The sequence below is a fragment of the Lolium perenne genome, chromosome 3 (assembly GCF_019359855.2).
Source record: "Lolium perenne isolate Kyuss_39 chromosome 3, Kyuss_2.0, whole genome shotgun sequence".
Lineage (NCBI taxonomy): Eukaryota > Viridiplantae > Streptophyta > Magnoliopsida > Poales > Poaceae > Lolium > Lolium perenne.
In genome coordinates, this window is record NC_067246.2 from 300102089 (window position 1) to 300173445 (window position 71357).

At 46.5% G+C, this 71357-nt stretch overlaps 3 protein-coding genes and 2 non-coding genes across 5 annotated transcripts; 4 read left to right on the plus strand and 1 right to left on the minus strand.

The window, feature by feature from the left end:
- Window positions 1–24951: 24951 nt before the first annotated feature.
- On the minus strand, window positions 24952–29969 carry LOC127345000 (DNA repair protein recA homolog 3, mitochondrial). Its single transcript, XM_051371390.2, has 8 exons — window positions 29815–29969; window positions 29038–29095; window positions 28560–28777; window positions 28256–28349; window positions 26997–27169; window positions 26645–26791; window positions 26099–26230; window positions 24952–25752 (listed from the first exon to the last, which is right to left on the minus strand). The coding sequence occupies exons 1-8, from the start codon at window positions 29890–29892 to the stop codon at window positions 25360–25362; spliced, it is 1293 nt and encodes a 430-aa protein (XP_051227350.1). The 5' UTR covers window positions 29893–29969; the 3' UTR covers window positions 24952–25359.
- Window positions 29970–30247: 278 nt separating this feature from the next.
- On the plus strand, window positions 30248–32635 carry LOC127344999 (GDP-L-galactose phosphorylase 1). The gene is made up of 7 exons (XM_051371389.1): window positions 30248–30482; window positions 30898–31010; window positions 31104–31163; window positions 31237–31479; window positions 31564–31749; window positions 31819–32067; window positions 32165–32635. Exons 1-7 carry the CDS (start codon window positions 30263–30265, stop codon window positions 32402–32404), a joined length of 1311 nt encoding a protein of 436 aa, XP_051227349.1. The 5' UTR covers window positions 30248–30262; the 3' UTR covers window positions 32405–32635.
- Window positions 32636–32806: 171 nt separating this feature from the next.
- Window positions 32807–32880, plus strand: TRNAI-AAU (transfer RNA isoleucine (anticodon AAU)). Its single transcript has one exon. It is a non-coding gene; the product is annotated as a tRNA-Ile (tRNA).
- Window positions 32881–32965: 85 nt separating this feature from the next.
- On the plus strand, window positions 32966–34746 carry LOC127344998 (uncharacterized). The gene is made up of 3 exons (XM_051371388.2): window positions 32966–33168; window positions 33253–34215; window positions 34304–34746. The coding sequence occupies exons 2-3, from the start codon at window positions 33353–33355 to the stop codon at window positions 34446–34448; spliced, it is 1008 nt and encodes a 335-aa protein (XP_051227348.1). The 5' UTR covers window positions 32966–33168; window positions 33253–33352; the 3' UTR covers window positions 34449–34746.
- Window positions 34747–36972: 2226 nt separating this feature from the next.
- Window positions 36973–37046, plus strand: TRNAI-AAU (transfer RNA isoleucine (anticodon AAU)). The gene has a single exon. It is a non-coding gene; the product is annotated as a tRNA-Ile (tRNA).
- The last annotated feature ends 34311 nt before the right edge of the window (window positions 37047–71357 follow it).

Consider the following 71357-nt stretch of genomic DNA (forward strand, 5'->3'; position numbering starts at 1 on the left):
TGTCTAGCCAATCATGTTCCTCCGCTACCTCGAATACCCACCCTTTGTTGCATGCCCCGACCCTGGGTCCTCGCCGGTCCCATTATTCCCATATATTTCAGGGTGGACCCCGACCACGACGACAGTCTGGGATCGAACCAAACTCCTTCGCCGGTAGCTGCAACCCATCATAGACCGCAATACCGTGGGGACTTAGGACTCCCCAGCCTCACCATCTTGCTCCTTCGGGCGACAAGTGTACTACGGACAATGCCGTGGGGACTTAGGACTCCCCAGCCTCACCAGCTTGCCCCCTTGGATTACAAGTGTACTACGGTAAAGCGCATCCGTTGATGAACGAGAGGTGGAAACACTTTTGACTACTCCGTCCCACTCCGGATCTTATGGTTAACACGGGTATTACGGCACAAGAATCACTGGCGACATTTGTTGTTTAATCCTAGATGGATATAAACCCTTGCAATGGAACCTCCACCATATCAACACAATCCATGGTTCCATTGCCCACCACATAGTCATATTCATAGTTATGAAAGTAGTGGTTTTGGTTTTTATGCAATAGTGATAACCATAGTACTTTGCAAGTAATTTGATAGAAATACTCAAATGACATGAGCAAGTGATGAACTTGCCTTTCTTGACTGCAAGATTATGCAGGCAAGGTCTTCGATACGCAATAACTCCAAATTCTGAAATAGCATCATCGTCCGGTAAGGACGATGTTTAAAAGATTGGCAAGGATGCAATAATGCATAAGTATGAGATGCAATCGTTCTAAACATGACCTAACCCCGATGATTTAGGATTAGTGAGTGGTAATGATTAGTTCAGGGTGTGTTGCACTTTTAGAGTGATTCACAGACAAGGTTCTTATTAAGAATTGGTTGCTTGTTATCATAAGCAGATGCTGTAATAAATCATAATAACAACAATAATAGTACACAACAATAAGGTTTGGTGTAATCCTAACATGTAATGAATAGTGGTTGGTTTTAGTACTATATGTCATGGTTACTGATTGATTATTATATACTTTAAAAGAATAACTTTTGAAGAACATGTCCTTTAATAAAGAACAAGTATGATAATTAAGTGGGTGGTTTTCTATGGTTGACTATGGCTTCATGTAGTTGCTGGGATAGGTATTAGATGGATCCCAACAAAGTTGGATTCATCAACACCTGGGGCTTGTAAGGTTAAGATAAGTCTAGGCATCCTAAGCAATTCATTATACATGGTTGTTGTCAAGGTTGGTTTATCTTGCTAAGGATAGCTGGCTAGGGTTTATAGGTCCTTATAAGCAGGGTTGGTGATGATTCCTTATTTTCTCCAAAAGAATAACTTTCGAAGAACATACTTCTTAAGTAAGAAGATGTATATCAATTAGGGTTGAGGTGGCCTAGGTTTTACTGTTGGTTCTGTTAAGGAATAATTGGCTCCTAAATAGGATGGTTGATAATTAGTATCCAACACTAGTAGGGTTTAGTGGAACAGGGTTATGTAATGTAAAGTAGTAGGTATGGTTGCTATTAGGGTTCATCACAATGGTGTGATACTAGATATGGTTTGTTAAGAACAATAATAATTGGGATGGTAGGAACTAGGGTTTAGACTTGGTTGATTCTATTTGATCATCTTGGTTTAATGGTATGCATACAAGGAATACTAAATTGCTAGTGATAGGGTTCTACATTTTATGTGGCATGACAAGTATTTAATTTGCTAATTATGGTCCTATGAATTAAAGAAAGTATTATGATCATATGTTCTAACCTAGGGTTTAGGTTAGAAGTGAATTAGGGTTCACATGTAATGGCGGAACTAGGTTCTAAATGTATTTAGGGTTTAGGGTTTCTCATGAAATGATGAGTTCCTGGTTTTATTACTTATGAAATTAGGGTTTTCTAAATACCCTAAAGTTCTTGAATTAATAACTTCACTGTAAGGTTGAAGTTATTAATAACTTTGAAATAAAATTAATATTGGATTTGGCATTTTATTATTTTCAATGAATTAATAATTAAGGTAATTATTAATTAGGGTTTAAATCTCCACTAATAAAGATTTATTAAAATAACAAATAAAGAAAAATAGCTTTAATGTTTTCTTTAATTTCTTACTGGTTTTTATTTATTTTAGAAGGTTTTCTTAATTATTGAATTTTAATTCAATTTAGAATTAAAGAAAAGGCTTATTTAACAAGTACTAAATAATTAAATTTTTATTAAAAATAAAAACTTCATTTTATATTTTTATTGGATAGAGTTTTCTTTTCTAAGAATTTTAATATCTTATTTACATTTTTCTGACTTAATTTGAATTTTCTAAATTTGTTTGAAGTTGCAGCAATTTTCTGGATTTAAATTTAAAGAGGAAATGACTAAAGGTACCCGGTAACTCTACCCACTGATACGTCCAAAACGTATCTACTTTCCCGAACACTTTTGCTATTGTTTTGCCTCTAATTTGTGTATTTTGGATGCAACTAACACGGACTAACGCTGTTTTCAGCAGAACTGTTCTGGTGTCTCGTTTTTGTGCAGAAATCCAACTTTCGGGAAAAATCCTCGGAATTTACGCAGAAGGCCCTATTTTCCCAGAAAACTGACGGAGCCAGAAGGACAATTAAGGTGGAGGCCCGAGGGCCCCACACCATAAGGCGGCGCGGCCTAGGGGGGGCTCGCGCGGCCCTATGGTGTGGCCCCCTCGGCCGGCCTCCGACGCCCTCCTTCGGACTACTTATCGGCCTCGACCTAAAAACGCACGGAGAGAAGTCGAAGTCGCCAGAAACCCTCCAGAACGCCGCCACATCGCGAAACTCCGTCTCGGGAGCCAGAAGTCTCCGTTCTGGCACTCCGCCGGGACGGGGAATTGGAGGAGATCATCGCCATCATCACCGCCAACGCCTCTACATCAACCAGCCATGTTTCCCCCATCCATGTGTGAGTAATTCCCCCGCTGTAGGCCGAAGGGGATGGTAGGGATTGGATGAGATTGGTCATGTAATAGCATAAGATTGTTAGGGCATAGTGCCTAGTGTCCGTAATTGGTACTTTGATGATATTGTTGCAACTTGTTATGCTTAATGCTTGTCACTAGGGCCCGAGTGCCATGATCTCAGATCTGAACATGTTATTGTTTCATCATGATATTCATTGTTTATTGATCTTACCTGCAAGTTGTATACACATGTCGCTGTCCGGAACCGATGGCCCCGAAGTGACAGAAATCGGGACAACCGGAGGGAATGGTAGCGATGTGAGGATCACATGTGTTCACGGAGTGTTAATGCTTTGCTCCGGTACTCTATTAAAAGGAGTACCTTAATATCCGATAGTTTCCCTTGAGGCCCTTTGCCACCGGCTGGTAGGACAAAAGATGTTGTGCAAGTTTCTCATTGCGAGCATGTACGACTATAATTGGAACACATGCCTATTGATTGCTTTGTACTTGGACACCGTATTATTATTATCTGCAAATGCCCTGCTATGATTGTTACATGAGTTTCTCTCATCCATGCAACGCCCGTTCATCCGTCCCCGTGCCTACAGTATTTTAATCCTGCTGTTTACTATAATCACTACTGCTGTCTTTGTTACTCGTTCTTTGTTATTTCACTATTCTTGCTATAAAGCTGTTACTCTTGATAAACTCTTGCGAGCAAGTCTGTTTCCAGTGCAGCTGAATTGACAACTCCGCTGTTAAGGCTTCCAAGTGTTCTTTGTCTCCCCTTGTGTCGAATCAATAAATTGGGTTATACTACCCGCGAAGACTGCTGCGATCCCCTATACTTGTGGGTCATCAAGACTGTTTTCTGGCGCCGTTGCCGGGGAGCATAGCTTTATTTGGAAGTTCACTTGGATTGATATTGTTCGCTGCAAATTCTCCATCATGGGTAAACCTCGCGATACTAAGGTCGCCATATTACCATCCACTACAAGAAAAGGTACAACTCTGAGTACCTCTGTCGCTCTTGATTCACCATCTCGTGATTGATAAACTTGTTTCACCGCCACATGCTTCACATGCGGGTACTTCTGCTGAATCTAAAAACTCTCATAATATTGATAATATTTCTGCTGTGCTTGATGATAGTGGTTCATTGGGATCTTTTCTAGATGCTACAATTGCTAGGTCTAGACAAATTGAAAATACTTTGAAACTCCTAATGAAAATGCTACTACACTGTTAATTCACGAACTTGATTATTTTAGTGATGATCCTGATGAAGATTATGTGGAGCTTAATGATGATTTTATTGAAAAATGCAATGCTACTACTGATGCAAGAAAAATTAAAAAGTTGCTTGCAGAACATGCTGTTAGATATAAACTGTCTCCTGATCCTAAGTTTGCCACATCTCCTATAAACATTAAGGATAAAGATTATGATTTTTCTCCTGATCTATCTCATATAGCTATTGTTGAGAAAACACCCTTTTGTGGTACTGAAAAAGAAAGTGCTGTTGAACACATGATTGAGTTATCTACTCTAAGTAGCTTGTTTTCTGATGATGTCAAGATGCGTACTTACTTTGTTGCTAAAATCTTTCCATTCTCATTAAAGGATGACGCTAAAACTTGGTATAATAGTTTGCCACCTGATTCTATTAAAAGTCCAAAAGAATTGCTTGATGTTTTCTTTCGTAAATACTTTCCTGCTAGTGCTCAACATATTGCTTTGCAGAGAATTTATAATTTTGACCAGGAAGATGGAGAGAAATTGCCTGAGGCTTGGGCGAGATTTTGCTCTCTTATTAGAGCTCGGCCTGATCATGATTTGGAAAAGCATGATTTACTTGATATATTTTATAGTGGACTAACCATTGAGTCTAGGGCATACCTGGATAGTTGTGCTGGTTGTGTTTTCAGGAAAAGAACTTCAGATGACGCTGAAGAATTATTGGCTAAAATAGGCCGGAATCATGATGATTGGACTACGCCTGAACCAACTCCAACGCCAATATTAAAGAAGAGGGGTTTAATTAAATTAAATGATGAAGATATGAGGGAAGCCAAGAAATCTCTCAAGGAGAAAGGTATTAAATCTGAAGATGTGAAGAATCTTCCTCCCATAGAAGATATATGTGAGATAATTCCCCCTTCATCCATGATTGAGGTAAACTCCCTTCAACGCTTTACTAGGGAAGATATTCCGTATTCGAAACCTCCTGCATAATGCTTAGATGAGTTTGATAATTATATTGTTAAGCAAGAAAATTTTAATATGAGAGTAGAGAATCATTTAATGGAAAATTCTCGAGCTATTAGTGAATTGCATGATATTGTAGAGAGAACCTCCAATGATGTTAAGATGCTTGTTAAACATTTTCATATGGTTCAAACTCAAATTGATCAACTCACTAAAGTGCAAAATGACTTGTTGGGGAATAATTCTAAAGAGAAACATGCTTATGAAGTAACAACTAGAGGTGGTGTCTCTACCCGGGATCCTCTATATCCTGAAGGGCATCCCAAAAGAATTGAACAAGATTCTCAACGCATTGAACCTAGTGCTCCTTCTACGAAGAAAAAGAAGAAGAAACATAAAAATGTTGTAGAATCCTCTGAACCTGCTAATGATCCTAATAGTATTTCTATTTCTGATGCTGAAACTGAAAGTGGTAATGAACATGATAAAGATAATGATAAGAAGGATGCTTCTGATAAAGAAGAGGTTGAAGAAGAACCTGAAAAGCATGCTAAAAATAAAAAGTACACTAAAGAAGATTTTATTGCTGAGAAACATGGTAATGAAAGAGAACCTTGGGTTCAAAAGCAAATACCTTTTCCTGCTAAGAAACTAAAATCAAAGGAAGAAGAACACTATAATAAATTTTGCGATTGGATGAAACCTTTATTCTTGCAAATCCCTTTGACTGATGCTATTAAATTGCCTCCTTATTCAAAGTATATGAAAGATATTGTTACTAACAAAAGGAAAATCCCCAATGAGGAAATTTCCACTATGCTTGCTAATTACTCTTTCAATGGCAAAGTGCCAAAGAAGTTGGGCGACCCAGGTATACCTACTATTCCTTGTTCTATTAAGAATAATTATGTTAAAACTGCTCTATGTGACTTGGGGGCCGGTGTTAGTGTTATGCCTTTTTCTCTTTATAAGAGACTTTACTTAGACAAGTTGATACCTACTGACATATCTTTGCAAATGGCTGATAAATCTACTGCTATTCATGTTGGTATATGTGAGGATGTTCCTGTTCAAGTTACTACTAACTGCTTGATATTAACTGATTTTGTTGTGTTGGAAATGCCTGAAGATGATAATATGTCTATTATTCTTGGGAGACATTTTCTTAACACCGCAGGGGCTGTTATTGATTGCAATAAAGGAAAGGTTACTTTCAATGTTGATGATAGGGAGCATACCGTTTATTTTCCCAAGAGGATTGAGAAAGCATGTGGAGTTAATACTATTTCTAATGTGAGAACTATCAAAGTGGGAACTATTGATTGTCCTATATATGAGCCTAAAGAAGAATATCAAACTCTCGTGATTGGATCCATATCAATACAATTCAAGGTAACATGATTGATTTGAGGTTTATTTCTTCTTATGCTATGTAAATTTTATTTGGTGGCAAGACCTGATCAACCTTGTTAACAAATACTTTTTATATGCATAGAGGAGGTAAACAACATCTCTTTCTTCCTCCATTTGCTCTAGTTGCTGTAGCACTTTTAATTTGAAAATTTCCTTAGTTAATTGGAGATTTCAAAAAATTTCCTGGCCAGTAATAATAAACTTAATACCCAGAAATGTGCATTTTTCAAAGTTTTCAAAAATTCACAAAAATTATACCGTTGGTCCTATTTTTCGACGAGGCACCTGGGAGCACCAGAGGATGACCTGTGGGGCACCACAGGGTGCCACACCACAGGCCGGCGCGGCCAAGGAGGGGGGCGCGCCACCCTGTGGTGTGGGCCCCTCCTTGCCCCACTACTTCATCTCTTTCTCCCAGCATCTTCTCTCTCCCGAAAAAACTCGAACCAGCTTTCTCTCACTCGCGTTTTTGCTCAAAAGCTCAGGATTTTTCGATCTCTTTGCTCAGCCCAGATTTCTGTCTGAAATTTGGCACATTTGCTCTCCGGTATGTGACTCCTCCGATTATCCAAATAGAATTTTGTTTGGTTGAGTATATCTTGAATATTTTGCTGCTGTAGGTAACATGTTTAGTGAGCTTGCATGCTTGTTCTAAGTTGTATAAACTAGTTTTGATGCATGATTAGTACTCTAGCAAGTTCCTATAGTAGTTCCCCTTGATTATATGTCACCAAATCAAATTTTATATTGTTTGTTGAAAATTTCAGAAAATGGAGTGGAGTAGATATCAACTTAACCAACAAGAATTGGAGGTCCAACAAGTTATGAGAGTGAATCGTGAAGAGGGAGTATACCCCTCTTACTACCCGTGCGCGGATTTCATGAGAAGCGCGGGAATATTGGAAGATGTTCGGAGTCTAATTTCTCGAGCAGGGCTGAGTGATTTTGTTGAAGGAGAGCCAAGACAATATGCAAAATTAACTATGTCTTTTGTGTAGGACTTTAAGTTCAATTGGTCGCGATCTAACCCCACGGTTCAGTATAAAATTTACAATAAAGCTGTCAACTTGCCATTCAGTGATTTTTGTGCAGCAATTAGAGTACCGCAATGGGGATCATGCGAGAAGATAAGGGGATCGCCGCAAGAACTCTTAAGCCTCTTCAAGATGATTTGCTATGGAAGGAGTTTCTCAGAGGATAGTGGTAAAATCACTAGCATTCAGCTCCCGGCTATCCGCTACTTTGCCTATTTCATTACTAAATGCGTTCTTGCTAGAAAGATTGGTGGTAAACTTTCTATCCCGGATTTAGCTTTTCTAGCTGCGGCACTGCAAAGTAGTAGGACTTATAATTTGGGGGCATTGATAGCTTATAGACTCGCTACTAACCGTGAGAAAGGTGGAATTTGTGGAGGTCTCATCGCCTCTCGTTTACTAGCTTTTCATAATGTAGAACCTCATCATTTTGATATTCCATTCTCCATAGAAAAACTTGACATAGCCTCTATGATTAAACATGAATTTTTTTCTGATTCCTCCAACTTGGGTAACCTGTTTTACAAGATGACATTTTATAAGAAAGTCTGGAGAATAACTAAGAAAACTGTGACCCTAGTAAGATTGCCCTGCGCTTCGTTCTCGTCCTAACCTTGATTCCAGGGAAGATTGGTCGGTCACAGAAGGTGCACTGGATGCACACATAGAGGGAGGAGGCCATCATGCAAGAGACGACACGGAGACCGAGGAACACCTCGACTCATCGTCCGATGCAGCAAGTTCCTCGCATCAACATGTTGGGCATGTGGAGCCTCCACGCTTTTCTTCTGCACAGGAACTCTACTATGACTACGCCATGAATTATCCACCGGCGAGGAACAGCGACCCTCGTTGGGGTTGAACTCCACTTAGGCCAAAAGCCTAAGCTTGGGGGGAGGTATACCGGCATCACTCATTCTTTGCATATTATGGTTGCTGGATACTTGTACATACTTGTTTAGTCTCTTTGAGTGGTTTTCTAATGAGAGGAAGATGATATTTGGGGAAGTGCTGCCTGAAAACAGATTCTGGACTGTTACTAGAAAAATTCGTGCGCACAGCCAGAACGTTATTTTGAGCTGCCAATTTTTGTGCAGGTTCCCCAGGTTGTTATCTAACTTTCATTAGTTGAACACTTTTCGAGCTGAGCAACGTAAGATTTTTGTAAAAATCGATTTCTGTACTGCTGTCAGGTTTTGGCAGATTTCTGCCATCTCGCTTTTCTGTGTTTCTTCTAGTTTGCTATTTCTTGTTTTTGCTTTGTTTCCTTTCCAAAACACAAAAAGACCAAAAATATTTATGTTGTTTCTCTTCATAATTTGTTTGCTTTGGTTTCTTGCATTTGTTTCGCTTTATTTGCTATTGCTAGTTTGCTACAAGAAAACCCAAAAAGATTTTGCTTTGTTTGCTTATTTCCTTTTGTTCTTGTTTCTAATTCGAAAACACCAAAAATATTTGCTGTTCTTCTTTGGTTTGTAAAGTTCATCTTGAGTTCAATGGTCTTCGGTGGCTGGAGCGTGGTTTTCATTTCATATTATCCAAGGTACACAAGTGAAAAGCAATAATGACGATCTACGACAATTGGATTGTGGTGAGAGGCTGGTATGAACTCTATTTGTTTTCATTTTTGTACATATACTCATCCATGTGAGCATGCTTAGTTGGTTCATGTGAGGTATATGTTATTTGAGAAAGTCTAGTAGTTCATGATCTCTCATGTTTAACTCCAATTTATTAATATGAGTAGCATGTCATGGATGTTTGCTTGCATTGTTTTATTCATAAGTAGGTATGGCATTGTGGTATCCTCCTCTGAATAATTCATTTATATCGACTTGGCACATGCTCACGCATGCATATGACTGAACAAAAAGTCAATTAAGCCTCGATGATCTATATTGCTTCAGAGTTCTTGTATCACTTTTATGCCTCCGTTAATTTATTTTGCCGCAAGCATGATTATGACGATTCTTGCTCTCTTGATTTGTCGCTCCCTAGTCTATTGCTAGCCTTCACTTGTCTTGAGCGGAACGCTGCTCGTGCTTCCAAACACATGAAAACCAAGTTATTCCAGAGTGTCCACCATAAATACCTATGCATGGCATTTCAAACCATTCCAAGTAAATTCTCATGCGCTACCTTTAAAACCTTCAAAATGATTCTCAATTTGTGTTTATGTTTCATAGCTCATGAGGAAGTATGTGGTGTTTAGCTTTCAACCTTGTCATTTACTTTTGACGGACTCTCATATGGACTAGTGGCACATCCGCTTATCCAATAATTTTGCAAAAAGAGCTGGCAACGGGATTCCCAGTCCCAAATTAATTAACTTAAATAGACACTCCTCCATGGTTTGTGATTGATGGACGGCACCCGAAGGATTCGGTTAGCCATGGCTTGTGTAAGCAAAGGTTGGGGGGAGTGTCATCATCATAATAAAACTAAAGTAAATAGGCACTCCTTCATGGTATGTGATTGTTGGCGGTGCACCCGAGGATTCGGTTAGCCATGGTTTGTGTAAGAAAGGTTGGAAGGAGTGCCACATAAATATGCAAATAATTCATGGGAGCCGCTCTTGAAAGTCCGGTTGGCGAGGTAGTTGGTGTACCCATTACCATTCGTTGACAACAACAAACACCTCTCAAAATGATTTTACTCCTGATTTCAAAAATGAAAAGCTCTAGCGCATGTTAATCCCTGCTTCCCTCTGCGAAGGGTCAATCTTTTACTTCTATGTTGTGTCTCCATTATTTCTTTGAGCACTATCTTGAGAGCACAACTATCATTCTTAGTATAATATGCTTGTCTCAAAATATGATTGATTGTGGTATAACTTTGATGCTTTTATCTTTGACAATCACTACTTCTAATCTTTCTATGAACTCCAGAGGTGCCTGGGCATTTATGTTTTGCCGATCAAATACGGGCAAGCGAGATACCACTTTATCATACTCTCTTATGAACATTGCAATCCTGCTTATATACATGATTCATGATGCTTATTATTAATTGTTGGTACCTCTCCATGATTGACATAGCTGTTAGATGATCCTATTTGCATATATCTCGTTATGAACTGCTTAAGTATTAGCCATAGCATGAGAATATATACATCATATGAGCAAATGTGTTCGTGAAAGTTCTTTTATCGCTCAGTTGTTAACTGAATTGCTTGAGGACAAGCAATAAGCTAAGCTTGGGGGGAGTTGATACGTCCAAAACGTATCTACTTTCCCGAACACTTTTGCTATTGTTTTGCCTCTAATTTGTGTATTTTGGATGCAACTAACACGGACTAACGCTGTTTTCAACAGAACTGTTCTGGTGTCTCGTTTTTGTGCAGAAATCCAACTTTCGGGAAAATCCTCGGAATTTATGCAGAAGGTCCTATTTTCCCAGAAAACTGACGGAGCCAGAAGGACAATTAAGGTGGAGGCCCGAGGGCCCCACACCATAAGGCGGCGCGGCCTAGGGGGGGCCCGCGCGGCCCTATGGTGTGGCCCCCTCGGCCGGCCTCCGACGCCCTCCTTCGGACTACTTATCGGCCTCGACCTAAAAACGCACGGAGAGAAGTCGAAGTCGCCGAAACCCTCCGTAACGCCGCCACATCGCGAAACTCCGTCTCGGGAGCCGAAGTCTCCGTTTCCGGCACTCGCCGGACGGGGAATTGGAGGAGATCATCGCCATCATCACCGCCAACGCCTCTACATCAACCAGCCATGTTTCCCCCATCCATGTGTGAGTAATTCCCCCGCTGTAGGCCGAAGGGGATGGTAGGGATTGGATGAGATTGGTCATGTAATAGCATAAGATTGTTAGGGCATAGTGCCTAGTGTCCGTAATTAGTACTTTGATGATATTGTTGCAACTTGTTATGCTTAATGCTTGTCACTAGGGCCCGAGTGCCATGATCTCAGATCTGAACATGTTATTGTTTCATCATGATATTCATTGTTTATTGATCTTACCTGCAAGTTGTATACACATGTCGCTGTCCGGAACCGATGGCCCCGAAGTGACAGAAATCGGGACAACCGGAGGGAATGGTAGCGATGTGAGGATCACATGTGTTCACGGAGTGTTAATGCTTTGCTCCGGTACTCTATTAAAAGGAGTACCTTAATATCCAGTAGTTTCCCTTGAGGCCCGGCTGCCACCGGCTGGTAGGACAAAAGATGTTGTGCAAGTTTCTCATTGCGAGCACGTACGACTATAATTGGAACACATGCCTATTGATTGCTTTGTACTTGGACACCGTATTATTATTATCTGCAAATGCCCTGGTATGATTGTTACATGAGTTTCTCTCATCCATGCAACGCCCGTTCATCCGTCCTCGTGCCTACAGTATTTTAATCCTGCTGTTTACTATAATCACTACTGCTGTCTTTGTTACTCGCTCTTTGTTATTTCACTATCATTCTTGCTATAAAACTGTTACTACTGATAAACTCTTGCGAGCAAGTCTGTTTCCAGGTGCAGCTGAATTGACAACTCCGCTGTTAAGGCTTCCAAGTGTTCTTTGTCTCCCCTTGTGTCGAATCAATAAATTGGGTTATACTACCCGCGAAGACTGCTGCGATCCCCTATACTTGTGGGTCATCACCCACCCAGTCACTGACTGGTGGGCCGATGCCACGCCAGCTGCCACGGTGGCACGACGTGGCAACCATGGCCTTCACCGGCGGGCAGTGGCGATGGTCGCCGGCGGTGTGGTGCTTCCCCGGGCAATTTACCTATACCATAAAACTAAGCGCGTCGAGGCGACCCTACTGGTACTAACGCCGCCCCGAATTGGTCGCCGGAGCTCGCTCGCCGGCGAGGCCGAGCGGCGGTCTTCGCAGGCTACCGTGGTTGTCTCGATTGACGGCGAAATTGAAGAGGGTAGGGGGTGCTTGAGCACCAGTGGCTCACCCTGAGCAGGATGCGCGTGACGGCGAGGCCAGGGGATGGCTGGTTCGCCAGAATCTTCTGCTCCGGTCGTCGGAGAAGATGAAGTCGACGACGGCGCTCCGGGAGGCTACGGCTCGATTCCCTGTGCAGGAGGAGCAAGTCGAGGGTGGTGAAGATGATAGCGACCACGCCGGGGCTCGGGGAGGTCCTATTCGATGGCGATGGCCGGAGGCCGTACGGGCTAGGGTTTCATCTTGGGGAGGAATTAGGCGAAGAGAGAAGAAGTTGAGGGCGTCCACGCCATTTATATGGTTCTAGGTGTGCGCTGGCGGTCAGCAACGTCGGCGGCGACCCCGGGACGTGGCGCGGGCGACGCGGTGGCGAGCTCCTGTGCGTCGAGCAGAAGAGACGAAGACGACGACGTTCTCTTCGTCTTTATCCACGCGAAGGGTTACGTGGGCTGGTTTGGGCTGCGGCTTGGGGCTGGGCCTTGGGCTGCTCCTGGGCTGCCACGGCCAGGCTGCTGCTGGCTTCTCTGCAGGCTGGTGCTGGGCTGCGAGCCAGGTAAGGTCCAGGTGAGTTTTTCTTTTCTTTTCCTTTTTCTGTTTTTATTTTTTCCTGTTTTAAATTCTGGTTTTAATTCAAATTTAAGTTCTTGTCTGTTTTGCAGCTGTTTCACAACTTGGTTTTCCTGAGGTCTAATACAAGGATAATTGTATCATTGCATTGTTTTTTATTAAACCTTAACTATATGTGAGCCTTGTTGCAATTGTTATTTAGACATGAATTTAGGTATTCCTTTTAATTCCTTTTCTCATTTGTAATATAACACCATATTGGATAATTAGAGTTGATTTTTCTTAGTCCAAATGTTTTAGAAGTTATTATGAGGACTTGACTACATATTTAAGAGGTTGGTCAATTACATATGATTTTATGTGAACACCAATGGATTAGGGTTTTCTATAATTTCCATCATAACCCCCCTTTAAGGTTAATGTTATCATTACATTTGAAAGTATCTAAGTAGGTATGATTTCTATTATGGTTGATCTTGGTTACAAAGATAAATGGTTGATCACTTCACATATGGTTTTAAATCATGAAATGTAACACAAGGTTTTCTTATATTTGTTCATGAATTGAAGCATAAGATATTAATGAGGATGCAATTCTGGTTATAGAGATGAGATGACACCATATTGCATTGCTAGAGTTTAATCTCCCCTTACCATGGTAATATGGTTATTTACTTGATTGTTTCTGTTCTCCTTTAATTACTAAGGACTTGAGAATTGGTTTTATTTTATACCAATAGATTTCTATTACATCCTTAATCTATTGTTAAAGTAACTAAAGTTGTTGTAGTTCTTTTTATAGTTAACTTTGGTCATCTGGATGGATGGTTTCTCACCATATAAAGTATAGAGTTTAAGTCTAAAGTTTTCTTAGGTTCTTAAATCTATGGAATATAGATATGGTAGGATTCTCCTTATGAGCACCAAGTGATTCTCAAGTTAAGGTTGGAATATAAGCATATGGTTGCTTACTAGTGATCTCCCAGTAATTTCATGTGGGAATGAGATCTACTTATCCTAGTAGGGTTTAACTTATCCTCACATACCTCAAGTGTATGATCATGGATTAGACATGATCAACTTGCTCTTAATACCTCTACCTCCAGTTCTTAGGGTTTATGATCATCACTCAATTTATAATGATCAAGGTTTGGCTTCCTGAGGATCTCTCATTAAATTGGGTTCTCACTTCCATGATCAAACATTGTCTTGATCAATTAAGGTATAGCACTTCTATTTTACTTTCTAGGATGAAACTTCTATGGTTGCCTCATTGAGTTTATATCCCAGGAGAATGCCTGAGATATTATGTTAGGGTTCTACTTAATCAAGGATGATATTATCATCTGGGTATATGGGTAGTTCTCTCCCTCAAACTCAAGTGTTGCCTCAAATAACTTGAGTGTAACACCATAATTGATCTCTCTTATAAAAGAATGGATTATTCTAGGTTATGGTGTACTCCTAATACTCTAGTTCAATGGTTGTCCTTTATTCTTAAATAGATAAAGCTATGTTTTGTATGATTGGTCTCTCTTATTTGGGAAGGTCTTTAATTCTAACCTAAGATTAGGCTCCATAGAGATTGATGTGATCATCAATCTCTATGTTTAGCATATATGGTTTCTCTCTCTAAGGAATGTCTTGAATAATACTCTAAGGTTCCTCTTGAAGATGATGATTTGAATACTTGGATGAATATCCAAGGTTTAGCTCCAGGTTTGTTATTGCTTCTCTAATAAACAAAATATAGAGCTCTCACCTCTCTGGGTTTGATGTAGAATAATTAAAACTAAAGAAGAATTATATTCCTTAGTTGGATCTCCTTGTGATAATTCCAATATTGAAGTGGAATGAATACCATGAGGTTCCATGGTAGGATCATGGATAGTTTTAAAACATGGAAAAGATAAGTGAAGAATGGTTTCTCCATTTTATTGTTACTTGATTTGCAATTGAATAAATGTTCTTAGGTTATGGCAATGGTTACCATATTATGATCTGTTGTTTGATCAAGTAGTTGATCATTGAGTAAAGTGTTGTTGTGTTGATTATTAGTTCCATTTGATCTAACCCCTTAGATCAAATCATCTCTACCAAAAACAAGGTTTTAACAAAGTCACATTGAGGTTCATAGCGCTTGACTTGATGAGCTACTTCAATTCCACCAAGGTCAAGTGAAACTTCGCCATCGTGTATTTGTTTTACTTTAAAGCGCGAAAATTGCCCAGATTTTCTATGCATGAATGCAATGCACACATATGTTTCCTCTATTTTTGTAACCCCAATACCTGGGATATTACACCACCACTGGTCGAATGTCTATTGATAGTTAGTTGTCTAGTTCAGAATTATTTCCGACCGTCTAAGATCAGGTACACTATACTGTGCCTAGGCTTATTGCACAAGGTTGACCATTCCGCAGGCAGCAATAATTAGCCAAAAATGGAACATACCATCAACAGTTGTCCTACTACCTACATTCCAAATTAATTTACTTCACTCTTTCTAGATTGTATATGTCTAAAAATATTTTAATATCTAGACACGTATATATGTAGATTTAAGTTGAATTAATCAATTTAGAATGGAGGGAATAGCTAACAGGCCACGGAGCGCCGCCCCACTTTTATCCCTTTTACTAGTTAAAATCTGACGTAAAATGTAACCCAGACTAACGGAAGGGTAAATGGCCCATGTAGACTAAATAGAAAAAGGGCCACAGCTTTGTCCGTTAGTAAGCTGAGGATATAACGCTTCGTGATTCTCTCCAAACCAGAAAACGAAAAAACGGTTCGTGCTTCTCTGCATCGTCAGCCACAGGAGAACGAAAAGCTCGATCTAATTTCATGAAGTCGTCGAACTGTGTATACACTATGGCTGCTGGGGGCCCCTAGGTTCCGGGGGCCCGGGGCGGCCGCCCCGCCCGCCCTGCCCCAGGGCCGGGCCTGGTTCTAGCCGCGTCCCCTAAAGCCCATTTTTGTTCGGCGCCCCCCATTCGGTGTCCGGCGCCCCGAGCCCGTCCCCGTTCCACAGGGGACGCACCGGGCACGCCGGACACAACGAAATGAGAGGCGGGGAGTGGCGGGGCCGACCCGTCAGCGGCACAGAAGGCTAAACCCCGTCGCCTACCTTTGGTCAAGCGACGTTAATGGCGTCCCTGTTTTCCCAGGCGACGCAGGGACGCGTCTCGTCGTGCATGGCCGCGTGGCCGTCCGCGCCGGAGTTATTGCGTGCAACCACCCGCTGCCGTCGCTGTTTTAAGACGCCCTGCACTTCTCGCCGCTCATCACACCGCCGCCGCCTCTCCTCCCGAGATCTTATCCACGTCTCTCCAAAAAAAGCTCGACCTCGTCCACCCGCAACATCGCCGCGGCGAACGGCGTCGGCCGCGGCAGCCTCCCCGTGGCGGAGGCGTGGGCGCTGTACCGCGCCCGGTATCCAGTCCCGCCAGACATGCGGCTGCCAAGCAGCGGCGGCTGGAAGATGGCCGTGAACGGCATTGGTGTTCCGCCGCCGCCGATGCCGCGCACGGACCAATGGTGGGACGCCGTCAAGGCCCGTCGGGCTCAACTCACCGCCCAGGAGCGGTTGGATCCGACGTGGGCGGTCGACAACAACGACGCCTGGTGGACGACGTACTTCCAGGCGAAGTACGACGTCGAGATGCACAACACCGACGGGCTCGTCGGCGGCCCCAATAGCTGGAACAAGGACGGCCGCGCCCGTTGCAGGGCGTTCCGGGGCGCACCCTCGAGAACGTCATCCGCGGCATCCGCAACGGCGCTCCAAGGCTGGAGATGCCGTCGTCGCCGCCGCCGTCTCCTCAATGGCAGCCGAGGAGGACGACGTACTCGTCCTCCTCGCACTCTTCTTCCTCAGGACCGGCGCGATCGACGCCGTCCTCGTCTTACCGGTCGGCGCCGTACACCGTTCCCAAACGGGAGGTGAAGGAGGAGCCGGCGACGCCCGTCAACACGAGGCGTGGCGGCAGCGGCAGCCGGCGGCAGCAAGGGAGGCGCGGCGGTAGCAAGGGAGGCGCGGCGGCGCCCTCCTCATCCCGAAGCCGGAGGTGAAGGAAGAGCCGGAGGAAGCGTCGCAGGCGGCGCTGCTGGCGGAGTATGAGCGGCAGCGGCGCTCATCGCCGGCCAGCCGACGACCCCGAGGACTGCCAGTGCGCGGGCGGCGTTCTTGGCGTCCATGGACGACAAGGACGCCTGGTGGGGCGACCTCGACGCGGCGATCGCCTTGTCCATCCGCGACTCCGGCAAGCCGCTGGTGGACCTCACCGACGACGACGAGGCAGGACCAAGCGGCGCGGTGAAGGACGAGCCCGTCGGCGAGCGCGTCAAGCAGGAGGTCGTCACCGACGACATGTACAACTTCCAGCAGTACTACGACGCTTCCGGCCGCCGCAAGTGGTTCTAGATTAGGTTTAGTTTAAATTTAGTCAAATTTCGTTCGAATCTTGTAAGTTTGGACGAATCTTAGTCGAATCTCGTTAAGTTTAAAATTTCCGAATTTTTGTTTGGGGGACGACACTGGGGAGCGACGTCCACCAAAGACGGCATGAACGAAACACGTCCTCCAAACGCTCAATCCGGCGCGCTTTGGGGATGGTTTGGGGGACACGGCTGGAGATGCTCTTAGCAGATGCAGAGCTCACGATCTAGTGACCATCGATCGCCTGTTAGCTGGTTTGTGGAGGGCCGGAATAAAAAAGCTTGCTTTTGTCGCGCTCAAACCCTCGAATCCGTGAGGCCACATGCCCCTGCGAGATTCTTGCGTTGGGTGATGGGAGCCCTCCAGGATCGAGTGGATTAGCACACGAGTCACAGATATTTAGACCGGAGGCCACGGAGATCGGGGAGCCAAGCAAGGCATACCAGCCAGCCACCTCAGGAATCCGTCACATGGCGCCACCGACAGCCATTACCAGGGCTTTTGGGGACGGCCGGGAACAGGACACCATGCACGAAACTATTCGCTCCTCTGACTTCTCGCATTGGCCCTACGTACCGCCCCATTTGGGTTTTGGGTCACTCCGTGGCGCTCAACGTGCACGGTGCTAGTATCGTCTGACGTTCACATGCATTAGATTCAGGTAGTAAATGAAAAACGTTCACACTGATTTCAGCAAGATACAAAACGTTCAGACTGAATTTATATTTTTCTTTATGCTTATTTTCTTTGCGGGCATACACAAAAAAAAAATATGTGCAGGCGTGCAGCTGAGTAGCACAAAACATGTACTAACCTTTTACTCAAAATAATGAAGCATCCCCTTCTAAACAACAAGGCCTACAACTACAAGCTTACTAGAAAGTCAAACCTTACTTACTAAGGTTATACAAAATATACACGAGAGACATCAACATTTACATTATACTAGAATAGATTAACTAAGAAAATCGAGTTTGTTCGAATGATTTGAGTAGAAGGTAGAAATAATGTTCGATGGGACGATTCTCGCACGCTAACACATGCCTCGCCCTTTCCTTGAACTTTGGATGTGCAATGGACTTCCTAATAAAACAACGGTGATAAGGCACCTGTGTTTCGCCTTCTTCACCCATGTTGTTGTCCAACCACCCCCCCCCCCCCTCCCCCACCTTTCACCGTAACCTTGTCCCGCACCTTTCTATTTTGAGTTTTTGACTGGTTAAGGAGGTCAGCCTCACGCTCCCCCAACATTATGTTTGAACCATTTGTACCTACCTTGCCACCATCGCATCATCCTAACATGTCGACATCCATTGCATTGGCACATCTACATATCACCATCGCCAATTTCTTCTTACTTGTGTCACTATGTCATGCTACGTACACACGTCGAGCTAATACCCTAACATTGTCAAAATGTACCTCCCCTGAGTGCACACATTCGAATGAAGGGGTAAAAACAGCGGGCAGGGCGTAGACAAAAACATCACAGAATAATGAGAGAGCAAGATGCCATCCACCAAAGCATAACGTTCTGTTTTTTCTTTTGAAAATAAAAGGAATACGGTAGGGGAAACCCTTACAACGGTTTTTAACAATTTTGAAATAACAAACAAATCCATGTATGTGAGGACGTGAACATGAGTTGCTACGTTGTATTTCCATTTTCCTAACCAAGTGAGCTAGACTCAATTCGTGCATATTATTTGTTGATGCAAGGAACACAATATAAGATTTTAATAATTCATTGTCGTTGAAAGATGGTATTTTTCCTATAGGGCCACAACTTAATCTTAGTAATTTTTTAATCTGGACTTTGTAAAGGCTTGGCCTATTTGTCATTGTCGTGAAACTTTTGACACGGTAGCTATGAGGGGTACCTCAAGGCAGGATGAGAAGTAAGAAGATAGATGGGTGGTGGATGTTCATATACATATGAGTTACCTAGGTTCAAGATCCATGACAATGGTGCATCTCTACTGATGTTATAATTTACTATAATGGCACCAAGTGCATAAGATTACAATCATAATGATAGATTGTGACCTAAAGGCTCCACTAGACCGTCTTATACAAGCCGCCGGACCTAGGGTTACACGAAGAGTCCTTAGACAACTAGGTAACGGAGTCCTAGTCTAAAGCGGCAAGTATGTGGTTTCTTCTACTCCAAGTCTCTGTGTGGGCCTTAGGCTAACTCCAGCTTGGTCTTTTCTTAGCGGGCTAGGCCTCCTGTTGTCCATGGCAACTTAGAAACCCACTAAGCCTACTGGTCTTATCGTTAATGGACTACCTCGGTATTAGTCCATGTCATGACTATAACCCTTTGGTACATCCCAACAATCGTGGCCAGCCTATCCTTGTTGTCGCGCTCCATCGATTCTCTTTTCGATCTTACATCTTTAATTAATATTAGAAAAGCAAAGTTTTTACCCTTTAAAGAAAAATTCATTTAAGTAAGCGAAAAAGGACAAGATCTATGTGGTAGTAATGCATATGAGAGAGATCAGCTTAATTCAAATCACTCTCTTCACTTAGGGCTCCTTTGATTCATAGGATTTGCATAAGAATTGTGTAAGATTTGGATCCTATATATTGTAAATTTCCTACATAACTTGATCAATTCATAGAAACATATCCTATAGGAAAAAAATCCTATAGTAATCGTGTAGTGTAATTCCTATTGGAAAAATGCATTAGCTCATACCTCATGAAAAAATTCTTTGCTCCAATCGAAAGAACTTAATCTTCCTACATGATTCAAATAGACATGACATTTCAATCCTATGTCTTTCATATTTCTATGTTTTTCCTATCATATGAATAAGTAGCCCTTAAGTTTTCTCCCAACTGCACATATGTATGCTATGTTGGCCAACTGTGTGTTGCTGGGGTGCTTACGAATTTCCATGTGTTGCCTGCCAATCGTTTAGAAAAACGGAAGCAAAAGCTATGCCCTATCTATTAATTAAGAACAAAGCGCCCAGTTTTTAGGAGAGAAAAAAGTGCCCAATATTTTTTAGGAGAAACCAGGCCCGCGATCTCTTTACGGATGTCTGTGCACGGTTGGAGGGATTCGACGAGGGATACTTTTTGCCTACGTGGGTGGCAGCATAATCTACGGATTGAGCCACCGCTTATCCTAGGCATTGTACAATTGCTCATGATTGATATGTAATTCGCCTTTTTGTTTTTACTTTGAGATTGTTAAGACTCTAAAATGGTTATGTGCATCTTGATTATGCAGAGGCCGGGTGTAATTGCTTGTTTGAGTAATAAAACGTCCATTATCGAAAAAGGAGAAACCAGATGAAAACTAACAAAACATGGTCACGCCCACTCAAACACCATCCACTCACGAACAGCAGGAGCATGCCCACAAGTGCCAACACAAAGATCACAAAGGCACATGAATTTACCACGGCGCCAACAAACCTGCCGCAAAGGGGACACCCATGAAACAACCGCAGATGTAGCACCAATTATTTGAAGTGGGCAAACAATGTCTTTTTTGTTGTACAGTCCTTCAGTGCCATATGCCCATATATATGGACTACTTCCTAGATCTTGGCAATGATGAGTGAGCGTTCATGTGGCCCAAGCTTGAGCGTATGGAGATGATGAAGAGATAATTAATACAGCAGTGCCACTAACACAATCATTTGCGCGCGCGCGTAGAGTAGAACGGATGCATGAACTAGCTCGCGCGCGATCAGCTTAATGCACCTACTCGCTCCCTCCATCGTGTTGGCCAGCTTATGGTATGTATTGTACATGATGAAACGAATCATATCAAACCGCGTACAAGGCTTGGCAGACCACGCAGCGATCGGCCAGCTCTTTGTGCATGTATTTGTCGCACACTGCTCACGCGCGCATCACCTGTGTGATGTGCACGTACGCAGAGATTAGTACGTTACACCAGCCCAACCGATGGACTCCCAGTCCCATCCCATCGCCGTCGATCTTAACGACCAGTCATGAAGAACCCACTGATACCCAGCATCAAATTAAAAACCTAGGATGCTGCATCAAGCTCAACTAGCTATGGTCACCACCAGCTGGGTTTAGGTTCGGTCAAAGCAGCTAGCCATCGGGTGGTACAGTTGGCAGCACAGAGCCGGCCGGCCGACATGGACGTACAGCTAGGCACTGTCAGTGCCCTAACTCTAGGTCAACTTGGATGGGCGCTGGCCTAATCACGCCGTCCACGTCACGCCCGGAAACAGAGGAGGGGCCACGTGCCACTGATCCTGACCTGACGAGTGAGTGAGTTTTAAATCAGGTGCCGTGGTGTGGTGACGGCGAATTACGAATTTGATTAAGTGCATCGTGTCACCAGGATTCCTTGCACAGATTCAGGGTTTGTGCTGTGCCAGTGCCTGTGTTCAGTGCAGTGCAGAGGCCACGTGATGCTTGTCTACCATTCGCCTCTCCGTACGTACGTACTGCCTCGCAGGACAGCGAGTTCAACAGCTAGCTGGATGGGCCGGTCGGACCGTCGGAGCAAGCAACAGTTCGGTTCTGTTCCCGTTCGTAATCTCGCTACCTTCGCTGATGAGACGTCCCGTCATTTCGTTCGATCTCTTGCCGCCGAGCTTATCGCTGGTGCCTGGTAATTATAGTTGGTCGTGAAAGTTGCTTCAAGCATCCATTGCATCATGTTCTACCATTGAGCCTCGTGTGCTCCTGATTTGCTATATCCCTCCCTTCTTCTTCCTCTCGATGGCCGTGGTGGCGAGGGGAGAATCAGTTGGAAGCCGATGCGGGAAGCGGATGCACACAACCAATAAAAAACTGTTCTAAAAAAATGAAAAGTTTTGCTACAATGCTTCGGTCTTCGCAGCTGCAGCATACATACCACTAAGACAACACCTGGTTCTCTAAAAGCAACGTCTCGAAGAAGAAAACAATGCACAAACACCATCATCGCCCGCTAGAGGATCTTAGATTTTCATCCCGAAGACAGTCTCTCCTCTTAAAACAATGGCTTCAATAAGTCCATTGTCACACATAACCAACTAAGACCAGACCCTGCATTTTCACCCTCAAAGGACTTTGAACTTCACATGTATTGTTGCCCCCACTTTCACATTGTTGCTACGAAACCTGAAGTACAAAGCCAGTTCCTCGTCATTGCGAAGACTCGAACCACCATTACTAGTCCTCAATTACTGGGTTCCATGACATTCTCCGCCTGTAACTTCAACATGGACCAAAACATGTCCCTGATAGTAACAGATAACAGAGCTTCACGCAGTCCCTCCAGAACCAAACGACCAAGAAAACAACATGGATGCGGATGACCAAATCTCATCCGATCCAGAAATCCTCAGGCATAAGGCACACTAGGGAATTCCCCGACGGAGCCTTCCGAAACTCGACACTCTAGCCACATCCTGAAGGACAAACCTCAAGAAAATCTTCGTATTGGCGCTAGAGGAACCCTAGGACCGCCACCATTATTCAAGGTGAGCCCCCACCCATCCGGCCTTTCGGCCGCCTGATTCAACGGTAAAAGTTGGCAGATCAAGGACGACCCTGGTCGCCATGCCCCACGAGAACGAATAGTACTGCCTCAGAGAAAATCGATGACCACGGAGGGAGTGATGGTGATTGCGAAGGCGCGTCAGCCGCAACCCTTCGGCCCAGTGACCCAGATTGCCAGAGCTCACCAAACGAAGGGTTTCTTTTCTTTTCCCACAATATGAAAATGGGTTTGGTGCATGTCAACCAAACCAGGCGTAGAAACATGTCCATGCCATGTTTTCAGTCCTGGAATCAGGCTAAGGGCATCTTCTAGCGGCCCGACACGAACGGACGCAAAATAATCGTTTGTATCCGCTCGGTTAAAAAATACAGCTGCACCCCAACCTAGCAGCTTGATGTAAACTGACCGGTCTGTCTGTGGAGATGCAAATCGGGACCAAATTTAAGGTCATCGGCATAGACGTTGTCCGCGCGTCCGTGTGGCCTTTTCAACCCCTCTCTCCTCTCTAATTAATGCAAACGGATATAAATCATGTCCAAATACATTGAACCTTTGGAGATGGCCTAGGTTGACCGATACACACTGTTGCGCGTCCATACATGAGCATGGCAAGAAAATATTGCCAAGCTCAAGTTCGGCGCCGTATCATAGCCGGGAATGTGCACGCAAACAGTACAGGTTAGGCACCTTTCGTATCATCCGTACACTCTCCTTAATACTACACGGTAGCTCCCAAACAAATTGAAGTGCCCAAAAAACTATGCTAGCACTACCACTAAACTGGGTGTTTGTTTGGGAGTACCTAAGATGACAGCATCATGCCTGCGTGGGTGCCTCCCATTTGGTCAAGCCAAACAGAGTCATGCATGCTACTCCATCTTCTGAAAATCGAGGGAGGCCGAGGAAGACTCGAAGGGGCAGAGGCTTATGCTGGAAGAGCGCATGTGATGGCGCATATGGCGATGTTCCCTGGCCGCGGCCGGTCGGCCTCCTCCTCTGCACGGCGTCGACCAGTTTTTAATGGACAGCGACCGAGGTGAGGGTGGCTTCAGCCTCCAGGTGCACCGCACCGCATCATCCATGGATCCATCCGCATGTGGAGGCGAAGCACAAGGCAGATCGCATTCTGAGGTGGGCTGCACAGCACGACGCGCAGCGCAAGGTGGTGGTGTTGACTCACACCTGGGATGGCACTATTCTGTCAGTTAAAATAAGCTGCTTTGTGTTCGTCTATGCGTAGAAACTGGAAAACGCCAGGTGTGAGCGGCCGGGACATCGCCACCGATTAACAGAATATGATGCCGTTCCATAGTACTGTAGATACCATACTATGGCAGATCTTTTCTGGCGGAGAATCGCAGGTACATGCTATATAAATCATTGGTTATCAGTTATGTTGTTAGCACTCATTTAGGCAGAGAACTCCCCCAAAGAGATATTTTGTGATCGTCAAAGAACAGTTAGTATACTGGTGCCTAATTAGATTGTGCACATGGGGCTCAACAGAAAGCATTAGTTATGGTCATCTAAACCTTAATAAACGTACTACTCAATACTACTCGTGTCGCATTCATCAGAGTTGTTTGACTTGCTGAAGAAACGGTTAGCCAATGGTGGCAAGACACAGACCATCAGTTGGAACGATGAGTGTGCTTCTCTTCTCGTCTTGGATTGAAAAGAAAAAGGACCCGAAGTACCCAACCTTAAAGCTTTCAACGCCACAAAGAAGAAAGGTTGGTACTGGCAGCAAATCATTGGATGCATTCATGCCCACGTGGCCATAACTCTGGAAGCAGGACACCGTGCGTCCGTGCCATTGACAATATACTCTTCTTTTCACTCATGATGATGATAAACGGAAAAAAAAAAGATTACTATCCTCAAAAGCAAAATCCTAACAGAAGCAACTTGGGCCCATTAAGTTACTCAACATGCCAGACCAAAGGAAGAATGAAGCCCAGCTCAAACGAGGTCCCTGCTGACATGCTTCGAAACTGTGTTCCTCAACAAAGCAATTGCATTTCAGTGCTGCTACCCAAAGCAATGGCTATCAGGTAAGCCCAAAATGTACTAAGAGACTCATTTTTTTCCCACAAGTAACAGCAGCAGCTGGTTTAGCCGCTCAGTCAGGACCGCTGATGGACCATACTTAGACAAGAGGAATCGTCAAGATATGCAACATATATACACGATTACATGCTACTGAATCATTTCCCCTCCAAATGTCTAAAGTCTAAACCGCCGTCATAACTTAGCCTCGGGGAGGATCCTTCCTCATTTCACGGCACAGTAAGAACTGAATGTTCCGACATCCAAAATATCAGTGAATAATTGCTCCGCAGGTACAGTTCCTAGCAGACTAAGCTTCGATTACAGCTGCCAGGTCCTCTTCTGATGATGTCTCGGGTCTGACAATCTCTTCAGGAAAATCGTCCAGCAGATCGTCTTCAGCCTCATGCTTCTTAGGCGGTTCCGCTTCAATCAACCTCCTTAACTCTGCCTCAAGCTCTTTCGCGACACTCTCGTTTGCAGTAAGGAAATATTTAAGGTTATCTTTACCTTGGAATTGCTGTTCGTTGAAAGAATAATATGCACCACCAGTCTTTTTAATAAGCTTGTGCTTTAACCCGAGCTCAAAGAGCTCTGAGCTGCGGCATATTCCTTTTCCAAATTCCAGATCAAATTGCGCTGTCCTGAATGGTGGGGCATGCTTGTTTTTCACAATCTTCACACTAACCTGACTTCCTATAGTCTGCAAATAAAAGTCATCGTCATCAGTTCGAAGAGCTTGCTAGATAAGCTACACATATAATGTTTCAAGGGGAACACCTTACATAATACAGTATATGAGAAAGCTAATCTGTAAGGCCGGGAATTCTAATTTACCCAGTGATAAAACAGCAAAGGCAAGCCCCTAAGAGTTGTATGTATCACAAGTCTAACAGACATTATATAAATATATAGTATTAATATGTCTAATGCAGGTATGACCATATCTGTTTCAAAAGTCTTACTACTTTGAACACTGATATCCACGTGTTTCCAGTATCGGCCAATTTTTATCAGGTAAATGTTAGGGATGTAAATTAGTAAATTACCTCTTCCCCTTTCTTTACCAAACCAACACGCCTGATGTTCAGTCGAACAGAGGCATAAAACTTGAGGGCATTACCACCAGAAGTGACCTCTTTTGGTCCTCCAAATCCAAACGTCTGTACTGTAGCCCTGATCTGCAACGTGTTCAAGGATACAAAATTATACAATTTTCCAAAATGTGTGAAGATGCAAAGGCTTGAGTGGTTAAAAGTGGAATGCAAAACATGGAAACTTTCTTGAGAAATGCAGGATGCAATGACGAAAGCATAAAAAAGGTGACCATGTTCAATGGGCCACGTTAAAAAAACAGAGACTTAGAAGAATCAGCTTTAATGTTTCTTAATCTTTGGAAAACATCAATTTCTAGTGTTAGAATAATATAATGTAATCTCAGAGATCTCCAAGTAATTTTACCGTTGACAAAAATGTAAAATATAGCTACATTAGGACTTGTCGATTCGGTGCTGCACTCACCATTGAGCCATCAAAGGACACGCCGACACAAAATCGAAAAAAAAAGTCCAAGATAAAGATCATATAATTAATACCTGATTAATAAATAACAATATTGTCTGGGACAGTGAAAGAGAATGGCTCAGCTTTCGAAGAGCTTGGCTCATCAGCCTAGCCTGGAGAGCAACATGTGCATCACCCATCTCTCCATCAAGCTCAGTCTTAGGGACAAGAGCTGCTACCTGTACCACAGAATAAGACGATCAGTCTTTATAGCTCTTAAATAATGGAAGACTTTTGGTTATTAAGATGGGTCAGTATGTTTATAGTGCTAATTTGGCAATGATCTTCTAAGCATGAGTGGAAGTGCCGTAAAGAAATAGAAACTATCTCTACTCGGGAAGAGAAAATCACATGGGAGGGGTAGCTAGATGGTCAAGGTCTTACACTGTCAACAACTACAACATCAACAGAGCCACTTCGAATCAGTGTGTCCACAAGACTGAGTGCCTGCTCAGCAGAGTCTGGCTGAGAGAGAAGTAAATTACTGGTATCAACACCAATTGCCTCTGCCAGAGATGGATCCAAAGCATGCTCTGCATCTACAAATGCACAGTAACCTAGAACACAAGACAAACCAAAAACAATAACAGTTAATTTGAATTCCAAAGTGCCAGGACTATGCATATAAGAAATTGGTGCAATTATACTTAAGAGATACAATCTTCCAACAAGGTTGATCATTCTAGACCAAAATTATAGCTCATAGCCTTAGCCTCATACTGAAACAGAGTAAATCAGGATTTCATGAGAGCTACCATTCATGGTTGACTTATCTTCATATTCCATAATCTACAGATAAAAATGGCATATTCTTTTCATAATCATGTTCTAAGCATAAAAACCCACCGAGCATATCAGATGAAGGTTCATATTTAAAAACACTGGATTAATCCTGTACGGCACAAATAATTCTGAAACTCGGTGAGAATACTCCTGTCCAATTGTTAAATAGTTTTTTGCTCAATAGGCAGTTTTGAGAAGCAAACTGCTTTACCGTCTTAACAAAGATGTACAAAACACAATTAACATGACATCATAAGGTTCACGTTGTGGTAGAATCAGCGTATCTACCAGGTCTAGGGCGGAGATTGTAGGGAAAGGAAGGGGCAGTGTGCGTGCGGAGGCGAGGGCGCCGGCGGCAGGGCGCCGTCGCGCGGCTTGGGGAGAGGCGGCGGCGCAAGCTGAGGCGGCGGCTAGGGTTTGGGACTCCGACTCCTGGAGGAGTCGGCAACAAAATATGTTTATTGCTTGATTGTTCTTGTCGATTACAACTCGTATATATAAGAGAAATCTGCTAAACCCTAATCTGCTAATTGGGCTAAGCCCCTAACTAGGCCTGGCCGGCCTGGCCGGTGGGCCCCCTCCGGCGGTAGACCAGCCCGGTCATAACACGTTGCTGCACAACAGTCATCAATGCATGCTAGTATGCTACATCAGAAGTAGCTGCGCAAATAATACTGCTGATTCACCATCTTGTCAGTCCTACAGGTACATGCTACAAATCCAGTATCCCACGATTGCATCCATAGATTGAAGGAGGACACATCAGAATGCAGGTTTTTTTCCACTAGTTATTAGCCAAATACTAGAGCTGATAAAAGCAGAAGATGAAATAGAGGTCAGATACGAAGTTTTGGGTTTACCGCCACTGGCATGCTTTTGTGCTTCAGCAATAACATGGAGAGCAAGTGTTGTCTTCCCTGAAGCCTCTGGTCCATAAACCTCTACAACGCGTCCCTAAAAAGAACAATGGCATGCTGCTTTTTTACAAACCAAAATACATCATCACAAAAACACCAACGGTTCCAACAAAAACAGGACTGCTGGCTAAAGCTAAATGTGAAAAGCCCTTTTGTGGTACCAAATTGATTACAGATTGTAAACAATATTATGCAATGAACAGACACAATCAACACAAAAGAGCTTTGGGAAATTGGGAATGCATACCTTTGGAAGCCCACCGATCCCTAGTGCCATATCCAAAGAGAAAGAGCCAGTAGACACCACAGGTACTTCTCTATGACCTTCAGTGCGACCAAGCCACATAATTGCCCCCTTCCCAAACGAAGATGTAATCTGATCAATGGCCTGATGCAAAGCCAAGTCTTTCTTTGACATATTCTCCTCGCCGGAGTCAGACCCACTTGACTTGGTCTTCTTTTTGGCTAAGCATACAATAAGAGAATAATCAGTAAATGATGCAGTGCATAGTGCGAACAGAACATAGTTCGAGCAAAAGAACAAGCTATGCAGTACTACTATTTCATACTAGTATGACTGCCCGCGTTGCAGCTAACAGTAAGACATGAATCATTATGTGGTAGCAATACAACAAAATTAAGCAGATGTCCACTGAATCACACACTGCAACTCAGTGTACATGACAAAATATGTGAAATAACATAGGAAGAAATAATGTTACAACCTTTAGTTGCGAAATCTCTGCAATGGAAAGTAGAGCCACATATCCCCTGCCTATAGCTCTGCAAATATAATTAAACCGTTAGCGACAGCATATCAGTGTTCCCAGTCATCTTAGACCCTTGATTCATATGAAACCGTTCCTCCTAAATCAGCATCCTTTTAGAGGTCACTATATGAAAGGTCACTTAGGAAACTCTAACCGCACTCACATAATTCCTCTCAATCCTAGTCGTGTAGCAGATTTATTGCAGTGATGATTTCTTAGCCATATCATGAGAGCATACCGCAAACAACTCTTCAGTCCAATTACTTGCAAGGATGGAAATTTTGTCGGACTAATCTAGTCATAGATTGAACAGTTAGGGTGCTTTCAGCAATCCCATCTCAGGTAAATCTAAATTAAGCAAACAACATATGACGCAGCATAGGCAGATTGCATTTTCAAACAGCAGGCGGTTTTAGGCTCGCTCTACAAAAACAGGGGTGTTTAATCCTTAACGAATCGCTATACACAAAGTGAATAAAACGACGCCACTGGTACAACACAGCAAACTGACGAAGGACTACAGGCTCGCACATCCGGAAATCGAGATTAAAATGGAGAAATCGGGGCCCAACAGGAACTATTCCATACAGCAAACGATCAACCACGGAGACACCAATAGCTGAAGCATTAAGCCCAACACTCTGACTACGTCCCCCCCTCCCCCATCCCCACGCCACCCCCAAAAAATGAAAACCCACACTTCGAACACGGTTGAGGGGGGCAGAGTTCAACCTCAGGGCAGGACGCGGCGGCGGCGGAGGCGGAGGCGATGGCGCGCCGCAGCGCCGCGCGCCTCAGGAGCGTGGCCATGGCGCCGGTCGGCGGCTTCGTCCCCGGACCCTGCAGCCGCGGGGAGAGGATGGGTGGGGAGAGGGAGGCGGGCTAGGGTTTAGGGTTTTGCTCGCTCGTATTATTTCTTTTTTTTGCTCCGCGATATTTCGGGCGCCTTTTGTTCCGCTGCTCCCCATTCTCGGGCGACGGGAAGAGAAACCCCGCTGGCCCGCACCATCGGGCGAACCCTCCGTGGACCGCAACAGGGACCCACTTGTCTGTGTCGGCGGACAGCGTGGACCGGTGTGGACCGCGTCCACGGAAGTGCGACTTTCCTTTTCGATGGTCGCGTGGAAGTGGGCCTGCACACGCTTGTTTTCTTCTCTGGTTTGGAGGCCCGATAGACGGAATGGAGGAGCAACGGCCCGGCCTCGTTGCCACTTCGTCCTCTTTCTACCCAGGATTCGAGCAAGATCCAGCTGCTCTCTCTCTCTGCTCCCTCCAGGTCTTGGGGGAGGACGCCTCTTCCATGCCCTTCTGCCCCCTTCTCTTCCCGCTCACTCCAACACCGGCTGCTCCCGCGGCATCGCGGAGTCAGAGAAACTGCATCCTGCGGCGGCGTTTCAGAGGTACTTCGAGTTCACTTTCTCTGAGGTTTCTGTGTTCTTTTGTGCTTTTAGTCAAGTAAACAGTGTTCTTGGCGAGTTGCCACTGCTCGTGGACCATTACTTCTCCGTGCTCTAGATAAAATTGATGCTCTCGATTGGGCTGAGCTGAACCTAAATGCAGCCCCCCACGTGTGACATAGAACAATCTAGATTGATGTGGTTGGGATATTGTTGTACTACGCCACGTATGAAATTGTGTTCTAGACTTGTTGTTCTTGCCTCGCTGTTTACTAGGACAATCTTGTCTCAGTTCAGTTTAATTGACTTAGATTCTACCGAATGTGGGGGGAAGTGGAAACTCTTGGCAACTGAACCTGTTAATACCGTCTCATATGCTGCAGTTTGCTGATGCTTGTGTGGTTTGAAACTGCTGCAGTTGAAACAAAAGCAGGCATGGGCAGCAACGGTTTCTTCGATTCAACTAATTTCTTTGGTGCCGAGGAGGATGGACCAAATTTATCGCCATTTCTCCGCAAGCTTTTTAAAGAGGTTGGTAGTGTTTGCCCTTCTGTATGTTGTTGATAGCCTGAATGGAAAGGAAACTGAATTTATCGGAAAATGACGAGTCATTACTGCTTGCAGTGGGATGACCGCAAGGCGAGGGGCTTGTTTCACCATGACATCACTGCTTGTGAGACCAAGGTTTTACATTCTTCTCTGACTAACTATCCTGAGATTTTTTTTCTAGCTAAGCTTCTAACGATCGTGTTGACAGGTGCTACCTGGAGAACACAATTTTGTAGCAACGTTGATAGAAGGGCGTGACCAGAAGAAGCGGCCGACTGAATTTGGAATGAACCAGGTCATCCAGCCATTTGATGGTGGCAAGTTCAACTTCACAAAAGTTAGACCAGAGGAGGTGATCTTCAGATTCCAAGAAACTGATGATGCGTCTGCCCGGTATTTTGATGGTGCTTCTCACACTGTTTCGGCTTCACCTAGCGCCATTTTGATCAATGTCAGTGCATTTCCATCTCTTGCTGTTACTTCTACCTGCGGTGCAATGGGTAGCTGATTGTTCTTTCCGTGACCTGTCTCATAGGTGAGCCCAATCGGGTACTGTCATTCACTTTTGATCCCTCGAATCCAGGAATGCTTGCCACAAAGGGTTGATCAGGAGAGCTTCTTACTGGCCATGTATGTCGCGAGGGAGGCAAGGAATGCCTTCTTCAGAGTTGGCTATAACAGTCTGGGTGCCTTTGCAACTATCAATCACCTACATTTCCAGGTTAGTCATACTAGAATTTCACAGACGATCTCTGCCGTATGCTCTCCTCTGACAACTATTGCTTGTTAGGCATACTATCTGAAAGTGCAATATCCAGTCGAGAAGGCGCCGATAGAGAAACTCACAGTCCTAAGAAATGGTGTCAGCATTTCTCAGCTGGTGCAGTACCCAGTGAGTGGCTTTGTGTTTGAAGGAGGAACGGGCATGGAGGATCTGTCACAGGTGGTCTCAAATGCCTGCATCTTCTTGCAAGAGAATAATACACCGTTCAATGTCCTTATCTCTGAATCTGGCAGGAGAGTCTTCCTTCTACTACAGGTACGTACTGCAAATGCAATCCTCAGCTTTACAAGCTCTGTAGAGTGTTCATGATCTAGAAGTGGACTTAACATTTATCTCCTTCCGAAATGATCAGTGCTATGCTGAGAAGCAGGTCCTCGGGAAGGCGAGCCAGGAGTTCCTAGACATGAGAATCAATCCAGCAGTCTGGGAGCTCAGCGGCCATTTGGTCCTGAAGAGGAGGAAGGACTACGAGGAAGCGTCCGAGGCGACATTATGCAGGTTTTTGGTTGAAGCATCCCTGTCTGGAGCAGAATTCCAGGAGCTGAAGAGGCTCGTCCTGGAGTTTCTGGCCAGCGCAAGTCCTGAAGAGTAGAGATGAAAATGTTTTGAGGTACTTACTGATCAGTGATCGGTAGTGGTGGGTTAGTTAAGCTGGTTCAGGTATGGTGTGAATTGTCAGCTGAGCCTGAGCATACTTACCTGTATGATGAGAATCGTTGGAAGTCGTTTTTCTTGTATCCGACGAAGTTGGTGACAAATTGAACTATACAAGTTTGTTGGGTCTTGGAAGCCGACCTGGTGTAGCCGTGTGGGTGTATTCAAAGTCTCACTCACACGCCATAATATTTCATTCTCTACGGACGCCCGTCTGTGTACTGTCAAGTCTTTGTCCCTCGAGTTTCAGAAGAAGGAAAAAACTATAGTAAGTACTACTTGTGCCTGTATTTTGGCATGACATGACTTCAAGTAGGTCTGTAAAGTTATTAGACAACAAGGCCTATTAGCTCAGCTGGTTAGAGCGTCGTGCTAATAACGCGAAGGTCACAGGTTCGAGACCTGTATGGGCCATAGTTTTTGGCTTTTTCATTCTTTATCTGTGCCATCGGCGCCCACAGGCAGTTCGCGTGCTATTCAAGCCGCGCGTGCCACGAGACCAGATACTGCTTCATATTCTTGAATCGTACGTCGCCAAAGATCTCTGGCTGGATCCAAGGCAGGACCCCATTGTCCCCCTGCCTATAGAGAGATCGATCCTCGTGTCGGTGGAGGTAGCCGAACAAACAACCGCAACCTACAGAAAAAGATCACCATGGGCAATGGGCTGTTTCGGCTTCACCTAGCGCCATTTTGATCAATGTCAGTGCATTTCCATCTCTTGCTGTTACTTCTACCTGCGGTGGAATGGGTAGCTGATTGTTCTTTCGGTGACCTGTCTCATAGGTGAGCCCAATCGGGTACTGACTTCCCCCGAACCCTAGGTTTAGCCTGCGCCGCCGCCCCTCCGATTTATCCGCAGGCGTCGCCTCCGCCGCCCCCTCTGATGGATCCAGGCACGCTGCGCCGCAGGGTCTCCTCCCTGGATCAGCAGAAGGAGGTCTTCCAGGTCTCCACCAAGCCTCCATCCGCCGCCGTGTCCACCGGGCATTCCGAGCTGCGCAGCCTTCTCATCCACTCAGTGGTGTTCGCGGTGGTAATCCCTTCTTTGATCTCCTACTCCGGCGGCGAGCAGGTGCGAGCCAGCTGGACATTGTCCCTGTTTGTTATCCTATACCTGTTTGGCTGCTCCGTCTCCTACTCCACCTCGTCTACGCCCTTAGCCAAGATGTTTTTTGCACTCTCCTATGTCGGCCTGCTAGCGTTTGTTGTGCACACTTTGTTCAGTAGTGTGCTGGGCGTGGTGTTCATCTATTCAGACTCCATCCTAGCTGCTGGCCTCTTTGGCAGCGTTCTTGCCCAGCACAGGGAGGTCAATGGAAGAGAGACTGCAGCCGCCGTTGCTTTCTCCAAGGCCCCCTTTACCCGCATATACTATAGGCAGGATGGGATCTACCCCTTCTTAGCTTTTTTTGCCTTGTTTGGTGCTATATGCTGGGTCATGCGTCCAGAAGGTCACTACGATGCCCTCACCACTGTGATGAACCTATTCGCAGCCATTGCATGCCTAGAATTCATTCATACTGTATGTGTCCTAGGCTGGTTAAATGGAGCTGTCTTTGGTATGGATAGCGCTCCTCCTGTAGTCTTTATCTTTGCCGCCATAGGCATGCAATTCCCTATCTCGTATCTTCTCGGCGGCAAGCTTGTCGCGGCCATCATCTTGTGGCTGTGTGTTCTTGCGTCAACCGCGTTTCTTGGATACTACCTCAGGGTTCATGCCACCTACGAGCAGATGATGTTCACTAGGTTTGCGCTGTCAACTTAGCTGTTCAAATATGTTGGTTTGCAATTATACGGTTTGTAATCAAACTTCTCTCTCTCTCTCTGTGTGCAGGGATGCTATGAAAATCAGGAATGCCAGGACAATCAGGAACTCTGCAGGAGTTGTGCCTACCAAATCGAACACTCCAACTCCAGCTACAGCTTCATTCACCAAGGAGACGAACGCCGATGCCTCTGCAGCAGCTGTGTCTCCTTGACGATCAAAGCTACGGCTTCATGCACCGAGGAGATGAAACACTGATGCCTCTGCAGCAGCCGCGTCTCCAGACAAGCAGACGATCAACGAGTTCGCTGCATGATTTACCACTTTATGATGGTTCTATATATATACTAATAGCTGGCGGATGCAATTATTCTAAGAGACTGCTTGTACTACATGGTGTCCCTAGCATATACTACATATTATTATTGTAATGAACTGGTGGAATCGTTTGTAGATGGAGCTAGTATGTGGAAGTACTAATGCGAAGAGGTCCTTCTAGTCCATTGCAACCATATGACACTAGTATTATCTTATTATGATTATCTGATTATGAATATCTCATCCTAAATGCTTTATGTAAAGTTGTGCGTCTGTCTTGTGTAGTCTCACTTAATTGAAAGTAGAATCAACCCAGAACTGCTCATTGTTGCGTGTAGATCAGAAACAATATCTGATAGAGATTGTGTACCTTTGGTTCCAAATTCACCTACATTACATACGTTTCCATCTCGTCCAGCATGGAAACCTACAGTGGGCGGTAAAGATTAGTTGGGTGTGAAGCCTTTTTTTTTTTTGAGATATGGGTGTGAAGCCTTAGTTCAAGTGTTCATTACATGATACTTTCAAGATAGCTTTACTAGCACCAGCTGATGTTTTTTTTTTTTTGAAAGCAACCAAGCTGATGTTCTTCTTGCAAGGAAATGGAACTTTTCCGTCTTGTTAAGGTTTTTTTGGTCTCTCACGGTGCCGCCACATTGAGTCTTTGATTTCCCAATTCTTCCCCCTCACTATCGTTGATCGCTCGGGCTGACTTGGGACAGTCTTGTATTGTTGCCTGGCCTTGGCTTTTGCGTGCAGGGAAGGGCTTGAGGTTTTTGGGGCGAACGTCGTCATCCGAGATTAGTGTTCCCAAGACGGCGACGGTTCAAACATCTGCATCGTCGAGCGGAGGCGAGAGTAATATTGAGCTGATGATGAAGCCGCCACATTGAGTCTTTGATTTCCCAATTCTTCCCCCTCACTATCGTTGATCGCTCGGGCTAACTTGGGACAGTCTTGTATTGTTGCCTGGCCTTGGCTTTTGCGTCCAGGGAAGGGCTTGAGGTTTTGGGGGTGAAGGTCGTCATCCGAGACTATGGTTCCCAAGACGGCGACGGTTCAAACATCTGCATCGTCGAGCGGAGGCGAGAGTAATATTGAGCTGATGATGAAGTAGTTAGCAGATATGCTTTGAGGCGGATGTAGTAGATCCTCCTCGAAATCCCGCCAGCACGACGGCGTGGTGACAGTGGTAGTGGAGATCTCCGGCAGCGGTTCGCCGTAAGCACTACGGGAGAAATCGGAGGAGGGAGTAGCTAGGGTTTGGGAGAGGGGGGGGGGGTGCTTGGGGCGCCGGCCTTGGTGCCCCTTGGGTGGTGCGGCCGAGTGTGTGCTGCCCCCTCCTCTCTCCCTCTCTTTATATAGGTGGAACCCCCTAGGGTTGCCCCAAAACCAATTTCAAGTCCAACTCCAAAAACTGCCATAATGGGGAAACCTAGGTGGATTGGAATTGCTCCCTTTCCTTGTACTTTGGTCGGCCAAGGTGGTGGAGTCCATCCGGGACTCCACCTTCCATATAGTGATTTATTCCATAAGATTCTAGAACATTCTGCCTTCGATAAATGCACCGGATCAGTTCCAAACTTGGAAATGGACTTCCTATTTATGAATCTTATTCTCCGGACCGTTTCGGAACTCCTCGTGATGTCCTGGATCCCATCCGAGACTCCGAACAATATTCGAACTCCATTCTATATTCCATATCTACTTAAAACGACATCAAACCTTAAGTGTGTCACCCTACGGTTCGAAAACTATGCAGACATGATCGAGACTCTTCTGCGATCAATAACTAATAGCTTGATCTGGAGATCCATAATAGCTCCCACATATTCAACGATGACTTCGTGATCGAAAGAACCATTTACATAAAATAACGATTCCCTTTGTCTCGCGATATTTTACTTATCCGAATTAAGTTTGATCGTCGGTATCTCCATACCTAGTTCAACCTCGTTACCAATAAGTACTCTTTACTCGTACCGTGATATGGCATCCCTTGTGAGCCAGTCACATGCTTGCAAGCTAGTTGGATGTCATTCCACCGAGAGGGCCCAGAGTATATCTATCCGTCATTTGGATGGACAAATCCCACTCTTGATCCACGTGCCTCAACCCTATACTTTCCGAACACTTAATGCCACCTTTATAACAACCCATTTACAAAGTAGTGTTTGGTGTCATCAAAGCATCCATCCGGTGTAGGTGATTAACATGATGTCATGGTCGAAGGATTAGATTACTATGTATCTTAAAGCTTGAAGCACAACGAACTTAATGACTTGATCATATTCTACGCTTACTATGGGTGTATGTCCATCACATCATTCACCTAATAATATTATCTTGTTATTAATAGCATCCAATGTTCATGATCAGGAAACCATGATCATCTTCTAATCAACAAGCTAGTTTAACAAGGCCTATTAGCTCAGCTGGTTAGAGCGTCGTGCTAATAACGCGAAGGTCATAGGTTCGAGACCTGTATGGGCCATTTTTTCCCCTTTTTTCAATCTTTATGTCTAAAATTATTTTTCCTGTATGGGCCATTGTTTTTCTTTTTTATTTATGTATTACATGGCTGGCATTTATTTCTCTACTAGCAAACAAATGTGCAGTAAAAACAAGAAAAACAGGAAACTGATCCATCCAGACTGCACCGTGGCCGGGGACAGGTGCGGGAGTGCTTGCAGACCATTTCAGCAGGAATAGCCACGAGCAGATTCCTGGACCCGAAAGGGCAGCTATCCAATCGATGGGTGCTCAGCACAGTGGACCCCCATGCTCAAAGCAGGCAGGGACTTGTGGAGAGAACTGTCTGGGCAGCTAGCATTGAAGAAATCAATGGAGGGAGGTCACTGTACCACGCAGTCCATGCCATGCATTTGTGTCATCGGCGCCCACAGGCAGTTCGCGTGCTATTCAAGCCGCGCCTGCCACGACCGGATACTGCTTCATATTCTTGAATCATAGGTCGCCAAAGATCTGGTTGGATCCAAGGCTGGACCCCATTGTCCCCTGACTCTGGAGAGATCGTCGCGTCGGTGGAGATAGCCGAACAGACAATCGCGGCCTGGGACGGAGATAACCATGTCTTCTGCGGGATGTGAGCCATCTCCAGCCGGCAGCCGGCAGCCGGCTCACCTAAGATCATCTTCACCGGCAAACGCGCAATAGCTTCTATTTGGAGCCCAATCCCCCTCACATGAGCGGAAAAGACGGAGAGACGTTGGAGGCGATCGGCGGGCGCTTCTGGCTGTTAACGCCGACGGTAGGTAATCCCGGCGACGAACAAGATGAGAATCAAGATGACGCTGCAGAAGAACTCGCAGGGGGCAACGGATCGCTGTATCTGGCTGCTTCTCCACGGAGTGATCCTTCCAGAAATCTTGAGGAATCGTCAGGGAGGGTGCAAAAGAGATGGAGGAAAAGGCAGGATCAACGCACAGCAGCGCGGATCTTGTACAATTCCCCAGTGAGTTCCCCATCATCTCAATCTACGTTTCTTTCTAAGGTTTCCCTGTTTTCTTCTGGTAGGCTCAAGATCCCAGTTCTAGAACCATCAACGCATGTGATTGAGGATACTCTGGTTTTAAAGGATTGGACTGTGGTCTGTCATCGACGGCGCTGCAAATCTGTATCTTTAGAACGACATGTAGATAGGAGTTGTCGTCGGCGTCGATTGCCATCGAAGGCGATGGTCGCTGATCGACGAAGTTCAGAAGATAATACATATTTCCAAGGATATGTGGGCTCGAGATCCAATGCTGATAGCCTCATGCGATTGGGCCATACGGGCCCAAAGGAGGAATCGGCAGGTTTTGGGTTACGTAGGATGATAGGTGTTCTGGCTAGGGGACCGACAGTTCCTGCCCCTAGGGTTCCTCCTCTACGATTTCAGATACCAAATTATACACAGTTGGCCGCCGGCATGGCGGGACGAGGAGGTGGCAGAGGTCCGGATGGCGGCGGAAGCTCTCGCCAGTTCTATGATCAAGCATCAGGTTCAGGTACCTTTGGTGGACAGGGAGGAGGACCGCCGCCTGGTAACTCCACAGGCCAGGGCGGAGGATCACATGGGGGATACAGACCGGCTGCAGATGGGAGAATGTTTCATGGCAATCGGTCTGGGTATCAAGGGCAAGGTGGAGGACAAGCTTTTCAAGGTTACAATGGTGAGTTTGGCTTCAATGGAAACTTTCAGGGACATGGGAATGAGTTTCAAGGAGAAACGCTTGGAGGATTCAATTTTGTACCTGGTCCTGGAGGCGGCGAGTATCGAGGTGGAAACAATGGAAACAATGGCTATAGACGCCCTTATGATCAAAGATACAGAGCTGGGCCGTATCGAGGTGGCGCCAATGCTGGGCGGTTCGGAGGAAGGGGTCGTGGACGTTATCCGGCTTCTGGGATCAATGACAAGTCGAGGGATACAGAGAAGAACTTGGAGACAGGGAAGCAGGTTGATGGGGAGCAGTCTAACGCAACAAGGATTGGTCAGCAGTTTGTTGAGAAGCAGTCACAATCTTTGGTAGACCAAGATGGTCAGCAGCGGCATACGGCCGTGGTCGGTGAGGGTTCTACCCCCGGGAAAGACAAAGAATCTGCAGGAGTCAAGAAGAAAAATAAGGCTGTTGATAAAATGAAGTGCTTTCGATGTGACAATTCTGGTCACTTTTCCATTGATTGCAAAGTTGAGATTTGTGTTTTCTGTGAGTCATCAGATCATAAAGATGAGGATTGCTATTTACATAAGATGAAGAAGCCTATGCTCTCCCTTTACGGTTACGGCCATGAGGAGCTTGCATTTGTCGAGGTTGAACCTACCCTAGAGTACAAACCAAAATCTGATAATGGCCGTATGTGTAGGATAACAGTGAGAGGAGGTTCGCTTACCACTGACACGATTGTCGAGCGTCTACGCTGGTGTATTGATGATACCTTTCAGTGGGATGTGCAGCCTCAGGGGGCGAACATATATAAGACTCAATTTCCAAGTAAGAATGAACTTCAGAGGGCTGTTAGGATTGGAGTTTTTCTGGTGAAAGACTCGCCCTGTGTTCTTGAGTTTGCGGAATGGAAATCAGTTGTGAAACCGACAGTGCAGCTAGAGGAAGTGTGGGTTCTGATTAGCGGTGCTCCTGAAAGTATGTATAGGAACTATCTGATATGCTGGGGCATGGGACGTTTCATTGGAAAGACAAAGCAGATTGACATGGCCTATACTAGAGAAAATGGTGTGGTACGAGCTCTGGTCAAGGTTATAGATATTGCAAGCATTCCGTATAAGAAGTTGGTTTTTCATGAAGATGAGGGGTATTATCTTACATTTGAGATTGAGGATGAGATGGCAATGAGTGAGGATGTTGGTTCACCACATGAAGATGACAAGCATAATAGGCCTACTGATAAGGAAGAAGAGAAGAAAGACGATCCTAAAGAAGACTATGCTAAATCTGACAAAACATCTAAAGAGCCACAGTCCAAAAAATTTGCTCCTAATACTGGAGGTAGTGGAGGGTCCAATATTACCAAGGGTGTGCAGTCGGCTGAACTTCATGCAACTTCTCCGTTTCAACCTCTTGGTGTAGCGCAGAAGGGTTTGGAAATGATCATCGGATCAAACCCAACCCAAATTTCAAGCCGAAAAATCTATATCTCCCCATCGACGGAAGATAAGGGATGTTCTCTGGTTTTTGATGATGGTGGTGTGGATGTGCTGCCCAGGACGCCGACGTCTAGCAGTCCGATCAGATCTGTTGCAACCGCTGCCGTCGCAGCTTATCCTGGCTCGAGCGCTGCCACGGCAGCATTTTCTGCGCCTTCTTCTAACGTGGCAGGGAATTTTCACGGCGCGGTAGCAACGGCTGCCGCAGCAAACCTGCTACACGCTTTCTCTGCCGCGGCAGACAGTCCGGTTGGGGGTTCTGGCGGGGTGATTGCTAAGGGGATGCACAACGGTTCATCTACTTCGACTTCGCCTCAGGTACTAGATTATGATGATTTTCCTTTGCTGCAAGATTCCATTTTGGTCTCAAGTGTTAAGAATAATAAATTTCAAAATTACTTGCAGACTTCTTTGCCAAAAATTAAGACACCATGCGGGGGTCTGAATTCGATGGCGAAGAGTTTTTCCCCGAGGTCGCTTCAGCACTCCTATGAAGATATTGTCGCATACGGTGGCATTCCGGAGAGCTCGGCGTTTGGGTCTCGGTCGAGTGATCGCTTAGGCGCGCAACCTAATGCGGATCGGCCGCAGTTGGAGAGGGCCATGCACCTTGCGCAGCAACGTCAAGTTCCAGGTTCGACCTTTGAACATAATTTTTCTATATTAAAGATGTCGGATAATGTGATTGTAAATCGGGCCAGTAAGTTAGGGGTTTCGCTTGGGAATTCTTCTGTAGCTGCGTTGTCTTCTGTTAGAGATATCAAAGAAGTGGAACATCAGAGAGAGTTGGTTATTCTAAATAAAAAAAATAGTGTAGAGGATACAGATCCACAAAATTTGTTTGTTTCCAAAGTTTCTAGTCTTTGTGAAGACCTGACAGAGGAAGACCTTGCTGAGAATGATATGATAGGTCTGGATGATGGTCATACGGACCAGACATGCCATGATTTTTTAGAGGTGAAGGCCAAAGGAGTAGCAAAGAGAAAGACTAGAGTTAGTAAGAAAGTAGTAGTGGAAAAACCAATAGTTCGTAGAAGCTCGAGGATTCGGAAAATTAAAAATTTAGACTTTTAAAAATGAAAGCTTTTATTTGGAATAGTGAAGGCATTAGAGATACTGGCAAGCATTCTATTATTCATGAAAATATTAGGGAACAAAATCTAGATATAGTCGCTATTCTTGAGACTGTAAGGAGGGATTTTTCGGCTTCCTTTCTTACAAATCTCTCGGCTGGCAAGGACTTTATCTGGTTCTGCTTACCTTCACACGGAAGGTCTGGCGGAATCCTAGTGGGGATTAACGCTGAAACACTCTTAGTCAAAGACGTTGACTATGGTGATATTTTAGTGCGTTTGAATTTGCGATCAAAAAAGGATGGTTTTGAATGGTCCTTTGTGGCTGTATACGGGGCAGCTCAGGAGGCACACACAGCAGCCTTTTTGGCTGAGTTAGTTAGATTGTGTGATATTCCAGGAACACCTTTGCTTGTAGGCGGAGACTTTAATATTATTCGAAGTCCATTAGAGAAAAATAACGGAAATTATAATGCAAAGTGGCCGTTTGTCTTCAATGCAATCATAGGTTCACTTAACCTACGCGAGTTGATTTTGTCGGGCCGACAGTTCACTTGGGCGAGTCGTCGTGAAAATCCCACCTACGAAAAGTTAGATCGTGTGCTAGCTAGTGTAGAGTGGGAACAAAAATTTCCGTTAACTTCTGTGCGCGCACTGACCCGTACGGGGTCGGATCACACACCTCTTTTGCTTGATTCAAGAGATCATGCCCATTTAGGTAATACGGCTCTCTTTTCCTTTGAATTATCATGGCTAAGGGAAGAAGGTTTTTTTCAATTGGTTAAAAATGAGTGGGAATCTGTGGCAAACGGCTACAGTCCCATTGATACTTGGCAAAAAAAGATTAGACATTTGAGACGGTTTCTTCGCGGATGGGCGAAGAATAAAAGTGGGGAGTATAAAAAAGAGAGAGATAGACTCACTAAAATTATTGATGATCTTGATATTAAGGCGGAATCATCACCCCTTAATGAAACAGAGAGTAAGATGTTAAGGAGTGCAAATGATAAGATCGGAAAGTTGAGACGTGATGAGGAATCAAAGTGGGCTCAACGTGCCAAAGTTAAATTTATCCAAGAAGGTGGAAATAATACGAAATATTTTCACCTAATGGCTAATGGTAGATATAGAAAGAAGCGAATTTTCCAATTAGAGCAAGAAGAAGGGACAATTATTGGTGAGGAAAACCTTAGAATATACATATCTGATTTCTATAAGAAGTTATTTGGAGTACCGGCTAAAAATAATTTTACTATGAGAGAGAATTTCGTTGCGGATATTACTAGAGTAACTCCTGAGGAGAATATAATTCTAACTGCTGCCTTCACCGAGAAGGAAGTGTTAGATGCTATTATGGAAATGGAACATAATAAAGCTTCGGGACCAGATGGGTTCCCGGCTGAATTTTATCAATGCTTTTGGGAGGTGCTTAAAAATGACCTTATGGCTTTGTTTGTACAATTGCAACATGGCGAGTTGCCGCTTTACAAACTCAATTTTGGAATCATTACGTTGATACTGAAGAAAGAGAATGCAACACAAATTCAACAATATAGACCGATATGCCTACTTAATGTAAGCTTTAAGATTTTTACGAAAGTAGGCACTAATAGAATTACAAGTGTTGCACCCAAGGTGATAAAACCTACCCAGACAGCTTTTATGCCGGGGAGACATATTCTAGAAGGAGTAGTAGTGTTGCATGAAACCATCCATGAACTTCATCGGAAGAAAATGGATGGTGTACTCTTCAAAATTGATTTTGAAAAAGCCTATGATAAGGTTAAGTGGTCTTTTCTCCAACAAATCTTGCGTATGAAAGGATTCTCCCAAAAATGGTGTCATTTGATAAGTACTTTTGTCGAGGGAGGATCTGTGGGAATACGGGTTAATGACGACATTGGCCATTATTTCCAAACTATGAAAGGACTGAGACAAGGTGACCCCCTGTCTCCGATTCTTTTTAATATTGTTGCGGACATGTTGGCTATTTTAATCGCTCGAGCGAAAGAAGATGGCCAAGTAGGGGGACTTGTACCTCACTTAGTAGAGGGAGGAGTCTCTATTTTACAGTATGCCGATGATACAATTTTATTTATGGAGCACGACCTTGAGAAGGCCGTTAATATGAAGCTCATACTTTGTATCTTTGAACATTTATCTGGGCTAAAAATAAATTTTCACAAGAGTGAAATTTTTTGCTTCGGTAAGGCGAAAGAAGTGGAAGACCAGTACAAGCAGATTTTTGGCTGCAAATCTGGGGCACTTCCTTTTAATTATCTGGGCATCCCAATTCATTATAGACGATTATTGAACAAGGAATGGAGTTCAGTTGAAACTCGCTTCGAACGTAAATTGGGATGCTGGCAAGGCAAGCTTCTTTCATACGGAGATAGGCTGGTCTTGATAAATTCAGTGCTGACAAGTCTACCGATGTTCATGCTATCTTTTTTTGAAATACCCAAAGGGGTTAAGAAAAGATTAGACTTTTATCGATCTCGTTTTTTTTGGCAGAACGATCAGCTAAAACGAAAGTACAGATTGACTAAATGGAACATTATTTGTAGACCCAAGGAGCAAGGGGGGTTGGGGGTGGAGGTTTTGGAACTGAAAAACAGATGTTTGTTAAGTAAATGGTTATATAAACTTCTTAATGAAGAAGGAGTTTGGCAAGAACTTTTACACAATAAATACCTCAAGAACACGACTTTGTCACAAGTGACTACGAAACCAACCGACTCTCCCTTTTGGAAAGGACTCATGGGAGTGAAAGACGATTTCTTCTCACGAGGTTCGTTCACAATTGGGAATGGCCAGCAAGTACGCTTTTGGGAAGACATTTGGCTGGGCGATGCTCCTTTAGCGTCCCAATATCCTTCGTTATATAATATCATCCGACGAAAAAATGTTTTAGTCGCCGATGTTCTTTCAAATACACCTCTGAATATAGAGTTTAGAAGGACTTTGACAGGAAACAAGTGGGATGCTTGGATTGCGTTGGTCCAACGTCTTATTCTTGTAACCTTGTCAGAGGAGAAGGATATTTTTGTATGGAAGTTAACAACATCTGGATCTTTCACGGTAAAGTCCATGTATGAAGATTATATGAACGGTCATACGATCTATCTTCGTAAATATATTTGGAAACTTAAGATACCACTGAAAGTCAAGATTTTTATGTGGTTTCTTCATAGAAAAGTTATACTCACTAAAGATAATTTAGCTTGACGAAATTGGAATGGTTGCATGAAATGTGCGTTCTGTGATTCATCGGAATCAATCAATCATATGTTCTTTGATTGTCCCTTCGCTAAACTTATTTGGAGAGTTATTCGGTTTACTTTCAATATTGTTCCTCCAACAAATGTTACAAATATGTTTGGAAATTGGTTAAACGGAGTTGACAAAGTGTCCAAGTTCAGAATTAGAATTGGGTTTTGCGCGCTCATGTGGGCTATATGGAACTGCCGCAATGGTATTGTCTTTAACAAGAGTACGAACTCAATTTTTTTACAGGTTACCCGTATGGTCTCACACTGGATCCACGAATGGTCGCTTTTACTGCCGGAGACGCAACGCGAGCCTATGCATGCTGGATGCCGCCGGCTGGATGCGGTGGCACGGGCTATATACAACCAGGATGGCTGGCGTCCTGTTAAACGACTTTCAGATGTATAAGCGAGTCTCTCTTATTTTCCATTGGCTAGTTTTTGTGTACACGCTTTGTGATTCGTGAATTGTAAAACTAAGGATTATGTTATCTGGGTAATAAAAGAGGGCTGCGTGCATCGATTGATGCAGAGGCCGGGGTCAGCCCCCATTTCGAAAAAAAATTTGGAGCCCAATAAAAACATCGGTAATTCAGTGTCGGTCCCTACAAAGAGGGCGTGGATCGGCCGCATCGACGCCTCGTACCAAGTCGGATTTCGCGTGTGGAGAGCTCCGCCTATCATCCGCACCACCTTAAATCCTAAGTTTCCCCAAATCTCCCCTCTCCCGCCGCTCCATCTCCCGCGCCCATCCAATTCCCGCGACGCAAAACCCTCGCCGCCATGCCACCAAAGAAGAAGGCTCCGGCGAAGCCAGAGAAGGCGCCAGAGAAACCGCGCGCGGTGGTGCCAAAGGAGAAGTCGGCGAACATGATGCAGCAGGAGTGGGACGACGAGAAGCGGTGTTGCTCCATCTTGACGGCGGGCCGCGGAAGGCGATGCCTCGCAAGTGATGTGAAAAAAGATGAGGAGGCGGCGGGGACCATGGCCGAGGTGTGTCTCGGCTTGGGTGGCACAGCGTCCGAAGCCGGAAGCAACTGCTACCTCCTCACCGACTGCAGCATGGTGGGCGACAGCGGTGCGTTCTTGAGGAGCGCCTCTCCCTCATCGTCCGGGTACTTCGTTGAGCCTCCGTCGCTCTTGCAGATGCGTTTCTCGCAGATGGAGGGGCGCGCCCGCTACTCCCCGAGTACGCCGACAGCGACATGACCGTCGACCCGAACGCGACGTACTCACCGGCGTCGGCACCGAGGGGCAGCAACGCCTTTCGCTTCACCGTCGAACTCAACAACGAGTTCTCGGAGTCGCCATATCTGCGTCGCGCACCGGGAAGCAACACCGGCCACGTGACCGATGGCACTGGTCTCCCTTGCAGCCTGTTCAGCGACGACAACAGAAGCGCCCACCATGTGTTCGGCAGCATGTTCGGCCGCCACCATGGAGGATGACGATGTGAGTTTTACCTTCAATCATGGCTTGTGCAGATATAATAGAGCTTCGGCGAGCAAAAAATGAGGCCTTTGGTTGGTTTGCTAGGTGAATGGGGCCGACATCCTGAGTGGTATGATCCGTCGTGGCTGAAGACGACTACGGTGAAGAGGGCGACGACTACGATGTAGAAGACGAGGTGGACAACGAAGAGGTCGACGAGGACATCGACAAGCTAGCCAAGGAGGAGCTGATCGACATCGAAAATGGTGTGACCATGAAGAAGAAGAAGAAGACCGGCGACAATCGTAGATCGAAGTGGAACTCCCTAGAGGATAAGTGCCTCGTCGACGCGTGGAAGCCGATCAGCTTCTGCCCCATCACCGGCCAATCAATCCGGTGGAAAGTACTACAAACGCATCATTGACCAATTCAATGAGAGGAAGATTTTTGGTGACTACGCGACCATCCACATGATCTGGAATGAGTCTGCCATGTCTCATCGTTGGAACATCATTAAGAATTCATGCAACACGTTGATGAGTGGATTTTTAGCATGTTTTTTGCATCATTATTTTATCAAGATATCATTTAGTTGTAGAATTTTTGTATTTCACCGCCCTATCACGCCCTTTTATGCTTGTCTAAACAAGATTTCAAAATAATAAGTCGATAATGAAATATCAATGAAACCTATCATTTTCTGGCATTTTGCCGTGATAGAAATCATTTTGCACTTAATTATGCACCTGGGCGAATGGACAATGCGATGATAACTTCTAGTAGCTTTAACGTGCATCGGTACAGGCGGGTCTTGCCCGTACCGTCCACCCGTACTACCCTTCAGAAGCACCGCCTCGTCAAATACTTTCACCTTCCGCAGACGGATTAGACGCTAGACACACACAGCTCCGCAAAACAGAGAAACATCGCCCCAGATCAGATCTCAAGAAGAAACTTGGAGAAGACAAGATCCGGGCTGCTCCGTGGATCCTCAGAGGACAAGGCATCATCCCCTTCATCATCATCAACAGATGCACCATCACCATCATCATCCTCCAACCATAGTTGTAATCTTGATTGCTATTGTGAATTTGTATTCGAATTCGTTCTATTCATTTAATCCCCTACATAAAAGTATGATGATATTCTTGATTGCTTCCATGTGTGTTTAGTCCTATTAGTTCTTGGGGAGATGGAGAAATCCTAGCATGAATATGAGATGATCTAAGATGATCTATGATTTTAAGTATTAATGTGTGTTAATTATCTCTCTTGATATTATGTGTTGTGCACCATGTAAAATAGAGTATGTCTTATGGTCTTGAGAGGGAACTACTCTTTGATGTGGTAAAGTGAACGGCGGGAAGTGACATTACCGTATCGGCGCTTTAACAAAGGGATAAGAGGGATTCAAAAGGCTCAGATCGTAACTGCGGGGTAAACCCCTTAGTAGCAATAATCAATATGTGGCTTGCAGAAGACTAGTTGTTGTGGTTATTTAGAGATGCGATGACCGATGGATTTGTGGGTGCATCTTAGTATGGAGCTCTCCCACACACAATATAGTTAGAAGCATACTTCATCTGGGGGGGCAGCGTTTTGGCTCCCGTGTCCAGCTAGTCCCGGAATCAGGACCGCCGAACTGGCCATGCGGATGTGTGCCAAACGCTTATTCATGTCAGATACGTTAGCGTGGAAAGTGTTGTATTGATAGCCACGTATAGACTGGAATGGTACGCTAGCTGGGCCCCTGCATGAACGGGAATACATGAATCAGGCCGTTTGCTCACGCCGATCCTTAACGCCAGAATGGAGTACTGTTCATGGACCGTTGGCCTACGATCTATCGACATATATATGGACCATGGTACAGGAACTTTTTACCAGACAAAGAGAGCCAGGAGCACAAAAAAAAAGATTGGTAGGAGTTGCAGGATGCGACGGACGAAAAACTCGAAGTACACATGAGGATGTGGACGAATGCATGCGGTGGCGGAGGATAAAACTTATGGGAAAGATATCAGATATCTCCAGCGGTTCTACGCAAATCGAATGCCAAAATAGATGAGAACCGTCCATTTGCGTTGGGCTAAATGGTCGAAATCTATCGTACATTCGTTCATGTCTAAGGTGTCCCCAACGGCCTGACGCATAATCTTTTTTTCCATTGAAATCCTATAATTTACATAATAATTGTAAAAATACATAAAAACGCTAAATAAAAAGGGTCAGCAAGACCTCCTAAAACCTAGCTACGGACTACTGATCATCGTCGCTGACGAGATCGATGAAGTCCGGCATCCACCATGGGAGATGGTACGCCGGTGGTGGAGGAGAAAGGGCAGACTGCAGTGACTGCTGCCAGACCGTCGGCGGAGCAGGAGGCTATGGTGAAGGTGGCCACGGATCTAAGTCCGTCGAAGGAGCAGCAGACGACGCGCGCTTGGGTACGTGTCGACGTGGCCGGAGGAGTCGCTAGCCTCCCCTGCTCCAGCGACGACTCACAAAGATGGATGGCGAGGCCGTCCCACATCACGACTGGTCGAGCTCTCTATTGGCCATTGCGATGGCAATAGTCTCCTCCTTGCCAATGTCCGGTGGCTGGGTCCATCGTCGTCGTGGCCGTTGTCTCCGCCTTGGACATGACCATCGGACGAGGCCTCGTGCTCGGCCTCGGTGGCGGCGTCGTCATCGACGTCCTCGTCCATGTCTTCGTCATTGTACTGACCCTCGTCGTCGTCGTCCACGGCGAGCTCGCGGTCGAAGTAGTCGACGCCGCTGAGGTATCCCGCTCGGCGCACGCTGACTCCCGCGCCCTGAACGAGATCCAGTTGTAGGAGTTGAGCGTGTACGCCGGATCCTCTCGCAGATCAGCCGGCAAGATGGCTTGGCTGCGGCGCACCTCATCACGGTGCTCTCGGCCCTCGCATGGCACGGGAGGGACCAGCACGCGCCTGGAGTTCAGGTACCAGCCCCCTCCAGGCAAACCCCCTCCAGGCAAGCTTACATTCGGCCATGGCACCGGCGGGTTCTCCTTCCAAAGGAGGCGCGCGAATTCGATGCGAACGTACCGTCCTACCCGTGGCTTCTTGTCGGACCGCAAGTCGCTTGCCTAGTGGTCATTCTTGTTTTTGCGGTACGGCCAACCCTTCCCATGGCGTCCGTCGGTGAATATGGCGGATTCTAGCAATGGCGTGGTAAAAAAAATGGGCGCCGCCAACAGATGGCTGTAAGTCTTTCCGTGTTGCATCTGTAATGTCTGACCATTATATTTCAATTGCCTTCTCTTTCTATCTTCTATTTGAATTCCGTGATTTATCCTGTAAATTGGAGATTAACTGAGATGGTCTAAAAAAGCTCTAAGATGATAGGAGACAACGAAAGTTGTTGCATGGGCTGCGGTCCAAGTTCGTAATATGAAGGTACAGGAAAGATAAGTCTGGCATGTACCATTCGACGGATTGGAGCTGCAAGCATTGATATCTCTGGCCCAAGCACTGATATCTCTGGCCCAAGCACTGTTTAAAAAGAGAGATACATAGCGATACACACAGGATACATAGTTGAATACACTGACAGATGGAACAGCATGCGGAACGTGATTGGTTCAGCAAACGGGAGCATCTAGACCCCAGAGCCAAAATGAGTTTCCGACTTCATCTTGATTAACATGAATCCTAGTGCTAGAGGTGGATCCAATAATCGTTAAGAACACTTCCTTATTAAGTTCAAACCCATTTCCTATAACATGTTTACTGCTTTATTTATTTTATTTGTAATCATTTACAGCACCCCCTATAAACATTTTGAGATTAGAAAATAATTATTAAGTAATCTGTAGTAGAAAGTAGCAAGGGGCATTAAGACCCTAACCAGTAGCTCCTTGTGGTTCGATACTCTTATTTCGAAACTAGCTATAATTGATCCGTGTCTTGCAGTTATCAAGCTATTTTCTGGCGCCGTTGCTGGGGAGCTCAACGTTGTTGGTCTTTGTTCTTAGTTGCTTATATATTATTGTTTTTACTAAAGTTATTTAATAGTTTCAGATAATACCATGGCTGCTCTAGGGCTTATGAATAAGCTTGATCGATGCAGCTGAATACCTCGGGAGATTGAACTGAGGGTTCGTTAAAGAATTCAACAATGAGAGTGATGTGGAGTATGCTATTCATCCGCGCTTTATTGCTATTATGAAGGATTATAGCTTTGCAGGAGATGATCCCGATGAGGATCCATATAGTCATTTACATTCTTTTATTGAGTTGTGTTGGACAATTAAACTGAGAAACTGCACTACTGATGAATTGAAACTTAAATTATTTAGTCAATCTCTAACCAAAACTCGTTATCTTGGTATAGAACTTGCCCTGCATAAAAGATTGATACTTGGGAGAATCTTATGAAGGAATTTATATTTAGATTCTATCCCAAAGTCAAGACCACCGAAGCAAGAAGGTTTATAACAAATTTCAAGAATCGTCGCGGCAAAAGCTTAATGGGAGCCTACCTCAGGTTCAAATTTATAGTCCAAAAACGTCCCCATCATGATTTACCACCCTGGTATGTTTTACATGTCTTTTGTGGGGGACTTGAACAATATAATAAAATAGAATTAGATTTATTATCCGATGGATCTTTTTATGGAACTCATAGCCGAGAAAGCTTGTATACGCCTAGACAAAGTTCATAGAAATAGATTATCGCGGGGCTTTGATCTTGGGAAGTGAGGGAGAAATAGAAGTTGAATATGATTGTTTAAATTCTTATAAAGACACCGGGCAATTAAAATAAACAACTAATGAGCTTAAGATTGATGATGTTATGGTATTAGATATTCTTCAAACTTTTATAGAGTTCATTTAAGCACCCAAGAAAGAATGACTTCATTACACTCCGCCACCTCAAATCATTGAAGCAAAACAAGTTGAAGCTGAAGTACCCAAAGTGGTACCAATTGAAAGGATGCCTTATAATGATCCTGAAAGGACGAGATGTCACCTAGAGGGGGGTGAATAGGCGTTTGAAAAAATCTTGGATTATCTTGCAAGAATGTGGAATTAAACTAATGTTTATTTTACAAGCACAAAACCTAAATATGCTAGGTTCAACTAAGTGCAACAACAACAAATAGCGCTAAGCAAGATAGGCACAAGGTATATAAGAACAACAAGTGATAGCAGGATATATGAACTTCAAGCTCAATGGCTATCACAAAGGAAAGTAAACTCGGGTCTAGAAATAACCGAGGCACGCGGAGACGAAGATGTATTCCCATGTTCCCTTCCTTGGGAGGAAGGTACGTCATGTTTGGAGAGGTGAACAATTGAGGAAATCAACAAATGACTCCAAGATCTAGATCCCAAGTGTTCCCCTCACTAAGAGTAGGAATGGATTAGAGGAGGTTGTAGATCTAGATATCCTCTTTTAAATCCACCAAAAATATGCAAGAATGATAGGAGGGAAGAGAGAGGAAGGAAGCTCAAGAGGTTCAACAATGCTAGTCAAAAGCGTGCTCAAGAATGATGTCTACGCACAGGGGCGGAGCTGGAGCTCGAGTCACCCTGATGCACCACTTAGTATTGCAAAAGAATCGAGCAACAATCTACTATATATATGTCTGGTTTATAGCTTATAACAAACATAATATGGCATACTGTATAAATAAATAAACTAGTATTCAAAGTGCGTACAATATTGATGAAATAAAAGACAAATTACTTGGAAAATATTCCTTGCATTTCCGAATTCTGAAGTAGATGATCGAAGCGCAAGGCTCAAGAACCTGTAAGAAACGAAGTAGATTTAATTTTCAAAGAAAGATAGTGGAATGACAGAAATTACAGTACTCAATTAACTAAAATGCTCACATTACCTTTTACTCCTTTAGTACACCCGATTCCTCAAACCCATGAAATACTTAACCACTTGATCATTGGTGACTTTCTTCATTTCTTCTTTCTCCACATAACAAATAACATCATGACTCAAGCTATCATCATTGAGGCGATTGCGAAGAGAAGTTTTCACCGATTTCATGGCTGAAAAGCACCTCTCAACTGTAGCAGTGGCAACGGGCAACACAACTACTAGTTTCAACAACCGATAAAACAAAGGATACATAACATGTCTCCTTGTCTCCACCATCTTTTTAGAAAGCTCAGTGATTGTTTCTATGCTGGAAAAGCTATCATCCGTGTGTACATCAGCGATGTAGAGGCGTAGATCCTTATCAAGATCCCTCAGTTCCCCAAGATTAAAATCATGAGGATATAGTTTAGCCAAACTTATCAAACTCTCCAAATTAAAATCACGAAATGAGTCTCTTGGACTCAAAGCCGCTGACCAAACAAGAAGATTGGAGGAAGTCTCACTAAACCGACCATCAAGCTCTTGAACTAACCAATCAAAAAGATCATTGAAACAATCAACTTGATAGTGATGTTTGTTAGCAATTCCAGTTATCTGTCTTCTCTTTTTTGGATTAATATAGGCTTCTTCCATGTCCAATTCTTCAATATCATGCTTCTCACAGAAACTATGAACTTCAGCTAGCAGAGATTCCCATCCATATTCTCTAAGTTCACTCAAAACATCTCTTGTTGACTTCACACATTTCATGGCATTTACTATATCTTGATCCTTCCACTGCAATGCTAATGATAATGTGTTTGTAGTTGTAAGAATTGTCAACATGAGATGCAAATAGAAGACTAAGTCAAAAGACTGAAAGTACACCAGAAGACCATTTGCTTGATCTCTATTTGTTCTGTCAGTGTCTTCTTCTCCCACAAATTCTAGAACTTTAATAACGGAATGAAACAATTCAACCAAGCTTTTAAGTGTTTAACCATGTGAACCCCAACGAGTATCTCCAGGTCTTTGAAGGCATTGCTCTTGATTCAACCCAGTGCATGTTGTAAGTTGCCCACACCCTAAAGCTTTGCTCATTTCTTCAAGATTGATATCTCTAATCATGTCCCTGCGCTTGGCAGATCCACCCACCACATTTAACAAGGTAGTAATCATACTAAAAGAAATTGCTAACTTCTTTATGCTTTCTTACCACAGCCACAACAACTAACTGCAGCTGGTGAGCAAAGCAATGAACATAATGAGCTGCGCTATTTTCTCTCATTATCAGTGCTTTGAGGCCATTGAACTGACCTGACATATTACTAGCACCATCATATCCTTGTCCTCTAACTTGATTGTAGCTTAGCTTATATTTTGCAAATAGAGAATCAATTGCAGTCTTGAGGTATGCAGAAGTTGTTTCTTTCACATTGACAAGGTATTAACTTATCAATGCCTACGGATTGTAGACTAGGGTTTAGTTGGAAGTAGAGGGCAAGTAGATCTCGAGGGTTTCAGCCAAAAAGTACTCGACGATTGTAAAACTAGGGTTCTGTTGACAATGATTCGATGATCTCTTCGTCCCTCGACTCCCCCTTATATAGGAGGCGGAGCCGAGGGTTTCGTATTACACACGGTTACATATTCCGGGAGAGTCTCTGACTTCTACCCGTAGATTTACATGTCGGTATTCCTAATACAATTCTATCTTTTCAAAACTAATTCATAACTGGGCTTCTGGGCTTCATATACTTCGGGTCATGGGCCTTAAGTAAAACCTCGGGTACCTTCTCCGGCAGGCCCATTGGGGATGCCTATGTCAGTAGCCCCCGAGATTTTGCTTGAATCGGAGAATCAGGGAAAATCTCCAACTTTACCACTTCTTCGCATTGACACAACTTCTTCAAGTTGAGCTTATATTTTTAATCATTCGTTCATATATTGTACAGGGATAACGGTAATTGGGGCTAGTTCATCTGACGGATCAGGTACTAGTTAACTGCTCTTGTGGCAGTCCACCAATACCTACTTCAAAATCACGTCCCTGGACATGATCTCGGGAAACTGGTGTAAATTCAACATGTGCCGCTTAAGGTCTTACCATATGTCGAATCCCAGTCATAATTTTATCGGGTACCTAACGCGTCCGTTAGGATTTTTCTTCGCATCTGTTGATACGGAAAAAAGTAGCTAAGCGCCATCAGAGGCGGTGCCACGCCGCACAGGACGGATCCCGGGGTCTTACCTTCGCAAAGTTTTGCGGCATTCAGAGATTGATTTGCAACTGAGGCACTCCGAGAATATATTGTCGAGTGCTTTTTCGGCTGTTGGAATAGCACTTTTACTCGAGTCAACGGATGACTTATAGTTTTTATCTTGTCCTCCCGATGGGAGGTATATGAAGAGTTATTTGCATAACTCGAAAATATGCTCGTCATGCTTTTTATAGTTTCATCGGGCACGCGAACAGCGTTCCCGATGGGAGTAGCCCCCGAGGCTACAGCCAAGTGCTTGTGCTTGGTTGTAGGCTCGTCGTTTTAGCATCTATTTTATCGCTATATTGATAACCTCTCGAAATCTTCCATATTTATCGGGTGCGCGACCAGCGCTCCTGATGGGAGTAGCCCCCGAGGCTATGGACAAATGCTTGCATTTGATCATAGGCTCTCGCCATTTCTTTCTTGCAAAACTCGAAGATTTTTTCTTTTTCTTTTTTCTAAAGTAGCCCCCGAGCATTTGAGCAAAAAACTTGTATTTGTTCAAAGGCTCCCGAATTTATCATCACTTCTATTTTGTCACCAATTTCATATCACTGTTGTCGAGTTTTTCCTTTGTCCAAGTGACATCATTGCTGACGATAGCCACAATCCCTGTATTGGAAAAACACGAGTTCTGTCCTGTCACTGACTGGTGGACCCAAAACCTGCAGCAGTTTGACACGTTACACAAGTGGGGGACACACGTCCTCCGCTTTTTCTGGCACGCGCACTGTAGCGCCTGTCCAGTTCCTTCACAGTAAAAATACCCTTTTACCCCTTAGCCACGTGTAAAACATCAAATCCATTACTTCTTCATCCAACGGTGTGACGATTCGCAAGGTTTCTATAAAAAGCCTTCTTCTTCCTCCATTCTCCCCTTCGCATCGCCGCACCTCTGCTCATTCTCTTTCCAAAAAATCCCCATTGCCAAAAACGCTCCTGCGCCCGCGCTCACTTCTCTGCCGCATCCCATCCTACTGAATGCTGCCGCGATCAAGGCTTGCCAAGTACACTTCCTCCATGGCGACGGAAGAGCAGCAGTTCTCCGAGTGGGAGAGATCCAAGATCTCAAACCAAGATGTGAACCTGCTCAAGAAGCTTGGGCTGACCGCGAAGAAAGATGCTCTGCGCTTCCCCAGCGAGGAGAGCTACCCGACGCCTCCCATATCATATCGGGTTAGCTTTGTTGACCATATGATTCGTGGCCTTTCTGCCCCCATCCACGACTTTCTTCGTGGTTTGCTTTTTGTTTATGGGGTGCAGCTTCATCAGCTGACTCCTAATTCCATCCTCCATGTCTCTATTTTCATCACACTGTGCGAGTGCTTCCTCGGGGTCCATCCTAATTGGGTTCTGTGGAAGCGCATCTTTTGCCTCCGCCGCAATGGCTCTCACAACATCGCCTACAACATAGGCGGTGTTGGTATTTGCGTTCGCTCTGACGTCGAATATTTTGACGTCAAATTCCCCGACTCCGTCCAAGAGTGGCGCAAAAGATGGTTGTATGTCCACGAGGAATGCATCGACTCATTGGAATATAACATCGCCCCTTTCTACGGGGATGCCGAAATTCTTCGCCGCCGATCCTGGGACGCCGAGGCCACCGAAGAAGAAAAAACGACGACAGAGGCATTGATGACTCGCATCCACGAGCTCCAAAACACCCGTGGCAAGGAATTGTCGGGCATCCAAATTACGGCGTACTTCCTTAGGATTAGAGTGCAGCCTCTTCAGGCTCGCAAAAATCCCCTTTGGATGTATGCTGGCGAAAAAGATGTCGACCGGCTTTCCAAGGATCTCTCAGTGAAGGACTTGGAAAAGCTGATCCAAAGAATCTCATCGCTTAGTAAGAAGGATACCCTTCCTCCCTCCTGTCGTGTGGAGCCGTATAGCGGCACCAACGCCCTCCCCAAGGTAATCTTCCTATCTTGCCGAAATTCTTCGCATTCATCGACTTCTATTTTGTTAACTCTTTTTGCTGGTAAAATGCTCACTTTTTGTCGATGTGTCCTTGCTCCTTGTAGAATCATCCAGTTTCATCTTCTCTTCCTCCCCTTCCTGAAGGCGGAGAAGTCGAAGAAAGAACCGTCGTCACTGACGAACAACAGGGCACTTCTCGCCCTGAGAGCGAAGTTGCGGGTTCTCACAAATCCGCGGCTTCCTCTGAAAGAGAAGTTGAATAAGAGGCCACCGAGTCTACGCATTCCCTCCCCTCTGCTGCTTCTCCAACGAATAAGCGGAAAAGGGATGAGGTCACAGACAACGGCACCTCCAAAGATGATAAGTCTCCTCTCGAGGAAACTCCACCTGAAGAGGAGGAACAACCCTTTGCTAGCGTACAGTTGACGTGGGCGTAGTAGCTTCCTTGTGACGGTAAAGCACTCGTCCGTTGGGAACCCCAAGAGGAAGGTATGATGTGTACAACAACAAGTTTTCCCTCAGTAAGAAACCAAGGTTTATCGAACCAGTAGGAGCCAAGAAGCACGTTGAAGGTTGTTGATGGCGGAGTGTAGTGCGGCGCAACACCAGGGATTCCGGCGCCAACGTGGAACCTGCACAACACAATCCAAGTACTTTGCCCCAACTTAACAGTGAGGTTGTCAATCTCACCGGCTTGCTGTAACAAAGGATTAGATGTAAAGTGTGGAAGATGATGTTTGCAAAGAACAGTAAGAACAAGTATTGCAGTAGATTGTATTCGATGTAAAAGAATGGACCGGGGTCCACAGTTCACTAGTGGTGTCTCTCCAATAAGAATTAGCATGTTGGGTGAACAAATTACAGTTGGGCAATTGACAAATAAAGAGGGCATGACAATGCACATACATATTATGATGAGTAGTGTGAGATTCAATTGGGCATTACGACAAAGTACATAGACCGCTATCCAGCATGCATCTATGCCTAAAAAGTCCACCTTCAGGTTATCATCAGAACCCCTTCCAGTATTAAGTTGCAAACAACAGACAATTGCATTAAGTATGGTGCGTAATGTAATCAACAAATACATCCTTAGACATAGCATTGATGTTTTATCCCTAGTGGCAACAGCACATCCACAACCTTAGAACTTTCTGTCACTGTCCCCGATTTAATGGAGGCATGAACCCACTATCAAGCATAAGTACTCCCTCTTGGAGTTACAAGTATCAACTTGGCCAGAGCCTCTACTAGCAATGGAGAGCATGCAAGATCATAAACAACACATAGATGATAGATTGATAATCAACATAACATAGTATTCCATATTCATCGGATCCCAACAAACGCAACATGTAGCATTACAGATAGATGATCTTGATCATGTTAGGCAGCTCACAAGATCCAACAATGATAGCACATGAGGAGAAGACAACCATCTAGCTACTGCTATGGACCCATAGTCCAGGGGTGAACTACTCACACATCAATACGGAGGCGATCATGGCGATGAAGAGTCCTTCGGGAGATGATTCCCCTCTCCGGCAGGGTGCCGGAGGCGATCTCCTGAATCCCCCGAGATGGGATTGGCGGCGGCGGCGTCTCTGGAAGGTTTTCCGTATCGTGGCTCTCGGTACTGGGGTATTCGCGACGAAGGCTTTAAGTAGGCGGAAGGGCGGAGTCAGAGGGGTCACGGGGGCCCACACGCTAGGGCCGCGTGGGCCCCCCTTGGGCCGCGCCGCCCTAGTGTGGTGGCGCCCCGTGGCCCCACTTCGTTTCTCCCTCGGTCTTCTGGAAGCTTCGTGGAAAAATAGGCCCCTGGGCGTTGATTTCGTCCAATTCCAAGAATATTTCCTTACTAGGATTTCTGAAACCAAAAACAGCAAAAAACAGCAACTGGCTCTTCGGCATCTCATCAATAGGTTAGTGCCGGAAAATGCATAAATATGACATAAAGTATGTATAAAACATGTGAGTATCATCATAAAAGTAGCATGGAACATAAGAAATTATAGATACGTTTGAGACGTATCAAGCATCCCCAAGCTTAGTTCCTACTCGTCCCGAGTAGGTAAACGATAACAAAGATAATTTCTGAAGTGACATGCTGTAACATCCCAAGTTTCAACAATATTAAACAAGAAAGACAATCTCCCCAAACTCAAAATTGGCAATTAACAAAAACTTTTTCTATGCATATAGTGCCACATATAGATTCATGCATTTGAGTGATTTTATTTTGTGCAATTGCCATGATGAGTGTTAGTATGACTAACAATTGTTATTGGAACCCTAACCAAGATCACCAAACCCTAATTTGAGGGGAATTGAAGAAAATGGGAAAAACCCATAATTCACTTACACACACATTATGCCAAATTGCAAATCCTCAACCAAGGCCATAATTGCTTGCTCCCTTGCTTGTAAAATACTTCAATATGAATAACTAACACAATTGCATCTTTGGATCAAGAATCAAACCCAAGGAAATCAAAATTCTCACATACATATGATAATGGTCACTTGTCACAAAAATATTTTCTTCACTACTTTACCCCTCTGGTTTTCTCTTTTCTTGAACTAAACTTGGTCAACCAAAGCCATGTCATCCAAGACCATGTCAAGGTAAGTAACTTTGATGTTGACCACCATGGCTAGAGTTGATTAGGTTGACCAGAATAAAAGTGACAAGTAGGGATGCTGAAATAAAGTGAAGATCATGTCACTTTTGACATTTTGCAAAACAACTCCAAATTGAGTGCCACCACCACCAATACTTCACTTTAATTATATAAATGAGATTCACCAAAAAGATTTTCAAAATTCAAATAAAAATTTCATGCGGCCATTGTGTCGAACACTTGGCAGGCATTAATCCAATTTTGAGCTACACTCTATTATCCTCTGGTTTCTTCACTAAACCCCTTTAACCTTTGATCATTACACTCTCCTACAACCCCTGCATCATCCCAGTACCTGCCCTGGTCGATTAAAGTGAGAGGAGGGGGAAAAGAAACCCTAGACTAAGCATGCCGTGGCCATGCCGGCCACCTTTGGCATCTCCACCTCTGGCCACCATTTCAACCTATCCTCTTGTCCTGGAGCATCTACAACACTCAAGGACGACGAGGGTACAAGCCCCTGCAACGCCAACGCTTGGCATTGGCCAGAACGCGCGCGCCCAAAGTTGGCCAGGACGTGCCAGCACGCGCGGTGACCGCGCTCTGGCGTCGCTAGGACAACACGCGCTCGAGCACCCCCGTCCTCCTCTGGCCAAGCTACGCCTGCGTCGAGCATCGCCACCCCACCCTCTACACGCTAGACACAAGCCCAGGCCTGCCCCTGCTCCGTCGCCGTCGTCCTCGACCAAATGATGCCGCACGCTCTGCCGCACTCCCTGCAAGCTCGTGTGCAATCCCGTCGCCCTTTTCTCTGCGCCAATGCACGTTGAGCATCGCCAGGACACCGCCTATCTCTAGCCGTCCTTCACTTGCCCCTTGGAGCGCCAGAAGCGCCGCGCCATGGCCGCTCCTCCACAGCACACTCGGCCACCTCCCTCCCTCTATAAATAGCGACGATCGGCACCTCCTCTCTTCACACAACTCACTCCCCTCTCCTCACTGAGCATCCTCCCCCAATCAATTTCACCACTCGCCGCCGGAGTCGCTCGAATCGCGAGCTCAAGTCCGCCGGAGCCCGCGGAAGCTCTGCGTCGATTGGAGCCTCCCCGAGCGCCGCCGCTGCACCACGCTCTTCCCCATCTACTTCCACTTCTCCGCGCACTCTGCCAGACTCCTGCAACGGCCTGGTACGCCCTCCCACCCCCTAGGCTCGCCGCCAGGGAGCTCGCCGCTCGTCGGAGACGACGACATCCACACGCCGTCGGATCTCGTTCTAATCCAACGGCGTTTATTTCGCGTACCGCTTCGGCGTTTAAAGAGCCACTGACGGGTGGCCCCCACCTCGTCAGGGCAGCCCACCCGCACCAGTTTCTAGTTGGGCTGCGAAGTGAAATTTAAATCTGTTTCGGCCCGTTTAGCTTTCCCGCCTAGCCCATCAATTCAAATTCGGATTTAATCTTTATTCAAAATGTCCTGCTGATGGTTTAGTAAAATTTGAATATTTTGAAATCTGCCAAACCAAATGTAGCAAACTTTATACCGTTGGAAAGCCCATGAAATTATCTAACAAATGCCACTGGCCCCACCTCCAAATTCATAGTAGATTTAATTTGATAAAAAAGACAAGACAGGGACTTTTGAACATTCAAACTTTATTTAAAATTTAACCAGAATACATTTTGAGTTGATTCCAATTCTAATAAATCACAAATGATGTCCTCTAATTGATTATGCAATAATATATACATGTTGTTTGTATGATCATGGACTAGATCAACTAAAATGGCTATGTAGTCAATTCTAGAGCTTTTGAAAGTGGAATTCAAACTCAACACTAATATGAGAGCTACCTCTCATTTAAATTTTGATCCTAAGTACTAATAACCAGGGGGAATGACTTAGGCTAATAAACCCTTGAGAATTATTACTTAGAGATTTTAATTCCTTTAAATATTAAGTATTAAAACTATGTGAAGTGTAGCACTTCAATTAAATTATACTCACATATAATAGATATGGAATGTTGACTTTAGGTCAACCTATATTTCATACCTTATTATTATATGAAGAGATTAAATCTTAATAAGAGGTAATGAGAAGAAATGAATTCCTCTAAGGACCTAAATCCCCAAATTTAAGAAATAGGAATAATGAGAGGAAATTATTCTTCTTTTAAATAAAGACTAATCCAATAATCCACCATGCCATGTTTGATTGATAATAGGATTAGTGTGTGAACCCTTTTGAGTGTTTCTAGTTTAGTATGTGAGCTTGGTTTAGTATTTATACTTCGTATTCGTATATAGACGCTAGTAACGAGGAATACCAAGAGGAGGAGGCCTACTCTCAGGAAGAAGAAGAGAACTTCGATAACTACCCAGCTCAAGGCAAGCTAACCCTTGCTAAACACAAGTGCTTAGCTCTACAAGAGCAAAGGCACCATCACACTTTACTTTTATGTATTACCTATCCCATGTTTTTACTTACATTTACTTTTGCTTATTTATTTCAAAGTACTTTTTGATTTATGATTCACTTGGTCTAGAGTAGAACAATACTTGAAGCTAGATTAGCACAACTCAAAGCTAGATAGCACCCCTCATTTAGTTGCTAGTGCTAATCAATTAAAATTGACTACTCTAGATGGGAACATGGTGAAGTGAAATGACTTTGAAAGAAAGTAAAGTGGAGGTGGATTTGAACAAGAGAAGATGGTGATTTTTGATAAAATTGATAATTGGGTTTGAATGCGATACCCTTCCAATTATACAAGTACCCCCACAATACCTGATTATGGGTAGGGCTTAACTAGAAACTTGTGTATTTTAGTATGGGTTCCCTCTGAACAAACATCATAGGGGTTACACTGCGGCTGCCTCCATTAAGTGTGGAATGATGTTGAAATGAGGTGAATGTACGGCCCAAGCCCTGTGCAGTTCCCGGGTTAACTGCGGTTTCCACCGGGAGGCCAAGCTCATGGGGAGAGGTGCTCATACTAGCATATATAAGTGAAAGGTTTCGATTGATGATCCGCGTACTGTGTTACGATGATTCGGGGTTATCCTCGACGGATGTAATCAAAAGTTGTGGCACAAGAGTACAACCTCTGCAGAGTGTTAAACCTATTCAAATAGCCGTGTCCACGGTTACGGACAATTGGAAAGGCCATACTATCTCCGTTATCATTAATATGTTTTGATCCTAAAAATGAATGGTGAATTGTGAGGTGATATTATGGTGAACCAAAATGAGTTGTGGGAATGACACTAATGTTCCCACTTGAGTTAGTCTAGCACATGCTAAGGCTTTACTAAATGTTTATCAAACTAAAACTTGGCTTTATGCAAATAAACCTAGAGCTTAGCACCCCCTTGTTACACTTAATAAGTATTTATCATAGAGTTAGTTTGCGAGTACTTTAAAAGTACTCATGGCTTTGCCCTGGCTATTCAAATGCCAGACTATGAAGGAGAGCACCAGTATCAGGATGACGGACAACAGGACGTCTACGATAACTAGGATCGTCTTCTAACGTCAAGCGTTGCCTGTGGAATAGATAGTCCACTACTACTTCGCTTCCGCTACTATTTGTGATGTTGAACAATATATTCGTGTAATATTGGATCATGTGATCTAGGGTTGTAAGACAATATGTGTTGAAATAAATGATGACTCTATGCTACTTACTATTATGTCTCGCAAAAACATTATTCCTGGGATTGCGATGTACGGCATAATAGGCATCTGGACTTAAAAATCCGGGTGTTGACAAGTTGGTATCAGAGCCATTGTTTGACCTTAGGAGACCCTAGTTAGAATGGACGCTCAAAAACTTAGTTTCAAATTCCATGATTTGACTAGTTATGAAAACCTTATTCACTTTCTTACCTTGAAGAGTCTATTACAAACTTTAAATTCATGCCCTTCTTATAAGTAAATTAAAATTTGGAACACTTGCACTTCTCTAACTTAATCATCTAATCTCTCTACAGATGGATCATGTCGTGGACGCGCAGCCCTTTCTCCAGACTGAGTTCTATCAGTTGGGGAACGGTGGAGAGCTCATCTTTGAGAGGGACCTCTTCTCCCTCTCAGAGTTCCTCGGGCGCCCACCACCGGAAGTCTTTGGCGGAATGGTCAATGACCAGCCCGGTGGTCAACTTCAGTGGGTGATCATGGTGGACCTTCGTGGAAGGTTCACGCTCCCAATGAGCGCAAGGATCCAGTTCTCCTTCCGGGAGAACAACTGGGCGGATGGTCTCGCAAGGGGAATTCAGGAAGGGCTCGCACGTCTGTGCGGGCAAAACTTCATGGACTTCGCGGATAGCCGCTTTGTGCACTATGCAAGGCACAACTCCCTCGGAGTGCCAATGAACCTGTCGTCGCACCCGCAACTTCGCCACCATGTGGATCATCTTGACTTCATGTTGAGTGAGACCCGCATCGACCTCGACAACTCCCGCGAATACGCCAACCACACTCACATCCAGTTGGCGCAGCAGGCGGACACCATCAGGGTTATCGCCGGAGAACGCAGGGCACTCCGCCGTGCCAACCAGAAGAAGGATCACGCCATCAACCGCCTCAAGGCCAGGATCGCCACTCTGAAGGCGACCATCGCCGCCCAAGCTGAGCAGATCCAGGAGCTGGAAGGCGAAGGTGAAGGGGAGAACATCCAGGGGGACGGCTACTCCTACGTCAGCAACGATGACGACTACGAGGAGGAGGAAGACGACGACCTGGAGTTCCACCCTTACGAGGATGGCCACGAGCACCTTGATGCCGGGGTAGACAATGTCCACCCTATCAACGTCGATGGCGAGTAGTCCCGTCTGAGCACTTGCGTCCCGTGTTATGTATCGGTCCTTTGTACCCGCCCCATGTATCGTAGTTTGTTGAAAGGGTTCTTAAAACCCTCCTGAACATTTGGCTTGTAATATTTGCTACCTCCATGACTATGTTTGTGTGTGTGTAATATTATTATTATTATGAATCAAGTTTTAAGTTGTGTGAAAATTTTATCCCAAAATGAGCCATAGAAATTTCCCTCTCATCTCATGATCCCTATCACTGTTCAGATGGCACCCCCAACTCGCAGCGAAGCCGCAATGCTGCAAATGCTGCAACAGATGATGGCAGAAAGAGAAGCTGAGGGAGTTGACCGTCAAGCCAACCTAGCTGCACTTCAACAGATTGTGTCGTGGTATCGTCACGGCATATGCCATAGGGTGGCTAATCGAAGTGGTTCCTGAGGGATCTCACGGCGGTATCCGGATGCGGGTATGGGCACGAGCGACACGGCGACGTACCCAGGTTCGAGGCCCTCCGGTGGAGGTAAAACCTCTACTCCTGCTATGAGTGTATATGATGATCACACAGTACAATGGTGCTCCTAGAGCTGCGTCCGGCTGCTCCTGAGAGGCTAAGGAAGACTATGGTCTCTCTCACAGGGCAGCTCTGTAGGTGGGTGAAAGCAATAAATGATCGATCCCCTGCACGAGAGGGGGTAGTGCGGCTTATATAGGCACCGGCACTTTACATATAAGACCCTATAGTTTACTGGCCGGCTTGGCCGGCTCCGGCTTCCGCTCCTTCCCGAGGCGGTGACGTCAGGAGTGGTTGAGGCATCGTGGCCTGTCCCATCCGGCTGCCACGGTCAGCGGTATGGAGGAGGTGTCCCTGTCGCCGTCAGCCACTGTACCCAGTACGGATCGTCGTAAGCCCTGACGGCCTGTCCGGCGCGTGGCACTATTGCTCCACAGTGCCCCGCGCTTTACGGAAGATGGAGTCAGCGTGGACTTTAGGAACCCGGATCACCTACCCGGTTCCTTCCAGTGCAAGACTCGCCAGCCTCGAGTCGGTCTGAGGTACAAACCCCAGTCGGATATGGCTTGTAGAAGCCGGCCCAACTACAGCATTGGTGGCCGTAGCCAGGCCGACTAGGACCCAGAGCCAGCCGGCTTCCGGACCAGCCGGCCACGGCGCCGGCCGGCTGCTCCTCAGCCGGCCTTTGCCGCGAGCCGGCCAGTGGCCAGCCGGCTGCTCCGCGTCCATTGCCCTATCCGGGGTCTTCCCCCCGACATTAGCCCCCGAAGCTGGCAAGGTCCTGCGTTTAGAAGGACCTAGGCAGGTTTTCTTGGCTTCTCGAATATATTAGACGGCACTTGGAGGGGCCGACTGAGAATTTTCATTCAGCCGGCTGCGCCCTCATCCGGCTCGTTCCTGCCGGCTGCTTCTAGCCGGCCGCTTTTTATACTTGTGCAGTTTTTGCTTTCTCGCAAGATCTGATGGCGCCTCCGCCTTGCTGATGAATTTTGGCTCGAGTGGAACTTCTTGTCCGGCTCCGGCTCGCTGCGCGCCGGAGTCTCCGCCGCCTCGGGTTTTGCGCCCGACTTGACCGGCCTGACGCCAGGGCTCTGCCGCCGGTTCGTCTGGTCACATCAATGTCCCTCCGGATCCGGTGCGGTAGTGGGCGACGTGGTGTGGCCGTTTCTGGTAACGGTAGCGGTCGTGGGAGGAGTTACGGCGCAGTAAATCCGGAGACGTGGCCCACGTCGGCCACTTGGAGGCCAACCGCCCGCCGCGGTCGGCTATAAATGCCGCGGGGGCGGTATCGAGGCGGCACTTGCCCCTTTCTTCCTCCTCGCGCTCCTGCCTCGCTCCTTCTCTTCACTCGAGCTCTTTCGCTGCTCCGACGCCATTCCTTTTCCGTTCTTCTGGCGAACCTCAGCGAGCGGTCGCCCCGACGATCCTCCGCCGAGCTACCGCCGCAAACCCGCCAATCCGGCGCTACGGGGCCACGCGCATCGATGGCGCGCTCTTCTCCACCGCGATCTCCTCCGGCGAGGAGCGGCTCTTCTTCGCCCTTCCGCCTCTCTTGGACCTCCTCCTCTTCTTCGTCCTCGATGGCTCAGCCGAGCGGCTCCTGGAAGGGTTCCTATATGCAGGACGACGACATTGCCCGGCTCGTGCGCCTCCGCCGCATCCCGGCGGGGGTGATTACCAGGGCGCCGGGCGCGAAGGAGGAGCCTCGGCCGGAGCCCGGCGAACGCGTGGTCTTCGGCGCGCATCTCGACCGCGGATTGGGTCTGCCGGCTTCCAACTTCTTCCGCCGGTTCCTCGATCACTTCGGCCTGCAGCCGCACCACCTGCCGGCCAACGCCATGATCCTCCTCAGCTGCTACGTGGCCTTCATGGAAGGCTACGCCGGCTTGTGGCCGGACGTGGAGTTTTGGAGCCGGCTCTTCTACATCAAGGCGCAGACGACCGAAGGCCGCCTGAGGACCTGCGGCGCCGCCTCCATCTACCCCCGTACGGGTACGTCCTTCCCGCGGATTCCATTGTCGATTCTCAGCAAGAATTGGCAGATGTCTTTCTTTTATGTGCGGAACGAGAGCCCGGCCTTCGACCGGCTCAACCTGCCGGAATACAACCCGGCTCCGCCAGTCGGCCGGATCAACTGGGGCTACAACCCCAAGTCCTCGGATCCGGACGCGGAGGTGAACCTCCTGTGGGACTTCCTGGGCCAGTGCGTCACGGGGGGCCGGCTGAGCGCCGAGGACCTCCTCTGCACCTACATCTCGCGCCGGGTCATACCGCTCCAGTGGCGCGTCCACAAGATCGGCCACATGTCCGGCCGGCTCGACCCGACACGGACGTCGAAGTTGGAGCTCTCCAAGTCCCAGGTGGCTCACCGGGTGAACAACATCACCAAGGCCAACATGCCGGACAACTGGGACTGGGGGCTGGAGCCTTACGATCGGGAGCAGCCGCCTGAACTGGTTAGTTTGATGTTTTTCCGTCTTCCGACTTGCGGCAGCATGGCCGACTCGATATTTATCTTGTCTTGTTTTCAGCTTTTCACCCGCCAAGGCATCGAGGATGGCGACTTGGCGACGAAGGTCTGGACGCCGGATCTCGTTGACCCGGCTGACTTAGCTGGCGACCAAGCTGGCGACGACGATCTGCGGTGGCGCAGGATCAGGGCGGCCAGGGGGAGCATAACCCGCCGCCTTCGCCTGAGCATGGGCAGGAGCAGGAGCAAGAGCAGCTGCAGGTGGAGCCGGCCCAATCCGGCACGGGGCCCATCCCGGCGGTGCCTCTGCGCGCGGCGCCGCCTACGAGCACGGCGACTTCTGCACCGAAGGGGAGGAAGCGGACCGGCGTCGGGTCCACGGCCGCTTCGGAGGCGAGGGCCAAGAAACAGCGCCGGCTGGCGCCCAAGAAGGTCCCGGAGAAAGCCGGGTGAGTTCTTTTTCCTCTGTTGTTTGATTCCTTTTCTTTCCTTCCTCTGTACTTATCTTTTCTTGCTTGTTCGACTAGGGCCGCGATTAAGTTTACCCAGGGAGGCGGCTCTCGGCAGGCTCCTCCCGTCACGTCGCCGCTTCAGCGGCAAAGGAGGGAGCCAACCCCGCAACCTTCAGCACGCGCGCGCACGCCGCCGGCCGCTAACGTGCCGCCTGCGGCCACGCCACCTTCTGCGGGGGCGTCCTCTTCTGCCGCGCCTTCTGCGGCGCACGGCGGCGGAGACCAGGGTCAGCCGGCGCGCCGGCCGACCTTAGACGACATGTTCCCGCGCCGCGCCCGTTTGTGGAGCGGGCAGCCGGAGCCGGCAGGGGCATGCCATCTGCGGCGGAGGCTGGAGCTGGTGGGGCTGCGCCGCCTTCGACCGGAGTCGGCGGGCCCGCGCCCAACGTCGTGGTGCCGGAGAGTTCTCCGAAAGGAGCGCCTCAAGCGCCGGATGCGACGGCTCCCACCGGGCCGACTGCTTCGACCGCGCCGCCTCCAGCTTCGGAGCCGACGAGGAGGGAGCCGACCGGGAAGGAGCCGGCGAGGGGGGAGCCAGCGCGCTCAAAGGACGCCGATTCCCGGCTCGAGTGAGGACGAGGGCCCGCCGGGCCCAACCGAGGGCCTTCACGTGGCCAAGGGGGCCCGGCTGCTTCATGTGCCGTTCGCCTCGACTCCAGCCTTGGCTCGGCTGGCACCATGGAGGCTGCGTGGCATACGGCGGATTCTTGCGAGGTGTTCAACCGGGAGGGGCAGCCTGGTACGGCGCCCATGAAGATGGTCTTCTCCGGCTACCGGGCCGCCCTTAAGAACAAGGCCGCCGAGGCCCTTGCCCAGCTAGCAACGCTGGAGGATGCTGACAAGGTAGGTGTCTTCTTGTTTTTGCAATTTTGTTATTATCCTGGTAGCCCTCCGAGGCATGGTCCGGCTGCTTGGAGCCGGTCCGGGTTTCGTCTGGATATCTGATTGTTTCTTTCAGGCGGTTACGGAGCGACGCACCGTCTTGTACAACAAGGTGGTGACTAGCTACCACAAGGCCAAGATCGAGCGAGCCGGCTTGGCTCGCGAGCTGGAGGCTGTCAAGGGTGAGGCTTTCTCTTCTTTGCCTTTACTCTTTTTTACGCTTCTGTTTTACTGACGGCTTGTTTTTGCCTGCTTGCAGCTGAGGCCGCCCGGGTCCCGCAGCTTGAGTCGGACCTCCGAGTTGCCCGCGCTCAATGCGCCACAAGTGAGGAGGCGAACCGGGCTGCTGCCGCCAAGCTGAAGCTGGCTGACGGGGAGCTGAAACGGCTGCGCCTTCTTGAGGCTAACCATCTCAAGGAACTTGCCGCCCTCAAGAAGGAACAGGAGGAAAAGCTGGAGGGTCTGAGCAAGCGGTTGGAGGAGGTGGAACGGCAACGGCTTGCGCTCCAGCAAGAGGTGACCACCAAGTCCAACGAGCTGTCGGCCACCACCAAGCGGTGGTTGGAGGAACTTAGCGCGCTCGACCGCGGCTTGGCGGGTGGGTCTTTTGTCTTATGCCTTCCCCTTTGCCGGCTTTCGGTCGTCGGCTGCCGGCTTAGGTTGGCAGCCGGCGGCAGAAACTTGATTTTTTCGATATCTCCATCTTCGGTGAGGGGCGATCGGTTCTTGCCACTGTCGCCAGGGCTTTCTTTAGAGCTTTGGAATCTCCATCTTCAGGCTGGGGGCAGTCGGATCTTGCTGCTGCCGCCAAAGGCTTACTTTAGGACTTCGAAAATTTGCATTTTTCAGCTTATTTCGGCTTTGATGGCTTCGACATGCTTTTCTTCTTTGCAGCGGCCTTCCACGAGGCGCAGGAGGAGGCGTTAGCGGGCTGTTGGCGGTGGCGCGGGAGGATCGCCGGCAGCCACTGGGGAGCGAGCTCCGGCGCTTCACCATGGACGACTATCTGGCGTCCATCGCCGCCCGCGTGGAGCCGGTCACCAAGCTTGGGCGGGAGCTGCGGAAGGCGGCGGAGGAGCTGATCCGGCTAGCGTGGCCGACGGAGACGCTGCCGAAGATCTCTCCAAGCTCATCGCTTGGCTGGACAGGCTCCCGACCGCCTTTTGACCGGAAGGAGTCGGCCACGCGCGCCGGAGCCGATATGGCGCTATCTTTTGTGCTCTCCTGGTATAACGAGGTTAGCCTCGACCAGTTGGAATTCCGGCGCGCCGGCGTGGAGGACAAGCTCCCGGCGGAGAACAAGACTGCTCGGCTTTCCCGCGCCTGCGCCATTGCCGACTTCGTCGATAAGTCCATCTTCATCGCGGACCCGAATCCGCCGTCTGACGACGAGGAGGAGGCGGCTGAGGACGAGGAGGCGGACGATGTGCCCGAGGATGACCCGGCGGTCGGCTCTGCTGATGCTCCCCCGGCTGGTTCTGATCCAGTAGGCGCTTAGCTTTTACTCGTTTCCTTATGCTTTTGCCAAGACAATTCGTTAAATCCCGGGATGCCGGGTGCATATGTAAGACAATGTTATTATCCTTTTATTAAGGCACGCTTTAATGTGTTTGTTAATCATCTGTGTGCCGAGTTGCTTTCTTTCGACTCGTTCGCTTTTTCCCATCCGCCCCACTCTTTGGCTGTGCCCTTGCCGGTCGTACGTCCGACTTGCGATCCGTCGCCGGATCAAGAGCGGGCCGCTGGGTGAGGCCGACAGTATTTCGAGTCGAACGAGCTGAATTCGGCAATCCGGCACTTTTATGAAAAGTTGCAAGTCAACTCGCTTTACTCTTTCCCTTAGTCGTTTTTCGCGTGCCGGCTCCCTAGGCCTTACTCCCGCCGGGACAGCCGGGTTGCGGTCTGTAGCTGGATCGGAAGCCGGCTGTCGGAAACCGGATCACGTTACTGAGCCGACCGCGTGAGAGGGTTCAAGCCAATTGGCGAAACAAGGCAAAGTACGCGAAAAACTTGTCGGAAACAGCGCTCTTGGCGCAAGCTTTTTCATAACTCACAAAAGGGATACAAGGGATACATACATTCCTGCTCTCATGTGTAAAATGGGCGGAGTAACTTTGACATTCCAGGGACGGTTAGTCTCCTCGTCAGCCTTGTCGGGGTTGTGTTTCTTAGGCTCTTGGGCCTCGCTGAGATAGTGGGAATCCTTGCCTACTGCCTTGCGAACGTTGACGGGAGCCTCCCATGGGGCTGACAAGTTTATGCTGTCCGGCTGTCCTCTGGATCAGCCGGAGCACTAGGTCTCCCTCTCGGAATGCTAAGGGCTGGACCCTCCGGCTGTGATAGCGTCGGAGGCTTTGCTGGTAGATAGTAGATCTAGACTCAGCCAGCCGGGCCTCTTCGACCAGGTCAACTCCATCTTCGCGAGCTTCTTTGGCTTCGGCACGTGTAGAGCTTGATCCTTGGCGCGTCATGCTCGATATCAGTCGGCAAGACGGCTTCGGCCCCGTATACGTGGAAAAATGGTGTGAAGCCGACTGAGCGGTTTGTCGTTGTGCGCAGGCTCCACAGCACATTGGGCAGTTCTTCAATCCAGCAGCCGGCTGCTCGCTCGAGCGGCTCCACCAGCCGGGGCCGGATGCCGGCTAGGACTAAGCCGTTAGCCTTTTCCACTTGTCCATTGGACTACGGGTGTGCCACGAGAAGATAGGGCCATCCGGATCCCCATTTCCCGCAATAGCGAGAGAAGATGCCTTGGGAGAAGTTGGTGCCGTTGTCGGTGATGATGGTGTGGGGGTAGCCGAATCTCACAATGATTTCCTTGAGGAAAGTGACGGCTGTGGACCCGTCCAGTTTCTTGATTGGCTTGGCTTCGATCCACTTGGTGAATTTGTCAATCATCACCAAGAGATGTGTCATGCCGCCTCGCGCTGTTCTGAATGGGCCTACCATATCCAAGCCCCATACGGCAAACGGCCATGTGATGGGGATGGTTTTCAAGGTGGAAGCCGGCTGGTGTCTTTGCTTTGCGAAGCGCTGACAGCCGTTGCACTTCTTCACCAAATCTTCTGCGTCTACGAGCGCAGTCGGCGATAAAAACCGTGCCGGAAGGCTTTGGCCACTATGGCTCTGGATGAGGCGTGATGTCCGCACTCTCCTTGATGGATTTCCCGTAGGAGTTCAATCCCTTCAGCCGGCTCGACGCACCGTTGGAACACCCCACTTACGCTGCGTTTGTACAGCTGGTGGTTGATGATGGTATAGGCCTTGGCCCTTCTCTCAATCTGCCTGGCCTGGACTCTATCATCAGGCAGCACACCGTCGGTGAGGTAGGAGAGGAATTCTTGTGCCCATGAAGGTACGCATCTTATCTCGAATACGCTGACCAATAGGGCCTCCTGCGTGGGAGCTTCCGGATTCGACTGCATGGTCGCCGGGTTCGGCTTGCTAGCCGGCGGGTTCGGCTTGCTAGCCCCGAGTTTGGCGATGAAGCCCCGGGTTGGACCGAGAAGTCCGGGTTCGGCAT

Bases quoted from the DNA above. Each gene is read 5' to 3' on its own strand.
- LOC127345000 (XM_051371390.2), bottom strand. From the start codon at position 29,892: ATGGCCACGCTCCTGAGGCGCGCGGCGCTGCGGCGCGCCATCGCCTCC. The intron at 29,096-29,814 runs GTTGAACTCTGC...TTATATTTGCAG, and splicing joins CCGCCGCGTCCTGCCCTGAG to AGCTATAGGCAGGGGATATG. The intron at 28,778-29,037 runs GTTGTAACATTA...TTGTATGCTTAG, and splicing joins CAGAGATTTCGCAACTAAAG to CCAAAAAGAAGACCAAGTCA.
- LOC127344999 (XM_051371389.1), top strand. From the start codon at position 30,263: ATGGAGGAGCAACGGCCCGGCCTCGTTGCCACTTCGTCCTCTTTCTAC. The intron at 31,480-31,563 runs GTCAGTGCATTT...CCTGTCTCATAG, and splicing joins CTAGCGCCATTTTGATCAAT to GTGAGCCCAATCGGGTACTG. The intron at 32,068-32,164 runs GTACGTACTGCA...CGAAATGATCAG, and splicing joins GAGTCTTCCTTCTACTACAG to TGCTATGCTGAGAAGCAGGT.
- LOC127344998 (XM_051371388.2), top strand. From the start codon at position 33,353: ATGGATCCAGGCACGCTGCGCCGCAGGGTCTCCTCCCTGGATCAGCAG. The intron at 34,216-34,303 runs GTTTGCGCTGTC...CTCTGTGTGCAG, and splicing joins GAGCAGATGATGTTCACTAG to GGATGCTATGAAAATCAGGA.